We start from the raw sequence: 69538 nt of genomic DNA, 5'->3' as shown, positions 1-69538 counted from the left end.
ATCGCTGCAAGGGGTGAACAGCAGTATGGGACAGGCTCGGGCAAGGCAAGGGCCGCTCGGGTTATCGCTTCTCGGCCTTTTGGCTCAGATCAGGTTTATTGCCTGGTCTGGGCCGGGGGTTCGGTCTTTCGTGGAGTCCTCTCCGACGTTTTTGGGAGCGATCACCGTGCCGTTGGGCATTCCATATCAAGATGGCAGCTGTGCGGAATACTATTCGTTTTGTGGTAAATGAGCAGAGGAGAGACGAAGTGGATACTGGGCACATCATTGAGAACATCCTTCTGGACCTGGCTGGAGTTAAGTTGGTAGAGGTATTCTGTATCCAAGCTTTCAGTAATATTGCTACGTATGACGTATCCTTTTTTGAGGCCGCCTACTGTCTAAATGTTTTTCAGTTGCTCAAGGAGAAACACATGCATGAGGCTTTAACATCTATTGAAGTGCAACCTCTTTTTTCAGCAGTGGAGAAATGTATCACAATCCACATGTATAACCCATTTCTGGATAGAAGGCTGGTTAGGGCCTTTTTAGCTCACTACTGTACCCATGTTAGAGGTGGTGTGGAGCAGAAGAATCTATGGGGAGTTTTCAATGGTGATATCAAGTACTGGGTCAGGCTGAAACCTGACTCCAGCTGTATTGGAGGAGTGATGAATCCTCCTGCTAATTTTTCAATTGGTGGTAATAAGGGATATCTTTACTACCAAGATATGCCATGCTTTTGTAGATCATGTTTTTCCTACGGGCATACCAAAGATGCATGCAAAGGCAAGGTATGCAGGAATTGTAAAGAAACAGGACATGAGGCTAGTGCATGTATTTCCCCATCCAGGTGTGACATTTGTGGTTTGCCTGGTCATACCTGTAGAAAATGCCCAAAGGTGTTTCCCTTCTTAGGGCAAGAGAGAAGGACATGGGGCAGACAGGTGAGAACAACAGGTTCCCTTGCTGCCTCTTCTGATGTAATTTCAGAGCCTGCTGGCAGTGTTTCTGTGGCTGCTTCTCAGGACCCTGGGAAAGCTGGATTTGGAGAGGTTCTAACCTCACATACTGATAGCATGGAGTTGGGTGTGGTCCCTCCTGCAGAGCCAACTGTTGATGAGACACCTGTGGTTATACCTATGGAAGGTGAAGACACAGCGCCACCTAGTGGGTGTGCATACCCTGATAATGGTGCAAGTATGCAAATTTTGTCTTTCTCTAGCCCAGAGTCAAAAACGGAAGACTCAGCTAAAGTGGAGTGGTCAATATCGGAGGAGGACGAGAAGGAGGCCAGGATGCCTAGTGCCACTAGTGCGGAAATTTTCCACAAAGTTGTCTCAAAAAGGGGGAAGTCTGGAAAGGCGGTGAAGAGACTGAAGATAGGTTTGTTGGAAGATTCTGCTCATGCAAATCCTTTCTCATTGCTGGACAGTGACTCTAGTTGTAGCCCTAAGTCATCTGAGGTGGCCTCAGAAGTACCCAGCTCTCCTGGGGAAGGTTTCCTCAGTGAAGCCAATGTGGCGAATCTGGAAAGAGCTATGTATTTCCCTGGGACGTGATATGTTCTGGTTTTCTCATGGCTTTCTTTTCCACTAACCATACTATGCCCGCATGTCTTTGAGATTAAAGATTGTCTCTCAAAATGTACGGGTGTTCTCCTCTGCTCACAAGCGTGCTGCAGTCCTGGACTTTTTGGCCTCTAAGGGCAGTGACATTGTTTGCGTACAAGAATGTGGTTTATCAAAAATGCCTAGGAAAGAAGAATGGAAGTTTGGGGAAGCAATTTGGTCCTTTTCTTCCACAAATAGGAATGATGGAATTGGTATTCTCTTCAAAAATAATGAGTTTGTCATCAAACAGACTCAAATCATTCAGGAAGGAAGATGTGTCTGTGTGTTACTATCCTATAAGGGATGGCAGTTTAGGCTTATCAATATCTATGGCCATGCTGTGAAAACTGATAGGTTGGCACTTTTTGATAGTTTAAAATTTTTTCTACATGGTAAAGTTCCTGTTATTATTGTCGGTGATATTAACTGTATCCTGGAGAAGCAGGCCCGAGCTGGATCCACAGAGTCTAATGTGGACGCTACCGGAAGTTTGTGGAATAAAATTTTGCAGGACTTTGCTTTGCAGGACGCTGTCACCAGGAAACCAGGTCCATTTACTTACCATGCCGATGACGGAAGAACGGATTCTCGTCTGGACTTTTTCTTTTTTTCTACTTCAGCAATGAAATGTGTAGATTATGCGCAGGAGAGAGTGTGGTTTTCAGATCACGAGTGTTTGTTGGGGGTTTTTGTTATAAATAATTTCTTTTATGGTAGAGGGGTATGGAAGATGAATGTCAGTTTTCTGAGTGATGAAAGGGTAAAAACTAGGTTTGGGAAAAAATATGGGTTTTGGGTTAGGAAGAAAAGTTCTTTCTCTAATGTGTGTGAATGGTGGGTATGGGTGAAAAAAAAGATTGGTGGGTTTTTTAGACAGATAGGATATAGAAGAGCGAGAAGGAAAATATTGCAATATTCACGCTTTAATATGCGGATGACGTTCCTTCATCAATGTAAAAATTTGGGTATGGATGTAAGACACGATTTAGAAAAAACAAAAAAAGATATTAAGGAGTGGTTCCGAGAGAAAGGGAAAGAAATAATATTTAGGTCTAAGGTGGAGGTTAGAGATAATCACGAGAAGTGCACTAGATTTTTCTTTAAAAAAATGTGTGGTGGGAAAAGTGGTATGAATGTGTTATTGGATAAGGATGATAAAGAGGTGTTTGGTAAGGATGTGATTGATGTGGTGTCTGATTTTTATAAACAACTGTATGATGTGAAGAAGTGTGATCTGGGTGACGATGATGAGTTTTTGGATATTGTGTGTAATTTTGTTCCTGAAAGTGAATGTGAGCTTTTGCTTGGTGAGATTATGGATGGTGAAGTAAAGGATGTGGTGGGAAGTATGGCCAAAAATAAGTCTCCAGGGATCGATGGAATACCAGCTGATTTCTATGGGAAATATTGGGATATAATTGGGAAGGATGTTATTGATGTTATGAGAGTGTTGTTTTCTGGGACGAATATGTGTGATGTGATGAAGAAGGGTATGGTAGTTCTGTTGCATAAAAAAGGAGATAAGAGACGGTTAGAAAACTGGCGACCAATTACTTTGCTGAATACGGATTATAAAATTTTTGCCAAGCTGATTGCGAATCGTATGAGAGATGTGATTGGGTGTGTAATTGATGAGGATCAGGTATGTGCGGTACCGAAAAGGAAATTGCATGAGAACGTGGCGTTGGTGCGGGACATGCTTGAGGATTGTAAGGGTCGGAATAAGAAGGTGATTGTGTGTGCGTTAGATTTTGAGAAAGCGTTTGATCGTGTGGCGCATGTGTTTTTGTTCAAAGTGTTAGAGAGAATGGGTTTTCCGGTTCAGTTTGTGAGTTTGTTGAAGAAATTATACGCGAATGCAAAGAGTTGTGTGCAGGTGAATGGGTTTTTTTCAGAATCATTTAGTATTATGTCTGGTGTGCGACAGGGTTGTCCGTTGTCTCCCATCCTTTTTATTTGTGCGATTGAACCATTGTTGCAAATGATTAGAAATGATAAGGTTGTGAAAGGTTTGGTGGTGCCCGGGTGTGATGGAAAGCGTGTGAAAGCTTTGGGATATATGGATGATATTTGTGTATTGTGTGATTCAGTGTATGATATGTCCAGAGTGAAGTTGATTGTAAATATGTTTTGTATTGCGTCTGCTTTTAAAATAAATTGGGGTAAGAGCAAATTTAAAATTTTTTTCAGTAATGAGCGAGTGTGTGATTCTGATATGGAACAGGTGAATGGTGTGAAAATTTTGGGTATTGTGTTTGATGATGAGCTGAAAGGGAAAGAAAGTTGGGATGAGTTAGGTGGTAGGATTGTGAGAAAGTTGGAAATGTGGAGAATGAGGGATCTTTCTTTTTCGGGGAAGGTTTTAATTGTCAAAAGTATTATTCTACCTATGATTTTATATGTTGCTCTGGTTTTTCCTCCTGCTGTTGCTATGTTAAAAAAAGTGAATAGAGTTTTGTTCCTTTTTCTATGGGGGAGCGGGATTGAGAAGGCAAGGAGAGAAATTCTAATGAAAAGCAGACGTAATGGAGGCCTTGATTTCCCAAATTTGGAGATTTTCATTGGAATTAATTGTGTACGTTTTTTTGTAGAGCTTTTATTTAAGGAATCCAAGGCTTCCAGAATGTCTAAGTATCTAGCTGGAACGGTGATTCAGCGTCTAAGTTGGGAAAAAAGAAATTTATGTAAACCAATTGCTTTCCAGTGCACGGGGTGGTATTTGTATGTAGAAAAATTTATCAAAAAGTTCCAGCTAGAGGATGTAAGAATGGAGAGATTTTTGAGAGAAAAGAATGTTGTGAGAAGTATGTGTATGAATAATGTGATGTGTTCTGTAAATGGTTTGAATTCGATGGAGTCTAAGTCTGTGTGGAAGAAGATTGTTACGTATGAGGTGTCAAATAAGCAGAAAGATTTGTTATGGATGTCGGTACATGGAGTGTTGCCTGTAAGGAGTGTTCAGAAAAGAAGAGGTTTGGTTGCGTCTGAAAGGTGTCCGAGAGAAGGTTGTGGGGATGATGAGGATGTGAGTCATGTGTTTTGGTCGTGTAAGCATGCAAAGGATGTTTGGAAAAAGTTGAGTGGGTTGTGTGAAGAATTGACTGGTTTGAAGGTTTTGACGTATGAAATTGTCTTGTTTGGTTTGTGTAGTTTGGGTAGTGAAAAGGATAGAGTGTTGTGGATTTTTCTGACTTGTGTGAAAGAAGTATTGTGGAATACGAGGAATTTGAATGTGTATAAAAGAGAAGTATTTGAGATGGAGGATGTGGTTAGTATGGTATTGGCTAAATTGTATTTTTATTATAAATGGGATCTAGAAAGAGGTATGGATGCGGAAGGGATATGGCGAATGTTAAAATGGAGGTATTTAGTTTGAGGAATTTTGTTTGATTTATCTTGTATTTGATGGAAAAATAAAATAATGAACCAGAGTGATGAGATTTTTTGAAAAATAGAGAGGTGGTTTGAACAACTACAGTTCTCGGTTTTATTCAAAAAAACCTGAATGGTTTAATAAAAAAAAAAAAAAAAAAAAAAAAAAAAAAAAAAAAAAAAATCTGTTCTTATCAGTTTAATATCTGATACGTCCCCTATCTGGGGACCATATATTAAATGGATTTTTAGAACAGGGAGATGGAAATAGAGCTTGCTCTGTCCACTCCACGCATTGACCTGGTATTGCAGTATTTCCAGGACCGGTGCACCCTTCCCTTATGTGTTGACTAAAATCAGATTCCAAAAGTGCTATTTGTGTTTGCTATTGTTTTTGTCTTTCTGATGGGATCTCCCCTTTTAATCCCATTATTTCAACACCTGTTGGACAATGCATTTGTACAGTCATGTGTGATAATGAGCTCATTTATTAAATGCAATTAATGAATACATTGCCACCTCTTGTTGTGTGTGTGTGTGTGTGTGTGTGTGTCTTCTGTGTTTCTGTGTTTCCGGCATTTCACATTGGAACAGCTCATTCACCTTCCTTGTCTTCTCTCCGCCCTCCCTCCTAGGTAAGTTAAAGAGCTGCACCTGAGCCAGCCACTGATTGATGCAGCACCACAGTCAAATAGTGGAGTGGAGTGGAGTAGGGGAACAGCAAACAGCCATTAAAGCAGCCAGCCGCCTACCCGCCACAATGGACCTACCTGTGTACACTAGATGGATGTGATGGAATGTACTGTCGTCCCTACATTTCAAGAAGAAGTAAGAATTGCAGTTGCAACAAACCCTTGCTTGCCTACAAAGAGAGCAGCAATTTGGATTTGTTACTTTGTTACCTGGAAGAATAACAAACTGTGCAAGGATGGAGGTTGTAGGAGCAAGGAGAAGTTGTCTGTAAAGTTGGTGGATGCTTATTTTCCATTTTGCAGTCCCTTGTCTCCCTCTTGTGGCCTCCTGGAGGCAAATAAATGTGCAAAAAAAAGACAGCCTGGCGGCCGGCTGTTGCAGTGTTGCCCTCTCAGGCAACACTGAGTGACTGACTGAGCCTCACCGTCTTATATAAAGTTCAGACGGAACTTTGCACGTGTCATAGTGGAGCCCTCAGGATTCCAGAGCCAGCTTTCTGACATCATAATGGGGCCTCAGAGATAGATAAAAGCCTGGGCCCAGGCAGTGTTGGTCAGTGCTGCTCAGCAGGCAGCACTGGACTGGATTAAAGCTGATACAAGGTGTGAAGGAACAAGGGGTGGCTGTGGGCATGCACTTGCTGCCGCTGCCAGTGTTTATCTGCATGGCAGGAGGGCATTTGGGCGTTGCCAGGAAGGCGTTTTTATGTAGATTCCTCCTCTTTCAGCACTGCATTGTGGTGCAAGCAAAAGAAGCAAATCCTGTGTAGCTTCCTCTCCGGCCTTTATTCACCTCCCTCCCGCTTAGTAGCTGTAAATGTGTGTGAGCCTGCAGGGCCCCATGGAATTGCCTAGGAGTAGGCTGAATCAATCGCTGCAAGGGGTGAACAGCAGTATGGGACAGGCTCGGGCAAGGCAAGGGCCGCTCGGGTTATCGCTTCTCGGCCTTTTGGCTAAGATCAAGTGTAGTATCTGTTCTTATCAGTTTAATATCTGATACGTCCCCTATCTGGGGACCATATATTAAATGGATTTTTAGAACAGGGAGATGGAAATAGAGCTTGCTCTGTCCACTCCACGCATTGACCTGGTATTGCAGTATTTCCAGGACCGGTGCACCCTTCCCTTATGTGTTGACTAAAATCAGATTCCAAAAGTGCTATTTGTGTTTGCTATTGTTTTTGTCTTTCTGATGGGATCTCCCCTTTTAATCCCATTATTTCAACACCTGTTGGACAATGCATTTGTACAGTCATGTGTGATAATGAGCTCATTTATTAAATGCAATTAATGAATACATTGCCACCTCTTGTTGTGTGTGTGTGTGTGTGTGTGTGTGTGTGTCTTCTGTGTTTCTGTGTTTCCGGCATTTCACATTGGAACAGCTCATTCACCTTCCTTGTCTTCTCTCCGCCCTCCCTCCTAGGTAAGTTAAAGAGCTGCACCTGAGCCAGCCACTGATTGATGCAGCACCACAGTCAAATAGTGGAGTGGAGTGGAGTAGGGGAACAGCAAACAGCCATTAAAGCAGCCAGCCGCCTACCCGCCACAATGGACCTACCTGTGTACACTAGATGGATGTGATGGAATGTACTGTCGTCCCTACATTTCAAGAAGAAGTAAGAATTGCAGTTGCAACAAACCCTTGCTTGCCTACAAAGAGAGCAGCAATTTGGATTTGTTACTTTGTTACCTGGAAGAATAACAAACTGTGCAAGGATGGAGGTTGTAGGAGCAAGGAGAAGTTGTCTGTAAAGTTGGTGGATGCTTATTTTCCATTTTGCAGTCCCTTGTCTCCCTCTTGTGGCCTCCTGGAGGCAAATAAATGTGCAAAAAAAAGACAGCCTGGCGGCCGGCTGTTGCAGTGTTGCCCTCTCAGGCAACACTGAGTGACTGACTGAGCCTCACCGTCTTATATAAAGTTCAGACGGAACTTTGCACGTGTCATAGTGGAGCCCTCAGGATTCCAGAGCCAGCTTTCTGACATCATAATGGGGCCTCAGAGATAGATAAAAGCCTGGGCCCAGGCAGTGTTGGTCAGTGCTGCTCAGCAGGCAGCACTGGACTGGATTAAAGCTGATACAAGGTGTGAAGGAACAAGGGGTGGCTGTGGGCATGCACTTGCTGCCGCTGCCAGTGTTTATCTGCATGGCAGGAGGGCATTTGGGCGTTGCCAGGAAGGCGTTTTTATGTAGATTCCTCCTCTTTCAGCACTGCATTGTGGTGCAAGCAAAAGAAGCAAATCCTGTGTAGCTTCCTCTCCGGCCTTTATTCACCTCCCTCCCGCTTAGTAGCTGTAAATGTGTGTGAGCCTGCAGGGCCCCATGGAATTGCCTAGGAGTAGGCTGAATCAATCGCTGCAAGGGGTGAACAGCAGTATGGGACAGGCTCGGGCAAGGCAAGGGCCGCTCGGGTTATCGCTTCTCGGCCTTTTGGCAAGATCAGGTGTAGTATTTCTGCATCTGGTTTTGTTGGGAGGTGTCCGGGGTACCCTGCTCCTTGGCCTTGGGGGATCGTCTCTTTTCACAGAGAGACTTCACCCCCTTGCTGCTATTTGGGGAGTGGGCTTAGCCCCCGGACAACGAGTTGCGATCGCGCCTTACCCAAGAGGTCAACCGGCCTTGAGGCGTTTTTCTAAGAGCGTTCCGAGGGCGTTTATCGGGCTTCGTAGGTGTCTGGGGTACCCTAATCCTTGGCCTTGGGGGAGGGTTCCACTTAATTGTGGAATCTGAGCCCTTGCTGCTATAAGGGACAGGCTTAGCCCCCAGGCACTGAAAATGCCATATACATTTGGATTTGCATCCGGGGACACCCGGTTGCGCCAGTCCGTCCGCATCGAGGTGGAAGAAGGCCATCGCCAGCGGAAGAACCTTCGCTTCATTGTGGAGGTGATTCTGCTGGACTTCCTGGGGCTCAAGCGGGCGGACATCCTGTGTCTCAACGACCAGGAAAGCCGCGGTCGGTACACCGTATCCTTTACGGCCGCGGCATGTTGCGACAACATGCACAAAAGATTGTCTGATGCGGACCAGAGTGAGGAGCGGCTAAATGGACTGAACTTTTTATTCCTCTACGGGGAGGAAGAAGTCCCGCTCGTGATGTGCATGTTCAGTCCATTTGTCTCAGAGTGTGACATTGAAACCTTCCTCAGTCGTTACTGCAGGGAGGTCCGCTTCTCACATAAAATCTTGAACACCCAGAGCTTCTGGAATGGCAAAAGAAAATATTGGGTGAAGTTCCGCCAGGATCCCAATGGCATTGGAGGCTTACATCACCCACCCCAGAACTTTGCCATTGGGAAGAATCGAGGATTCCTATTTTACCCCCAGATGCCAATAGCCTGCCGGAACTGCTTGAGATATGGCCACACCAGAGAACATTGTGACCGGCCCCATGTGGTGCAGTGTAACAGGTGTGGCCAGGTTGGACACGTAGCGGCAAAATGCAGTTCCGAGGTGTTGTGCAATCTGTGCGGCATGACTGGGCATGCTTTTAAAGATTGCCCCCGCAGAGCGAAATCTGGGCCACCCAGACCAGGGCCAGAGCGGCAGTTTGCAACATGTGCAGACGCCGCTGGTAATGCCCCAAAACGAGCATTGACGACTGAGGGGTCCAGGCCAAAGTCCTTCACAGCTCCATCGGGGGGCCCACCGATGTCAGCCTCGAGGGACGGCCATAGGGATTCCACCGGGTCCAGGCAGAGCAGGAGGAATTCTGACTCTGCTGGACATAAGTTGACCGGCACCTCTGCAAACAGGTCCTCTGCTCCGCCTGCAGTGGACCCTGTTGAGGCAGTGGTTAGCGACAGGCGTCGTGGCTCCGTAGGTTCTGCAGTAGGACCTGACGCCTGTCCCAAGAGTGTGGGCATGGAGCGGAGACACTCTGTGTCAGACGAGGGCTCCATTAAGAAAACCCTAAAATATGCTGGATTGGAGCCTCGTTTTGACCATTTCCGGTCAACGGGGGGGTCGGAGCAAAGTTCCTCCACTGCGGTTGTGGAGGGGCTTGCGATGAAGGCTCCCCGTAAGCAGGCAAAGGTTGCCAAGAGCGATGGGACCTCACAGGCCCCTGTGCAGCTGCCCAGGAAGGACATCAGCGATATCTTCAGCCAGGGGCCAGAGATGGGTGAGAGCGACTTCGAGGAGATGGATAGGAGCCATTCTGCAAAGAGACAGCGAGAGGAAGAGGAGTCCGGAGTTCGGAGGAAAGCTGCCTATCGGAGTTCGGATGAGAGCAGTGTGGGGGTTGGAGCCGCCCACGTATCTGGCTCTGACCCTACCAACATCCAAGATTTATTGACCCCTCAAAAAGGGGGTCCAGACTCGCAGCTGATCTCCGAGTACGACTCTTCTGGTTCGGACCCTGACCTCAACTAAGACTATGTTGGTTCCTATCAAAGTCGCCTCACTAAATGTGAGGTCCCTAAAGAGCCCTGTCCGCAGGACTGCTTTATTTTCATTTTTAGAGACTGTGGACTTTGACCTTTGCCTGCTTCAAGAATGTGGAATCCCTAATGACTTGGAATATCAAGATTTAAAGATGGACTGGAAACTAGGCCCCTCAGTCTGGTCTGGTGGAAATGACTGTCGCTCTGCGGGGGTTGGATTGCTCTGCCGAGGTCGTTTTATCTCCATCCAAACAGTGACTGAAATCATGCCCGGCAGAGCTATTTTAATACATTTGCTTTTTAATGGAACTTTAATTCGTGTTTTAAACGTTTATGCCCCTCCTACCAAACAGGAGAGGGCAGAACTATTAGAGATTTTACCATTGTTTTGTGTTGGGTCTACCCCCCTGCTGGTGGGTGGTGATTTTAACTGTGTGCGAGATGGAGAACACCGCCAGGGTGGGGATTTTAATCGAAAAATTGACCGTACTTCTTACCTGCTCAAGAATTTTATTGGTGATTTTAAATTGAAAGATTGCTGGAGGGAACTCTTGCCTGCGGACCCAGGCCCCACCTGGTCCAATGGAAGAGTGAGCTCCAGAATTGATTTTATTTTCACTTCTAATAGTTTTATTCCCAAAAAATGTTTGCTTTTAACAAATATTTTATCTGATCACAAGCTCCTTTCAGTGCACCTGGAGCTAGAGGGAGAGCAAAAAGCTTGTAGGGGTCCCTGGAGACTAAACACCACACTCCTGGAGGACCCCATCATTAAAGAGGAGTTTGTGCGGACCTACCAGTGTTGGCAGTCCCATAGAGCGCCCAGTCAGCCTATGCTACACTGGTGGGAGGGCATTAAACCCAAAATCAGAGCTTTTTTTATTCGAGCAGGTAAGAAGAAAGCAAAAGAGAAAAAACAATGGTTTTATGTTCTTAATAAACGTTTACATGTACTTTTTAAATTGAAGGAGATTGGTATGGATGTTGATGATGATATCTTAAATCTTAAAGCTGAAATAAAATATGCCATAGAAGAGAAAGGGAAACAAATAATTTTTAATTCACATGTAAAGCACCTCGAGGATGGCGAGAAGTGTTCCCGGTTCTTCTTCAAAAAGGTAATGGATAAACGAGATGTCATTTTAAACCTTGAAGGAGAAACCACTATGGTCGGCATTTTAAATTCTGCTTTTAATTTCTACCAATCTCTTTTTAACAAGAAAAATATTGATCCTTCCTTTTTAGAACATGTTCTTAATTCCCTTGATGCCAAGCTAGATATTTTAGACCAGGAAGTTTTATCCCGTAATATTACCTTGGAGGAACTTTTATTTGCTTTTAAAAGTTTTTCTAATGGGAAAGCTCCTGGGGAAGATGGTCTGCCCATCGAATTTTATCATGCTTTTTGGGAAATTTTAAAGAATGACATGTTTTTATTGTATAAGGAAGTTTTTATTACTGAAGAGCTGCCCCCTTCCTGGAGGAGGGGGATTGTGTCCTTAATTTTTAAAAAAGGTGAGAGGGACCAGTTAAAAAACTGGCGCCCTATTACTCTTTTAAACGTTGATTGTAAAATTTTAGCTAAACTAATAACAATCCGTTTTAAACCTTTTATTCATAAATTAATCCATCCAAACCAGGTATGTGGGGTACCTGGGAGGTCAATTACTGAGTCCCTGAATATTTTACGTGACATCATTTGGTATTTTAAAGAAAGGGGTCAAAGCCTTGCTATTTTATCCTTAGATTTCGAGAAGGCTTTTGACCGGGTCTCCCATGAATATCTTTTTATGGTTCTTAAAAAGATGGCTGTTCCTGAAATTATTTTAACACGTATTAAGCTTTTATATCGATCCTGTTTTAGCCAAATTTCTATCAACGGATTTTTAACTAAAGGTGTTCCTCTTTTATCAGGGGTGAAACAGGGGTGCCCGTTGTCTCCGCTCCTTTTTATTTGTGCCATAGAACCTCTGTTCACCCTAATAAGAGATGATAAAGTCATCAGAGGCGTGCCCATACCTGGAGGAAGGGGGAACCAGGTAAAAATCCTAGGCTATATGGATGACGCCACCGTCCTATGCCCAGACGCCGCTTCTATGAGACGGGCATTGAGGAACACCGGCTTTTTTTGTGAAGCCTCTGGTTTTAAATTAAACGTTGATAAGTGTGACTGTTTTTATACTGGTGTATGGGATTCCTCTGTGACACCAGGAGTTAACATGCAGCAGGATCAGATAAAAATTTTAGGAATTGTTTTTAATCAAGAAAACGATGGGAGACCCAATTGGGATTCAGTAATTGCCAAAATGGAAAAAAAGGTTTTAATGTGGAATTTGAGAAATCTCACCATGGAGGGAAAAGTTTTAATAATTAAATCTGTTTTATTACCCATAATGCTTTATGTAGCTATGGTTTTCCCTCCAACAATTTTATATATTAAAAAAGTGACCAGGATCTGTTTTATGTTTTTATGGGGTTCCAAAATGGAAAAACTAAAACGTGATTTTATGTACAGATGTAAGGACAATGGCGGGAGAGATGTTCCTAACCTTTTTAACTTCTTTTACATTAAATACTTTTGCTTCTGTTTTAAAATGTATAATTCTGATGGTATTTTTAGCTACTTTTTAAAGTACGCTACGGGCATGATTTTTAAACGATGGTTTCGTGTCCCTTTGAATTCTCCTGTGCTTCTGTGTCCCCCAAAACAATATGCGGTGCTCGAAAAAACTGTCAGGCTCCTAGGTCTCCAAGAATTGGAGCCTGACATATTGGGGGACCAGAAAAAAGTGTCACTCTCCTGTAGGCGGCAGGAGGATACACTGGCAGTTTCAAATTTCTCACAGGCAAGGTCCAAGGTGGTGTGGCGGAACGTTTTCGGGAAATTTATGGCAAATGTGCACAAGGACCTTGCCTGGGCAATCGTTCACCAGTGCCTCCCTACTCGTGAATTCCAGCATAGGCGAGGACTGGTGGCGAGAGCCAAGTGCCCGAGAGACAGGTGTGGTGACGACGAGACGATAATGCACCTGTTTTGGAACTGCCCATATGCACAGGAGGTTTGGAGGAAGGTAGGCCCATTGCTGAAATGGGCCTGCGGTCTTAAAGATCTTAAATTTGAATACGTGTTTTATGGTCTTTTTAACTGCCCAAGTTTTAAACAGCAAATGGTCTGTTGGATCATTTTAAACTGTTTTAAGAATGCCATTTGGAAGGTTAGGAACATTCTGCTTTTTAAACATGATTTTATTGACGTTAAAAATTGTGTGAAATATGCCCTAAGTGAAATGTATATTTATTATCTTAGGGACAAAAAGCAGCTAGGGGTAAAAGAAGCAACATCCATGTGGTGTTTGCAAATGTGGAATACCATAACATTGTAAATAAAAATGGTTTTATTCTTTTATGTCTTTTATGCCCTGTATAAATTTTATCCTGCTATTGTTCTGTACTTTTATTATAACATCTGTATTAATGGTCTTATTATTATTACTTTTGTATTCATTTAAATGTATGAATATTCATGTATTATGCTGTTGATTTTATCTTGTGGTTTCAATTTTAAAAAAAAAGTCTGTAAAATATATTATTTTTGCCAATAAAAAACTTTGTTGAAACCTTATCTGTTCTTATCAGTTTAATATCTGATACGTCCCCTATCTGGGGACCATATATTAAATGGATTTTTAGAACAGGGAGATGGAAATAGAGCTTGCTCTGTCCACTCCACGCATTGACCTGGTATTGCAGTATTTCCAGGACCGGTGCACCCTTCCCTTATGTGTTGACTAAAATCAGATTCCAAAAGTGCTATTTGTGTTTGCTATTGTTTTTGTCTTTCTGATGGGATCTCCCCTTTTAATCCCATTATTTCAACACCTGTTGGACAATGCATTTGTACAGTCATGTGTGATAATGAGCTCATTTATTAAATGCAATTAATGAATACATTGCCACCTCTTGTTGTGTGTGTGTGTGTGTGTGTGTGTGTCTTCTGTGTTTCTGTGTTTCCGGCATTTCACATTGGAACAGCTCATTCACCTTCCTTGTCTTCTCTCCGCCCTCCCTCCTAGGTAAGTTAAAGAGCTGCACCTGAGCCAGCCACTGATTGATGCAGCACCACAGTCAAATAGTGGAGTGGAGTGGAGTAGGGGAACAGCAAACAGCCATTAAAGCAGCCAGCCGCCTACCCGCCACAATGGACCTACCTGTGTACACTAGATGGATGTGATGGAATGTACTGTCGTCCCTACATTTCAAGAAGAAGTAAGAATTGCAGTTGCAACAAACCCTTGCTTGCCTACAAAGAGAGCAGCAATTTGGATTTGTTACTTTGTTACCTGGAAGAATAACAAACTGTGCAAGGATGGAGGTTGTAGGAGCAAGGAGAAGTTGTCTGTAAAGTTGGTGGATGCTTATTTTCCATTTTGCAGTCCCTTGTCTCCCTCTTGTGGCCTCCTGGAGGCAAATAAATGTGCAAAAAAAAGACAGCCTGGCGGCCGGCTGTTGCAGTGTTGCCCTCTCAGGCAACACTGAGTGACTGACTGAGCCTCACCGTCTTATATAAAGTTCAGACGGAACTTTGCACGTGTCATAGTGGAGCCCTCAGGATTCCAGAGCCAGCTTTCTGACATCATAATGGGGCCTCAGAGATAGATAAAAGCCTGGGCCCAGGCAGTGTTGGTCAGTGCTGCTCAGCAGGCAGCACTGGACTGGATTAAAGCTGATACAAGGTGTGAAGGAACAAGGGGTGGCTGTGGGCATGCACTTGCTGCCGCTGCCAGTGTTTATCTGCATGGCAGGAGGGCATTTGGGCGTTGCCAGGAAGGCGTTTTTATGTAGATTCCTCCTCTTTCAGCACTGCATTGTGGTGCAAGCAAAAGAAGCAAATCCTGTGTAGCTTCCTCTCCGGCCTTTATTCACCTCCCTCCCGCTTAGTAGCTGTAAATGTGTGTGAGCCTGCAGGGCCCCATGGAATTGCCTAGGAGTAGGCTGAATCAATCGCTGCAAGGGGTGAACAGCAGTATGGGACAGGCTCGGGCAAGGCAAGGGCCGCTCGGGTTATCGCTTCTCGGCCTTTTGGCACGATCCCGTGTCAAGAGGAGGTCAGCATGTCATGCCCTTGGCCTTTTGGCATCGCCACTTCGGTGGCTTAAGCCAACTGCTGCTATAAGGGGGTAGGCTGGGTGATCAACTGTCGAGCGATCATGGGAGCTAGGCTTCGATACGCTGGGATCGGGGAAACCCGGATCAAGAATGGATTTGGCATTGACGTACCCTTGAACAAGAAGGACCTTTTTTCATTGAAACACCTGGTGAATGAAGTCATTTTCAAGACCCTCAACGTGAGTAGGAACGACATCCTTTGTCTTCAAGATCCCAGAGGTAATCGCTTCACTTTGGTTCTTAAAAGTTTGAATGCTTGTTACAACTTGTATGCCGCGATTAATGCTAACTTGCAAAACCCTGGGTTGGATGGACTTATCTTCACCGTTTTATATAACAACGATGTTCCACTGGTTGTTTTGATGTACAATCCTTATGTGATGGTGGATGATATTACTTCCTTCTTAAAGAAGTACTGCTCTTACGTCAGCTATTCTCACCAGGTGTTAAATGCTGAGTCCCTCTGGACAGGGAAGCATAAATTTTTTGTGAGATTTGAGGAGGATCCTTCAGGGCCTCTGGGTGTGAAATACCCTCCTAGGAATTTTGCCATCGGCCGGGACAAAGGCTACTTATTTTTTCCCCAGCCTCCTGTGTTTTGCAGGAAATGTAAAAGGTATGGCCATGTTCACGAAGATTGTACGCAAGAAGGTGTTACCTGTAACAAATGTAATCAGGACGGTCACCTGGCCAAGGATTGCAAAAACCCAATTGTGTGTAACATGTGCAGCATTGTGGGTCATGCCTTTAAAGACTGTCCAGAGCGTGCTAAAAACAGAAGGGTTAGGACTCTGGCGGAAGTAGTTGCAGGTGAACCTGGCAGTATGAGGTCTAATGTGATTCAGGGCCCAGCTGCCCAGGGAACTGAGGAGTCGGTGCCTGCCCTGGTGTCTGATGGGACTCTCCTTGAGTTAAATCGGTCTGGAAATACGCTGGCTGATGAAATGGAGGTAGCACCTGTTGAGAAAGACCTGCCTCACCCCTCTGATGACCTGACTGGGTTGAGAGGTGATGGGGAAGTGGATGGTTCTATATCCAAATCGCCTGTCTTTTCCTGGGAAGGAATTCTGGTGGAACAACAAGGTGAAGGTGGTCAAGGGGACTTTTCAACTGCACTTGTGAGGCCTTCTGAGGAGGAGGAAGGAGGTTCATCTTCTAAGAGACTTCGCACCATGTTGTCTCCTCTGAGTGAAGATGGAGTGAGCCCGGATAGGGGAGTCTACCCCATTTCTCACTTTCCTGAGGACTTTCCTTTTTTAGGAGAAGACGTGGACAAAGCTATCTTTGTGTCCGGTTGTCAGCCACCAGGAGGTGTAGGCTGATTAAACAGTGGGGTATTGGTGGATATCTACGGAAAAAGATCAAAATATGGACCCCAAAATTACACTTAATGTCTTATCCTTGAATGTCAGGCAAATTACATCAAAGCCTAGACGTGCTGTTGTGCTGGACTATGTTAGGAATCTTGGGGCAGAGATCATATGCCTGCAAGAGTGTGGTATATCTGAGTCACTGGGGGAGGGGGATTGGCCATATGGGCAGTATGTCTGGTCAGGATCTACTTCCAATAAGAATGATGGGGTGGGGATCCTATTAGGAAATATGGGTATGGATCTGGAGAGTTATACAGTGGTGGAAACAGGTAGATGTGTAATTGCAGTGGTATGTTGCAGGGGAGTTAGGGTTAGGGTGGTGAATACTTATTGTCCTATAGATAGAGCAAAAAGGCTGGCGTTGTTGGAAAAGCTAAGTTTGTTCTTACCTGGAAGGATTCCTACCTTTTTTTTGGGAGACTTTAATTGTTCTTTTGATGGGGATGGTCTGGATGTAACTGGGAAAAAGCTTAACCAACTTATATCTGATTTTTCTTTTATAGATGCAGCCGAATTGTCATTGGGTAAACCACCACCGCCAACATATAAATCAGATAGAGGGGGTATTGAGTCAAGAATTGATCGTATTTGCATATCTAAGGGTTTAGTGTGTAATAAGATGGTTCAGAATGAGGTACCTTTTTCAGACCATGTATGTTTACGGGTATGGGTGGAGGTAAGTAGTAAATTTTGTTTTGGGAAAGGGGTGTGGAAGTTGAATACTAGATTATTGGAGGATGTTGAAGTGATGGATGAGTTCAAACGAAAGTATGATGTGTGGAAGGGAGAAAAAGATAGTTTTGTGGATGTGCTTAAATGGTGGGATTGGATGAAAGGGCAGATTAAAATTTTTTTTGTGAGATGGGGATACAAGCAGGCTGCTAGGAAACGTAACCAGTATAAGGAATTGAATATTAGGATAGAATGGTTGCGGAAGATGGGTGAGAAGGGAATTGATTTGAGTGATTTGCTAGAGGAGGCAAGGAACGAGTTAAAGCAAGTTTTGGAAAGAAAGGGAAAGGAGATTATTTTTAGGTCTAAAGTGGAGTTCTTAGATAAAAATGAAAAATGCACAAGGTTTTTTTTTCAAGAAAATGTGTGGTAAGAAAGATGATATGGATGAAATTGTTAATGCGAAGGGGGAGCGTATAGTGGGTATGGATGTGTTAAAAGTGGTGGAATCGTTTTATTCAGAACTATATGGCAAAAAGTGGATTGATATCGGGTTGATGGATGAAGTTTTGAATGGTTTGGAAAATGTTCTTAGAGAGGAGGATTGTGTGGGGTTGAATGAGGATGTAACGTCTGAAGAAGTAAAGAAAGTGATAATGAGTGCGGGGAAAAATAAAACACCTGGTAAAGATGGCATTCCTGTGGAATTTTATGTGAAGGCCTGGGAGATAATAGGGTTGGATTTGGTGGAAGTATGTAAGTTTATATGGGATAAGGGGGTTTTGTGTGAGTCTATGAAAGAGGGTGTGATTGTTTTGATTTATAAGAAAGGGGATAAGAAGTGTTTGGGTAATTGGAGACCGATTTCACTGCTGAATGTGGATTATAAATGTTTTAGTAAAATTTTGGCTAATCGTATGCGTGAGGTGGTAGGAAAGGTTGTGGGTGAAGACCAAGTCTGTGCTGTGCCAGGTAGGAGTATGTCTGATAATTTGGTTTTGCTGAGAGATTTGATTGGGGACTGTATGAGTAGGAAACAGAAGTGTATGATGCTTGCGTTAGATTTCGAAAAGGCGTTTGATAGAGTGTCGCATGTGTTTATGTTTGCTGTACTTGTTAGGATGGGCTTCCCAGTGAGGTTTTTGGAAGGTGTGAAGTGTTTGTATAGGGATGTGTCAAGTGAAGTGTTGGTGAATGGTAATTTAAGTTCAAAAGTATGTGTGAGATCTGGGGTAAGACAGGGGTGCCCTATGTCCCCAGTTTTGTTTATTTGTGTGATCGAAAGTTTGATGTGTTTGGTAAGAAAAGATAAAGTGGTGAAAGGTTTTTTGATCCCAGGGAGTGGAGGTAAATACGTTAAAATTCTGGGTTATATGGATGATGTTGTGGTTATGAGTGATTGTATGGCTGGGTTGAATAGAGCAAAATTATGGTTGGATTTTTTTTGTGGGGCATCAGCTTTTAAGGTGAATTGGGATAAGTGTGTCTTTAAGTGCTTTGGGGATAGGAGGGTAAGTATGGAGGGAGTGAGGAATGAAGTGGGTGCAGTAAAAGTGTTGGGGATACAGTTTAATGAGGACTTGAGAGGGAATGAGAGTTGGGATGAATGTGGCAAGAGGATTGAGAAGAAATTGAATTTTTGGAGACTTAGAGACCTGACTTTATCAGGGAAGGTGTTGATAATTAAGACAGTGATTTTGCCTATTTTGGTTTTTGTGGCTAGTATTTTTCCCTCCGCTAGTAGGAAAATCAAAAAGTCAGAGAAAATGGTGTTTACCTTTCTGTGGGGAAGTCAAATGGAAAAGTTGAAGCGTGAGTATGTTTATAAGTCTTGTGAGAATGGAGGTTTGGATTTTCCGAATGTGGAGGTCTTTCTTGGGTTAAATTATATTAAAACAGTGGTGGGGCTCTTGGGGAAAGGAAATAAGAGTGCGTATATGGTAAGGTATATGGCCGGTTGGATGCTTTATGGGTTAAATTGGTTTAAGAGAGACGCTACTGTGCCTGTTGCTTATGTATGTCCGGTATGGTATGTTGTGATTGAAAGGTTCATTAGGAAATATGATTTGATTGCAGTGCCTATGGGTGGGTTTCTGGATAAGAAGGCTGTGCTAAAAAGATTGTGTGTGAATGAGGTTGTGTGTAACATTGTGGGTTTGCGAGGAGAGGATGTTGTGGATACTTGGAAGAAGTTAGGCGTGAGAGGTATGTCCAATAGACAAAAGGACATAGTGTGGATGGCGTTGCATGATATATTGCCTGTTAGAGATGTGCAGAGGAGGAGAATGCTAGTTAGATTTGAGGTGTGTCCAAGGGTTGGGTGTAATTCACGGGAGACTGTTAGGCATCTTTTTTGGGACTGCAATTATTCGTATGAGGTATGGAGGAGGATGGGTGGCGTCTGTAAGGAGTTAGCTGGGGTGAAGTTTGTGGATTGGAAGGTTGCGATGTTTGCTATAGGGGCTTGTAACAGAGTAAGTGATAGGATCTTATGGTTGATTATGGTGTGTATAATGGAAAGCTTATGGGATGTACGTAATTTAGGTGTTTTCAAACATAAGTGGGTACCCATTGGTGAGTGTGTGAGGATGGTTTTGTCAAGACTATACGTAGTCTATCGTTGGGATAGTCAGTGCGGTGGTGGTATAGACGCAGAGGGGATATGGAAATTTAAGAAGTGGAGAAGGTTGGTGAAATATAGCTAATTGATAAGATTTATTCCTGTTTTATTTTTGTTCTTCACAATCCTTTCTGTGTCTTGATTATTATTGTTTGGAATAAAATAGCCATGATGATGTACGACTAAGGCAACTTATGCCTTAAAATGCAAAATGGTTTGTGTACTGTTGCTTTAAGTTAAACTGAATGGTTTTAAAAAAAAAAAAAAAAAAAAAAAAAATTTCGGAAGAAATTTCGTGGAAGAACCTCGGCCAGCAAGGAGAAGATTTGCATAGCTCCGCCCCCTTCGGGAAAGAGTTATCGAAGATCCTCCCCAAGCGACAGGAACAGCTGGAAGAAGCCATGGCCTCAACCAGCAACCCTGCCACCCAGAAGAAGAAGGCTGATGGACCAGGTGAGCCGGCCCAGGCCAGGACATCTCCTCCTGAAGCCTCCTCAAGCCAACAGGCCACCAGGAAGCCGAACCAGGCTGCTCCAACCCTGGAGCCCTGGATGAAGCAGACGGTGGCCCTGAAGCTGAAGGAGGTGGACGGGAGAGTGCCGGACATGACGGAAGAAGTGTTCTGCCAGAAGATGCTCCTGGACCAGGGCTTCGCTAAGCCGGAGACCATCAGCATCCAGGCCTTCATGACCGGGATGTTCTTCGTGACCTTCGCTTCGATCAACATCTGCAGAAGGTACTGGGAGATGGTGAAAGCGGCGAGGCCTGAATCCCCTTTCTCTCGCTTTGTGGGCAACTGCCCTGTCCAAAGAGAGGAAAGGCGGGTGACGGTCTCAATGCGGAACCCACACACCCCCGGCAAAGACATCACCACGCTCCTGAAGCGGTTCTGCACAGTGGTGAGGGAACCCACCCACATCCTGAACGGACTCGGCTTCTGGACTGGCAAGTGGTCGGTAATCGTCCGACTCAACAAGGATTCAAGCGCGGAAGACGGCCTCCAGCACCTGCCCCAGTCATTCTCGCTGGGCAACTCCTACGGCCTCATCTACTACCCGGACATGCCGCAGATCTGCAGGAGATGCAGCAAGAAGGGTCATTCGATGAAGGACTGCAAGGAGGACGCCTGCAAGAACTGCCGGGTAACAGGACACGAGACCAAAGACTGCCCGAAACGGACAATGTGCAACCTCTGCGGACAAGCAGCCCACTCTTACAAGGACTGCCCGAAGAGGGATCGATCCTGGGCAACTGTAGCAGCGAAAGCTCCAGCCAGAGGGAACCCCGCCCCAGCCAGAGCTCCAGCGGCACAGAAGACCGGGAAAAAGAAGGATGGTAAGAAGACGACAGTCCCTCCCCCCCCTCTCCCGGCCCTCCCTCGCCCTACCCTTCCCACCCTCCCTCGCCCGGCCCTCCCCACCCCCCCGTCCCCTACCCCTGTCACCCCCACTGAGGCTCTCACCTTCTCCTACCCACCCATCTCAGTGGTCCTGTCACCTGCACCTCTCCCAACCCAGCCTCCCTTCTCCCCAGCTCCAGCAGCACTAACATCTTCCTCTCCAGCTGCTGGAGTCCTCTCCCTGGAGGATTTTCCCCCTCTTGTCTCCTCAGGTGCCATCCAGAGGAAGAGAAAGGTGAGGGACAGCCCAGCGGCTGAGTCCTCAAAGCGACAAGTCGTGGAAATCTGCGAAGATTCCCTTGCGCAGCAGGAGGAAATGGAGCAGATGGTGGAGGAACTCGTGTCTGAACCTGAGGTCATCGACTTCACAACAGACATCCAGGTGGCTACAATCCTGGAACAATTTTTGTCAGAGGGCCTGCTGGATCTTTCGGACCCACCAAGCGAGGAGGATCCGCCCGACCGGACTGGTAACTAAGGTGTATCGTTTGCACTAACCTTCTTTATTCTCCCCCATGGCTGCTAAACTTAACATCTTTAGCCTCAATGTGAGGAGTGTTAGAGATAGGACTAGACGTCAGATGGTGCTAACTTTTCTTTCCAAGCAGTCGAGTGATATATTTATGCTGCAGGAATGTACTCTCCCCTCTTCCAGGTCATATCATCACCTGGCCAGGCAGTGGACCCATGGCCCGTCCTACTGGTCTGGTGGGGGCGACTGTAAGTCTGCAGGGGTTGCCATCCTGATTAGGGGAAGCGTATTTACTGTTGACTCTGTCCAGGAGCTCGTCTGCGGCCGCTTGTTGGTCGTAGACGGTTCCTGGGCGGGAGAGCCGATTAGGCTCATCAACGTGTACGCTCCCCCTATGAAGGCTGAGCGCCTGGAACTATTCCAGACCCTGCGGACCCAGCTCGCCACCACTAGGGCAGTGGTGATGGCCGGGGACTTCAACTGCCCCATCGAAGAGGATGGACGAAGTTCCGGCACTTCAATCAAGCTGGATGTCAGTTCCAAACTGCTTATCGAGATGGTAACCGAAGCATCCTTGCAGGACGTTGTGGGCTCCATGGGGATCGGCTCTGTGAACTATTCATGGAGCCGACCCGATGGCTCACTTCGTTCTCGGATTGACTTTGTGTTCACCTCCCGGGCAGTCAAGCAGCATGGGCACTCCATGATCCCCTGCTTCTTCTCTGACCACAGGGCCATTCTCTTCCAGGGTGCCATCGGCCACGGTTTTCCTCCCGGCCCTGGCTCCTGGAAGCTGAATTGTGCCCTGCTGGAAAGAGAGGAGGTACTGGCGGAACTTAGAGACGCCTATATTGTTTGGAGGAATGATAAAGTTTTCTTTGACAAAACCTGTGACTGGTGGGAATATGTTAAAGTTGAATTTCGTTGTTTCTTTCAGGCAAAAAGTCGTCAACAGGCGTGTGAGAGGAAGAGAGACTTCAGAGAGATGCAGCGTCAGCTGCGATCCCTGCAAGACCTCCTTCAATGCGGCTGGGACGTCAGGAAGGAGCTGGAGGAAGCCAAAAAGGGCCTGAAAAGGCACTTTGAGGAGGAATCCAAGCGAATTATCTTTCGTTCCAAGGTGGAGAACCTGGAGAAGGGTGAGAAATGTAACTCGTTCTTTTTCAGGAAACTCCATGCCGGCCACACGCCCCTGAAGGAACTCCGAGATGAGACCGGAAACATGCATTCTGGGAAGAAGGAGGTGATGGGAGTCGTCACAGACTACTACCGAAGCCTCTACTCCCGGAAAACCACTGACCCCGAAGCCGCCGATAAATTCCTGTCAGGTATCACTAATCATCTTGATCCTGCAGGTACGGAGGCTATGGACGTACCCCTGACGGTGGAGGAACTGCTCTCTGCCGCTAAATCCTTCAGACCCGGCAGGACCCCGGGCAGTGATGGTCTCCCAGCAGAGCTCTATGTAGCGCTGGGGGACTTGATCTGTCCGGACCTGCTGGAGCTCTATGAGGAGATGGTGGTGGAGGGTAGAATGCCACCGTCCTTGAGAGAAGGCATGATCACGATCCTGTATAAGCGGAAGGGGGAGAGATGTGACCTGAAAAACTGGCGTCCCATCTCTCTCCTGAACGTGGACTACAAGATCCTCGCCAAAGTATTGACCAACAGACTGAAGGTTGTCATCGGACAGATCATCGGATCGGACCAAACCTGCGGCATTCCTGGCCGTAGGGTGGCCGACAGTCTTGCCCTGGTGAGGGACACGGTGCATTACATGCAAAGCCGCCGTACACACGCGGCCCTGGTCAGTCTGGATCAGGAGAAGGCTTTTGACCGGGTCTCTCACGAATTCATGGGTAAGGCTCTGCGTAGGCTGCGGCTTGGCAGGTTGTTCTGTTTGTATGTTAACCTGATGTATTGCGACATTTACAGCTCGGTGCTGGTGAACGGCTGGAAGACTGACCCCTTTCCTGTATCGTCGGGGGTTAGACAAGGCTGTCCTCTTTCACCTCTCCTTTTTGTTTGTGTTATAGAGCTCTTCGCAGAGGCTATCCGGCAGAATGGAGAGATCAGAGGGATCACCGCACCAGGTCCAGGACACTTCGAGGTCAAATGCTCGCTGTACATGGACGACGTGACCGTCTTCTGCGCTGACCAGAGTTCGGTGACTGCACTCGTCCAGACCTGTGAGGAGTTCGGACGCGCTTCAGGGGCAAAAGTCAACTGCGGGAAGTCGGAAGCCATGCTCTTCGGAAAGTGGTACCTGCCTTCTCCTGCCTCCTTCCCGTTTACTATCAAGCCGGACTTCATCAAAATTCTGGGAGTCTGGTTCGGTAAGGAAGGTGCAGCCCTAAAGTCGTGGGAAGAACGCTTGGCCAAAGTCAACCAAAGGATCGGACTGTGGAGCCTCAGACAACTCACTATTGAGGGCAAAGCAATGGTCCTGCGTAACGAAGTCTTGCCTGTGCTACAATACACTGCACAGGCATGGCCCCCTCTTGCCACCGTCTCGAGGGCCATTACCAGGACTGTGTTTCGCTTCATCTGGGGCTCGAAAATGGACAGAGTAAAGCGGACTGTTATGTACAAGGAGCCCCGCAAAGGTGGGAAGGGTATACCCGACATTCCCACTCTGCTGCGGATCGCTTTTGTATGTGACTGTGTTCGTAGGACTCTGAGGACAGCAAACGGCTCTGCGGGCAAGGCCATGTCCCGCTACTTCCTCCTTCCCCTCTGGCGAGGTTTTGGCTGGGACAAGTGGGACAGCTCCTTCCCTTACAACTGGCACGCTCCCTGGTTCTACGGAGATGTCGTCCGGTTTGTGAGGGAGCATCAACTGGAGGGTCTTAAGCCCGACTTGTGGAAACCTAAGACGATCCACAAGCACATCAGAGCAAAGGACTCACTGGAGTCTGTTCCAGGGCTTCATGCCGACACGTTGGAGACTGTTTGGACTAACGTGTCATCTGGCAGGTTGACCAACGGGCACAAGGACATTTCATGGATGGCCATCCAGGGAGGACTGCCTCTTAGGTCATTCATGCATGCCCGCAACCTGTGCAAGACCCGGTACTGCCCCAGGTGCCCCTTCACGGAGGAAACATCTTTGCACATTTTCTGGCAGTGCCCCTTTGCACAGGGTCTGTTGAAAGCCTTGGAACATGAACTCAAGGACTCAGTACCCAGGAACAGACTGTCGTACCGCTCGGTACTTTATGGACTATTTCCTGGGAATACCACGGATGGAGCAATCCAGGAAGCCTGGCGCCTTATGAACTGCTTTAAGGACGCTATATGGTTCGCCAGGAACCGTCTGATTTTGCGGAGAGAGAGTGTGTCCGTCCAGGACTGCCGCAGGCTGATCCACAGCCTGCTCAGAGACTATTCCACCTGGGACAGCCCGGACGTCGATGAGGAAGAGGACTGATACTCCCCTTCCCCCCACTCTCCCTTCTTGTGTGTTGTCTTTCAATAAAGCTTCGGGCCTGTGATTTCCCCCTTCCCTATCCCCTCCTACCCACTCCCCTATCCCATCACTTGTCTGTAATGCTTTGTTGTTTGGCTTTAGTGAATGCAAGAATGTTAGTGTAGCATGTGGTGTAATGTATAGCATAGGCTAGCCTGTACTGTGTATTATACTGTCATGTTATGTTTGACGACTGTTATTATTTATTATTTGCTGCTTCATGGCTTGCGCTGCGTCGCAGTAATGTTTGTATGATGACGATTGATTGTCAATAAAGCAATTTTCAATCAAAAAAATCTGTTCTTATCAGTTTAATATCTGATACGTCCCCTATCTGGGGACCATATATTAAATGGATTTTTAGAACAGGGAGATGGAAATAGAGCTTGCTCTGTCCACTCCACGCATTGACCTGGTATTGCAGTATTTCCAGGACCGGTGCACCCTTCCCTTATGTGTTGACTAAAATCAGATTCCAAAAGTGCTATTTGTGTTTGCTATTGTTTTTGTCTTTCTGATGGGATCTCCCCTTTTAATCCCATTATTTCAACACCTGTTGGACAATGCATTTGTACAGTCATGTGTGATAATGAGCTCATTTATTAAATGCAATTAATGAATACATTGCCACCTCTTGTTGTGTGTGTGTGTGTGTGTGTGTGTGTGTGTCTTCTGTGTTTCTGTGTTTCCGGCATTTCACATTGGAACAGCTCATTCACCTTCCTTGTCTTCTCTCCGCCCTCCCTCCTAGGTAAGTTAAAGAGCTGCACCTGAGCCAGCCACTGATTGATGCAGCACCACAGTCAAATAGTGGAGTGGAGTGGAGTAGGGGAACAGCAAACAGCCATTAAAGCAGCCAGCCGCCTACCCGCCACAATGGACCTACCTGTGTACACTAGATGGATGTGATGGAATGTACTGTCGTCCCTACATTTCAAGAAGAAGTAAGAATTGCAGTTGCAACAAACCCTTGCTTGCCTACAAAGAGAGCAGCAATTTGGATTTGTTACTTTGTTACCTGGAAGAATAACAAACTGTGCAAGGATGGAGGTTGTAGGAGCAAGGAGAAGTTGTCTGTAAAGTTGGTGGATGCTTATTTTCCATTTTGCAGTCCCTTGTCTCCCTCTTGTGGCCTCCTGGAGGCAAATAAATGTGCAAAAAAAAGACAGCCTGGCGGCCGGCTGTTGCAGTGTTGCCCTCTCAGGCAACACTGAGTGACTGACTGAGCCTCACCGTCTTATATAAAGTTCAGACGGAACTTTGCACGTGTCATAGTGGAGCCCTCAGGATTCCAGAGCCAGCTTTCTGACATCATAATGGGGCCTCAGAGATAGATAAAAGCCTGGGCCCAGGCAGTGTTGGTCAGTGCTGCTCAGCAGGCAGCACTGGACTGGATTAAAGCTGATACAAGGTGTGAAGGAACAAGGGGTGGCTGTGGGCATGCACTTGCTGCCGCTGCCAGTGTTTATCTGCATGGCAGGAGGGCATTTGGGCGTTGCCAGGAAGGCGTTTTTATGTAGATTCCTCCTCTTTCAGCACTGCATTGTGGTGCAAGCAAAAGAAGCAAATCCTGTGTAGCTTCCTCTCCGGCCTTTATTCACCTCCCTCCCGCTTAGTAGCTGTAAATGTGTGTGAGCCTGCAGGGCCCCATGGAATTGCCTAGGAGTAGGCTGAATCAATCGCTGCAAGGGGTGAACAGCAGTATGGGACAGGCTCGGGCAAGGCAAGGGCCGCTCGGGTTATCGCTTCTCGGCCTTTTGGCAAGATCAGGTGTAGTATTTCTGCATCTGGTTTTGTTGGGAGGTGTCCGGGGTACCCTGCTCCTTGGCCTTGGGGGATCGTCTCTTTTCACAGAGAGACTTCACCCCCTTGCTGCTATTTGGGGAGTGGGCTTAGCCCCCGGACAACGAGTTGCGATCGCGCCTTACCCAAGAGGTCAACCGGCCTTGAGGCGTTTTTCTAAGAGCGTTCCGAGGGCGTTTATCGGGCTTCGTAGGTGTCTGGGGTACCCTAATCCTTGGCCTTGGGGGAGGGTTCCACTTAATTGTGGAATCTGAGCCCTTGCTGCTATAAGGGACAGGCTTAGCCCCCAGGCACTGAAAATGCCATATACATTTGGATTTGCATCCGGGGACACCCGGTTGCGCCAGTCCGTCCGCATCGAGGTGGAAGAAGGCCATCGCCAGCGGAAGAACCTTCGCTTCATTGTGGAGGTGATTCTGCTGGACTTCCTGGGGCTCAAGCGGGCGGACATCCTGTGTCTCAACGACCAGGAAAGCCGCGGTCGGTACACCGTATCCTTTACGGCCGCGGCATGTTGCGACAACATGCACAAAAGATTGTCTGATGCGGACCAGAGTGAGGAGCGGCTAAATGGACTGAACTTTTTATTCCTCTACGGGGAGGAAGAAGTCCCGCTCGTGATGTGCATGTTCAGTCCATTTGTCTCAGAGTGTGACATTGAAACCTTCCTCAGTCGTTACTGCAGGGAGGTCCGCTTCTCACATAAAATCTTGAACACCCAGAGCTTCTGGAATGGCAAAAGAAAATATTGGGTGAAGTTCCGCCAGGATCCCAATGGCATTGGAGGCTTACATCACCCACCCCAGAACTTTGCCATTGGGAAGAATCGAGGATTCCTATTTTACCCCCAGATGCCAATAGCCTGCCGGAACTGCTTGAGATATGGCCACACCAGAGAACATTGTGACCGGCCCCATGTGGTGCAGTGTAACAGGTGTGGCCAGGTTGGACACGTAGCGGCAAAATGCAGTTCCGAGGTGTTGTGCAATCTGTGCGGCATGACTGGGCATGCTTTTAAAGATTGCCCCCGCAGAGCGAAATCTGGGCCACCCAGACCAGGGCCAGAGCGGCAGTTTGCAACATGTGCAGACGCCGCTGGTAATGCCCCAAAACGAGCATTGACGACTGAGGGGTCCAGGCCAAAGTCCTTCACAGCTCCATCGGGGGGCCCACCGATGTCAGCCTCGAGGGACGGCCATAGGGATTCCACCGGGTCCAGGCAGAGCAGGAGGAATTCTGACTCTGCTGGACATAAGTTGACCGGCACCTCTGCAAACAGGTCCTCTGCTCCGCCTGCAGTGGACCCTGTTGAGGCAGTGGTTAGCGACAGGCGTCGTGGCTCCGTAGGTTCTGCAGTAGGACCTGACGCCTGTCCCAAGAGTGTGGGCATGGAGCGGAGACACTCTGTGTCAGACGAGGGCTCCATTAAGAAAACCCTAAAATATGCTGGATTGGAGCCTCGTTTTGACCATTTCCGGTCAACGGGGGGGTCGGAGCAAAGTTCCTCCACTGCGGTTGTGGAGGGGCTTGCGATGAAGGCTCCCCGTAAGCAGGCAAAGGTTGCCAAGAGTGATGGGACCTCACAGGCCCCTGTGCAGCTGCCCAGGAAGGACATCAGCGATATCTTCAGCCAGGGGCCAGAGATGGGTGAGAGCGACTTCGAGGAGATGGATAGGAGCCATTCTGCAAAGAGACAGCGAGAGGAAGAGGAGTCCGGAGTTCGGAGGAAAGCTGCCTATCGGAGTTCGGATGAGAGCAGTGTGGGGGTTGGAGCCGCCCACGTATCTGGCTCTGACCCTACCAACATCCAAGATTTATTGACCCCTCAAAAAGGGGGTCCAGACTCGCAGCTGATCTCCGAGTACGACTCTTCTGGTTCGGACCCTGACCTCAACTAAGACTATGTTGGTTCCTATCAAAGTCGCCTCACTAAATGTGAGGTCCCTAAAGAGCCCTGTCCGCAGGACTGCTTTATTTTCATTTTTAGAGACTGTGGACTTTGACCTTTGCCTGCTTCAAGAATGTGGAATCCCTAATGACTTGGAATATCAAGATTTAAAGATGGACTGGAAACTAGGCCCCTCAGTCTGGTCTGGTGGAAATGACTGTCGCTCTGCGGGGGTTGGATTGCTCTGCCGAGGTCGTTTTATCTCCATCCAAACAGTGACTGAAATCATGCCCGGCAGAGCTATTTTAATACATTTGCTTTTTAATGGAATTTTAATTCGTGTTTTAAACGTTTATGCCCCTCCTACCAAACAGGAGAGGGCAGAACTATTAGAGATTTTACCATTGTTTTGTGTTGGGTCTACCCCCCTGCTGGTGGGTGGTGATTTTAACTGTGTGCGAGATGGAGAACACCGGCAGGGTGGGGATTTTAATCGAAAAATTGACCGTACTTCTTACCTGCTCAAGAATTTTATTGGTGATTTTAAATTGAAAGATTGCTGGAGGGAACTCTTGCCTGCGGACCCAGGCCCCACCTGGTCCAATGGAAGAGTGAGCTCCAGAATTGATTTTATTTTCACTTCTAATAGTTTTATTCCCAAAAAATGTTTGCTTTTAACAAATATTTTATCTGATCACAAGCTCCTTTCAGTGCACCTGGAGCTAGAGGGAGAGCAAAAAGCTTGTAGGGGTCCCTGGAGACTAAACACCACACTCCTGGAGGACCCCATCATTAAAGAGGAGTTTGTGCGGACCTACCAGTGTTGGCAGTCCCATAGAGCGCCCAGTCAGCCTATGCTACACTGGTGGGAGGGCATTAAACCCAAAATCAGAGCTTTTTTTATTCGAGCAGGTAAGAAGAAAGCAAAAGAGAAAAAACAATGGTTTTATGTTCTTAATAAACGTTTACATGTACTTTTTAAATTGAAGGAGATTGGTATGGATGTTGATGATGATATCTTAAATCTTAAAGCTGAAATAAAATATGCCATAGAAGAGAAAGGGAAACAAATAATTTTTAATTCACATGTAAAGCACCTCGAGGATGGCGAGAAGTGTTCCCGGTTCTTCTTCAAAAAGGTAATGGATAAACGAGATGTCATTTTAAACCTTGAAGGAGAAACCACTATGGTCGGCATTTTAAATTCTGCTTTTAATTTCTACCAATCTCTTTTTAACAAGAAAAATATTGATCCTTCCTTTTTAGAACATGTTCTTAATTCCCTTGATGCCAAGCTAGATATTTTAGACCAGGAAGTTTTATCCCGTAATATTACCTTGGAGGAACTTTTATTTGCTTTTAAAAGTTTTTCTAATGGGAAAGCTCCTGGGGAAGATGGTCTGCCCATCGAATTTTATCATGCTTTTTGGGAAATTTTAAAGAATGACATGTTTTTATTGTATAAGGAAGTTTTTATTACTGAAGAGCTGCCCCCTTCCTGGAGGAGGGGGATTGTGTCCTTAATTTTTAAAAAAGGTGAGAGGGACCAGTTAAAAAACTGGCGCCCTATTACTCTTTTAAACGTTGATTGTAAAATTTTAGCTAAACTAATAACAATCCGTTTTAAACCTTTTATTCATAAATTAATCCATCCAAACCAGGTATGTGGGGTACCTGGGAGGTCAATTACTGAGTCCCTGAATATTTTACGTGACATCATTTGGTATTTTAAAGAAAGGGGTCAAAGCCTTGCTATTTTATCCTTAGATTTCGAGAAGGCTTTTGACCGGGTCTCCCATGAATATCTTTTTATGGTTCTTAAAAAGATGGCTGTTCCTGAAATTATTTTAACACGTATTAAGCTTTTATATCGATCCTGTTTTAGCCAAATTTCTATCAACGGATTTTTAACTAAAGGTGTTCCTCTTTTATCAGGGGTGAAACAGGGGTGCCCGTTGTCTCCGCTCCTTTTTATTTGTGCCATAGAACCTCTGTTCACCCTAATAAGAGATGATAAAGTCATCAGAGGCGTGCCCATACCTGGAGGAAGGGGGAACCAGGTAAAAATCCTAGGCTATATGGATGACGCCACCGTCCTATGCCCAGACGCCGCTTCTATGAGACGGGCATTGAGGAACACCGGCTTTTTTTGTGAAGCCTCTGGTTTTAAATTAAACGTTGATAAGTGTGACTGTTTTTATACTGGTGTATGGGATTCCTCTGTGACACCAGGAGTTAACATGCAGCAGGATCAGATAAAAATTTTAGGAATTGTTTTTAATCAAGAAAACGATGGGAGACCCAATTGGGATTCAGTAATTGCCAAAATGGAAAAAAAGGTTTTAATGTGGAATTTGAGGAATCTCACCATGGAGGGAAAAGTTTTAATAATTAAATCTGTTTTATTACCCATAATGCTTTATGTAGCTATGGTTTTCCCTCCAACAATTTTATATATTAAAAAAGTGACCAGGATCTGTTTTATGTTTTTATGGGGTTCCAAAATGGAAAAACTAAAACGTGATTTTATGTACAGATGTAAGGACAATGGCGGGAGAGATGTTCCTAACCTTTTTAACTTCTTTTACATTAAATACTTTTGCTTCTGTTTTAAAATGTATAATTCTGATGGTATTTTTAGCTACTTTTTAAAGTACGCTACGGGCATGATTTTTAAACGATGGTTTCGTGTCCCTTTGAATTCTCCTGTGCTTCTGTGTCCCCCAAAACAATATGCGGTGCTCGAAAAAACTGTCAGGCTCCTAGGTCTCCAAGAATTGGAGCCTGACATATTGGGGGACCAGAAAAAAGTGTCACTCTCCTGTAGGCGGCAGGAGGATACACTGGCAGTTTCAAATTTCTCACAGGCAAGGTCCAAGGTGGTGTGGCGGAACGTTTTCGGGAAATTTATGGCAAATGTGCACAAGGACCTTGCCTGGGCAATCGTTCACCAGTGCCTCCCTACTCGTGAATTCCAGCATAGGCGAGGACTGGTGGCGAGAGCCAAGTGCCCGAGAGACAGGTGTGGTGACGACGAGACGATAATGCACCTGTTTTGGAACTGCCCATATGCACAGGAGGTTTGGAGGAAGGTAGGCCCATTGCTGAAATGGGCCTGCGGTCTTAAAGATCTTAAATTTGAATACGTGTTTTATGGTCTTTTTAACTGCCCAAGTTTTAAACAGCAAATGGTCTGTTGGATCATTTTAAACTGTTTTAAGAATGCCATTTGGAAGGTTAGGAACATTCTGCTTTTTAAACATGATTTTATTGACGTTAAAAATTGTGTGAAATATGCCCTAAGTGAAATGTATATTTATTATCTTAGGGACAAAAAGCAGCTAGGGGTAAAAGAAGCAACATCCATGTGGTGTTTGCAAATGTGGAATACCATAACATTGTAAATAAAAATGGTTTTATTCTTTTATGTCTTTTATGCCCTGTATAAATTTTATCCTGCTATTGTTCTGTACTTTTATTATAACATCTGTATTAATGGTCTTATTATTATTACTTTTGTATTCATTTAAATGTATGAATATTCATGTATTATGCTGTTGATTTTATCTTGTGGTTTCAATTTTAAAAAAAAAGTCTGTAAAATATATTATTTTTGCCAATAAAAAACTTTGTTGAAACCTTATCTGTTCTTATCAGTTTAATATCTGATACGTCCCCTATCTGGGGACCATATATTAAATGGATTTTTAGAACAGGGAGATGGAAATAGAGCTTGCTCTGTCCACTCCACGCATTGACCTGGTATTGCAGTATTTCCAGGACCGGTGCACCCTTCCCTTATGTGTTGACTAAAATCAGATTCCAAAAGTGCTATTTGTGTTTGCTATTGTTTTTGTCTTTCTGATGGGATCTCCCCTTTTAATCCCATTATTTCAACACCTGTTGGACAATGCATTTGTACAGTCATGTGTGATAATGAGCTCATTTATTAAATGCAATTAATGAATACATTGCCACCTCTTGTTGTGTGTGTGTGTGTGTGTGTGTGTGTCTTCTGTGTTTCTGTGTTTCCGGCATTTCACATTGGAACAGCTCATTCACCTTCCTTGTCTTCTCTCCGCCCTCCCTCCTAGGTAAGTTAAAGAGCTGCACCTGAGCCAGCCACTGATTGATGCAGCACCACAGTCAAATAGTGGAGTGGAGTGGAGTAGGGGAACAGCAAACAGCCATTAAAGCAGCCAGCCGCCTACCCGCCACAATGGACCTACCTGTGTACACTAGATGGATGTGATGGAATGTACTGTCGTCCCTACATTTCAAGAAGAAGTAAGAATTGCAGTTGCAACAAACCCTTGCTTGCCTACAAAGAGAGCAGCAATTTGGATTTGTTACTTTGTTACCTGGAAGAATAACAAACTGTGCAAGGATGGAGGTTGTAGGAGCAAGGAGAAGTTGTCTGTAAAGTTGGTGGATGCTTATTTTCCATTTTGCAGTCCCTTGTCTCCCTCTTGTGGCCTCCTGGAGGCAAATAAATGTGCAAAAAAAAGACAGCCTGGCGGCCGGCTGTTGCAGTGTTGCCCTCTCAGGCAACACTGAGTGACTGACTGAGCCTCACCGTCTTATATAAAGTTCAGACGGAACTTTGCACGTGTCATAGTGGAGCCCTCAGGATTCCAGAGCCAGCTTTCTGACATCATAATGGGGCCTCAGAGATAGATAAAAGCCTGGGCCCAGGCAGTGTTGGTCAGTGCTGCTCAGCAGGCAGCACTGGACTGGATTAAAGCTGATACAAGGTGTGAAGGAACAAGGGGTGGCTGTGGGCATGCACTTGCTGCCGCTGCCAGTGTTTATCTGCATGGCAGGAGGGCATTTGGGCGTTGCCAGGAAGGCGTTTTTATGTAGATTCCTCCTCTTTCAGCACTGCATTGTGGTGCAAGCAAAAGAAGCAAATCCTGTGTAGCTTCCTCTCCGGCCTTTATTCACCTCCCTCCCGCTTAGTAGCTGTAAATGTGTGTGAGCCTGCAGGGCCCCATGGAATTGCCTAGGAGTAGGCTGAATCAATCGCTGCAAGGGGTGAACAGCAGTATGGGACAGGCTCGGGCAAGGCAAGGGCCGCTCGGGTTATCGCTTCTCGGCCTTTTGGCTAAGATCAAGTGTAGTATCTGTTCTTATCAGTTTAATATCTGATACGTCCCCTATCTGGGGACCATATATTAAATGGATTTTTAGAACAGGGAGATGGAAATAGAGCTTGCTCTGTCCACTCCACGCATTGACCTGGTATTGCAGTATTTCCAGGACCGGTGCACCCTTCCCTTATGTGTTGACTAAAATCAGATTCCAAAAGTGCTATTTGTGTTTGCTATTGTTTTTGTCTTTCTGATGGGATCTCCCCTTTTAATCCCATTATTTCAACACCTGTTGGACAATGCATTTGTACAGTCATGTGTGATAATGAGCTCATTTATTAAATGCAATTAATGAATACATTGCCACCTCTTGTTGTGTGTGTGTGTGTGTGTGTGTGTGTCTTCTGTGTTTCTGTGTTTCCGGCATTTCACATTGGAACAGCTCATTCACCTTCCTTGTCTTCTCTCCGCCCTCCCTCCTAGGTAAGTTAAAGAGCTGCACCTGAGCCAGCCACTGATTGATGCAGCACCACAGTCAAATAGTGGAGTGGAGTGGAGTAGGGGAACAGCAAACAGCCATTAAAGCAGCCAGCCGCCTACCCGCCACAATGGACCTACCTGTGTACACTAGATGGATGTGATGGAATGTACTGTCGTCCCTACATTTCAAGAAGAAGTAAGAATTGCAGTTGCAACAAACCCTTGCTTGCCTACAAAGAGAGCAGCAATTTGGATTTGTTACTTTGTTACCTGGAAGAATAACAAACTGTGCAAGGATGGAGGTTGTAGGAGCAAGGAGAAGTTGTCTGTAAAGTTGGTGGATGCTTATTTTCCATTTTGCAGTCCCTTGTCTCCCTCTTGTGGCCTCCTGGAGGCAAATAAATGTGCAAAAAAAAGACAGCCTGGCGGCCGGCTGTTGCAGTGTTGCCCTCTCAGGCAACACTGAGTGACTGACTGAGCCTCACCGTCTTATATAAAGTTCAGACGGAACTTTGCACGTGTCATAGTGGAGCCCTCAGGATTCCAGAGCCAGCTTTCTGACATCATAATGGGGCCTCAGAGATAGATAAAAGCCTGGGCCCAGGCAGTGTTGGTCAGTGCTGCTCAGCAGGCAGCACTGGACTGGATTAAAGCTGATACAAGGTGTGAAGGAACAAGGGGTGGCTGTGGGCATGCACTTGCTGCCGCTGCCAGTGTTTATCTGCATGGCAGGAGGGCATTTGGGCGTTGCCAGGAAGGCGTTTTTATGTAGATTCCTCCTCTTTCAGCACTGCATTGTGGTGCAAGCAAAAGAAGCAAATCCTGTGTAGCTTCCTCTCCGGCCTTTATTCACCTCCCTCCCGCTTAGTAGCTGTAAATGTGTGTGAGCCTGCAGGGCCCCATGGAATTGCCTAGGAGTAGGCTGAATCAATCGCTGCAAGGGGTGAACAGCAGTATGGGACAGGCTCGGGCAAGGCAAGGGCCGCTCGGGTTATCGCTTCTCGGCCTTTTGGCTAAGATCAAGTGTAGTATCTGTTCTTATCAGTTTAATATCTGATACGTCCCCTATCTGGGGACCATATATTAAATGGATTTTTAGAACAGGGAGATGGAAATAGAGCTTGCTCTGTCCACTCCACGCATTGACCTGGTATTGCAGTATTTCCAGGACCGGTGCACCCTTCCCTTATGTGTTGACTAAAATCAGATTCCAAAAGTGCTATTTGTGTTTGCTATTGTTTTTGTCTTTCTGATGGGATCTCCCCTTTTAATCCCATTATTTCAACACCTGTTGGACAATGCATTTGTACAGTCATGTGTGATAATGAGCTCATTTATTAAATGCAATTAATGAATACATTGCCACCTCTTGTTGTGTGTGTGTGTGTGTGTGTGTGTGTCTTCTGTGTTTCTGTGTTTCCGGCATTTCACATTGGAACAGCTCATTCACCTTCCTTGTCTTCTCTCCGCCCTCCCTCCTAGGTAAGTTAAAGAGCTGCACCTGAGCCAGCCACTGATTGATGCAGCACCACAGTCAAATAGTGGAGTGGAGTGGAGTAGGGGAACAGCAAACAGCCATTAAAGCAGCCAGCCGCCTACCCGCCACAATGGACCTACCTGTGTACACTAGATGGATGTGATGGAATGTACTGTCGTCCCTACATTTCAAGAAGAAGTAAGAATTGCAGTTGCAACAAACCCTTGCTTGCCTACAAAGAGAGCAGCAATTTGGATTTGTTACTTTGTTACCTGGAAGAATAACAAACTGTGCAAGGATGGAGGTTGTAGGAGCAAGGAGAAGTTGTCTGTAAAGTTGGTGGATGCTTATTTTCCATTTTGCAGTCCCTTGTCTCCCTCTTGTGGCCTCCTGGAGGCAAATAAATGTGCAAAAAAAAGACAGCCTGGCGGCCGGCTGTTGCAGTGTTGCCCTCTCAGGCAACACTGAGTGACTGACTGAGCCTCACCGTCTTATATAAAGTTCAGACGGAACTTTGCACGTGTCATAGTGGAGCCCTCAGGATTCCAGAGCCAGCTTTCTGACATCATAATGGGGCCTCAGAGATAGATAAAAGCCTGGGCCCAGGCAGTGTTGGTCAGTGCTGCTCAGCAGGCAGCACTGGACTGGATTAAAGCTGATACAAGGTGTGAAGGAACAAGGGGTGGCTGTGGGCATGCACTTGCTGCCGCTGCCAGTGTTTATCTGCATGGCAGGAGGGCATTTGGGCGTTGCCAGGAAGGCGTTTTTATGTAGATTCCTCCTCTTTCAGCACTGCATTGTGGTGCAAGCAAAAGAAGCAAATCCTGTGTAGCTTCCTCTCCGGCCTTTATTCACCTCCCTCCCGCTTAGTAGCTGTAAATGTGTGTGAGCCTGCAGGGCCCCATGGAATTGCCTAGGAGTAGGCTGAATCAATCGCTGCAAGGGGTGAACAGCAGTATGGGACAGGCTCGGGCAAGGCAAGGGCCGCTCGGGTTATCGCTTCTCGGCCTTTTGGCTAAGATCAGAGTTTATTGCTCTGGTCTTGGTCAGGGGGTGCGGGTTTTCCCTTGGGAGGAACCAGAGTGGTGATCGTTCTGTGATCGTGGATCGGCAGGTATAGTCAGCATGGATGCAGCAAGGACAACACCAGTGGAGAGAACCATTCGAATTAAGGTAGACCCAAGTGATTCTGGTAAGAACACCATTGAATTTGTTGGAAGGAAGCTGGTGGTCGACATGGCAGGTATCCCTCTTTATAAATTATTCTGTGTGCAAGAAAACAGAAAGCAAGGATTGTATGATGTGTCCTTTCAAGAAGAAAATGACTGTTTAAATTTCTATGAAGCCTTAAAAGTGAATGCTAACTGTGAGGTTTTGAAAAATGTCTCTTTTGTGCCTCTATTTGCTATGGGAGAGAGGGTACTATTTGTACATGTCTTCAACCCATTTACCCAGCTGGACTTAATCAAGAACTTTTTGAGTTTATATTGCACCAGTGTGAAAGGGGGAACCAAAATGACCAGCTCATTGAAAGTGTTCAATGGAACTTATAAATTTTTCGTCCAGTTTAAGCTGGACCCGGATTGTATTGGTGGAGTTAAGAGCCCTCCATTGTCCTTTTCCATTGCTGGCTATAGAGGATATTTGTATTATCAAAATATGCCAAAATTTTGCCGGTTCTGTCACCAGTTTGGTCACACTAAGGAGTGCTGCCCTGGGGTGAAGGTGTGCAGGAATTGTAAGATGGCTGGACATGAGGCAGGTGCATGTACGGAACCCCGATCGTGTGATTTGTGTGGTGAAGTGGGGCACCTGTATAGAGATTGCCCAGTGGGCAAGAAGAGAAAGGAGAAAGAGGAAAAGGAAAGAGAGGCACAGAGACAGAAGAATATCCAGAAGCAAGAGGAAGCCAATGAGAGGTTAAGGATAGAAAGGGAGGTGGAGGAGCAAAGGCAGAAAGAAATCCTTGATGCAATATTGGCTGAGGCTGAGCGAGATAGCACGCAGGTGCAGGCAATTGAGGAAACTTTCATTGAGGACATGCCAAGCCCTGTGGTAGAAGAATCTCAGAGGATATCAGAATGGTCTTCCTCTGGAGTGTTGAGTCCAGTGAGAGAAGTGGAGATGTCTTTTCGCCCACAGAGAGTGGGGAACTTTCCAAAAAAACAGAGAATTGAAGTGGTGGAGACGCAAAGTGTGGAGACGGCGAACGCCTTTCAGGCATTGTTTGAGCCGAACATGGAGTATGAGACTAGTGAAGAAAACTCTCCCGGGCCTTTAACCCGGAAAGTTTGAGGGTTCTGCTTTGTGTTTTTTCACCTTTTTCTGCCTAGGGCAGTTATAAAATGTCGTTTAAAATTTTGTCTTCCAATGTCCGGGTGTTTAAAAACCGGGCCAGGAGAGCAGCCATTTTGGAGGAATTGTCTTTCAGTGGAGCAGATTTAATTTGTGTGCAGGAATGTGGGATAGAGTATATAGTTAAGCAGGAGGAGTGGGGTTTTGGTGCAGCAATATGGTCATGTTCTAGTCACAATAGAAATGATGGTGTGGGGGTTTTGGTTAGGAGTAGCAGGGTGGAGGTTTGTAGCTACACAGTGATTGAGGAGGGGCGGTGCCTGTTAGTGGTTATAAAAGTATGTGGTGTGAATGTGCGTGTAATTAATGTGTATGCGTCTGCAAAAAAGGAAGAGAGAGTGGAGTTGTTTGAGAGAATTAAACTGTTTTTGCCAGGTAGGGAACATATTGTGTGGGTGGGGGATTTTAACTGTGATACTAGAGGGGATTTGGATGTGTCTGGGAATGTGCTAAAGTCTGTACTCACTGATTTTGGATTGAGGGATGTAGTGCACCTGTGTGGTGTTAACCCTATAGTAGATACTTATTATGCGGATAGTGGGAGACACAGTAGTAGAATTGATATGATTTTTGTTTCTAAGGGGGTGATGGGTAAGGGATATATGCAAATGAAGGTAGGATATTCTGATCACGAGTGCATTAAGTGTGAGTTGGTCTGGGATGAGGATTGTGGGAGTGGGAGGGGTTTATGGAAATTGAATGTGAGTTTGTTGGATGATGAGAGTGTTTGTGGAAAATATGTGGATACATATAGGTTTTGGTGTGAGAAAAAAGGTGATTTTGTGGATATAATAACATGGTGGGATTGGGTTAAAGAAAGAACACGTGTGTTTTTTAGAAAGGTTGGTTATAGGAAAGCTGTGGAGAGAAGGAAGAGGTATGAATGTTATAATATAAGGTTGAATTTTCTCCAGAAGGTTAAAAAGAGAGGTTGGAGTGTGGATGAGGAGATTGATTGTGTGAAAAATGAGATGAGGGAATGGTTGTTAGAAAAAGGTAGAAAGATTATGTATCAGTCAAAATTAGATAAATTGGAAAAGGGGGAAAAATGTTCTAGGTATTTTTTCAAAAAAGTAGTGGGGAAAAAGGAGGATTTGGTGAGAGTGTATGATAAAAATGGAAGGGTGGTGAAAGGAAAAGCAGTGTTTCCTGTGGTTGAAAGTTTTTATAAAGAATTGTATGCAGTGAAAGAGATTGATAGGGACTTGGAGGCTGAAGTGGTGAGTATGATTGAAAATAGGGTGGAAGTAATTGAATATGCAAATTTGATGAGAAACATTGAGGAGGATGAAGTAAAGAGAGTGTTGGATAGTATGGCTGTGAATAAGACTCCAGGGGATGATGGGTTACCGATGGAATTTTACATAAAAATGTGGGACGTGATTAAGGATGATGTGGTGCAAGTTTATAAATTTATGTGGGAGAATGGTAGGATGGTTGAAAGTATGAAAAGTGGGGTGGTGGTTTTGATTTATAAGAAAGGGGATGTGAATGATGTTAAAAATTGGAGGCCGATTACTTTGTTGAATGTGGACTATAAGGTGTTTGCTAAGCTGATTGCAAATAGGATGAGAGATGTGATTGGTCAGGTGGTTGGGGAGGAGCAAGTGTGTGGAGTGCCGGGGAGGAGGATTAGTGAGAATTTGTGTTTGCTGAGAGATGTGATATGGGATAGCATGGAGAGGAAACAAGTATTGAATGTTCTGTCAATTGATTTTGAAAAGGCTTTTGATCGTTTGGCGCATGATTTTTTATTTAGAGTTTTGGTAAGAATGGGTTTTCCTAGTGACTTTGTGAATGTTGTAAGAGTGTTGTATAAGAATGTGTATAGTAAGATTCTCATTAATGGATGGGTTGGTGGTGAGATAAGTGTGGGTTCCGGTGTGAGGCAGGGGTGTCCCCTGTCTCCGATTGCCTTTATTTGTGCGATTGAGCCTTTATTACAGATGTTTCGGAAGGATAAATGTATGAGAGGTGTGAAGATTCCTGGTTGTGGTGGGAAAGAAGTAAAAGTATTAGCATACATGGATGATGTGTGTGTGATTTGTGAATCCGATGCTGCGGTAAGGCGTGCAAAATTGTTAGTTGCTTTGTTCTGTGGGGCATCTGCATTTAGAGTAAATTGGGATAAGAGTGAATGTAAGAGGTTTGGGAACATTGGGAGGAGAGAAGATTTAGGTGTAAAATGTGTGGAAGGAGCGATTCAGATTTTGGGGGTGAAATTTGATGAAAAATTGGATGGGAATGAAAGTTGGGAGGATGTTGGTAAAAAGATTATTAAGAAAATGAATTTCTGGCGTTTGAGAGAATTGTCTTTTGCTGGGAAGATTCTTGTGATTAAAAGTGTGATTTTACCAATTTTGTTGTATGTTGCTTTTGTCTTTCCGCCAGGGTATATGATGCTGAGAAGATTGAATAGAGTGCTGATGGTATTTTTTTGGGGTTCTAAGATGGAGAGAGTGAAGAGAGAGACTGTGAGGAAAAGTGTAAAGAATGGGGGAATGGGGTTTCCTAATATTGAGGTATATTTGGGAGTGAATAGTGTGTTTGCAGTAAGAAGGATGATGGGAGGTGATTGGAAATTTGCATGTATGGTAAGATATCTGAGTGGGAGTGTGTTATGCAGATTAGGATGGATAGGGAGAGATTTAAGAGTGCCGTATGCACTTATATGTCCAAAGTGGTATCTGTATGTGGAAAAGTTTTTGAAAAGCAATGAGTTGTTGGGGAAGGGTGATGTGTTGAGAAATAAAAAAGAGATGTTGAGATGTATTGAAGGAAAAGAAGTGCAGTGTCCTATAAATATGGTGAGAAGGGCGAATGTAGGGAGAGTATGGAAGAGTTTGGAAACGGATGGGATAACAAATAGACAGAAAGAGATTGTATGGCAAAGTATGCATGGAGCGTTGCCTGTGAGAGAGTTTCAAAGAAATCGTGGGATTGGGAGGAGCGAAGCATGTCCTAGAGTGGGGTGTGGAGGGTGTGAAAATATTTTACATTTATTCTGGAATTGTGATGTGGCTCAGGAAGTGTGGAAGGGTGTGAGTCCTTTGTGTAAAGAGGTGGTTGGGGTTAAAAAACTGTCGTTTGAGGTAATAATGTTTGGGTTGGGAATGTTAGATAGGAAAAAACAGAGGGTGTGGTGTATTATGTTAGCAATCATTAAAGAAGTTTTGTGGGATGTAAGGAATTTGTATGTCTTTAGAAGAAAGGAAGTGACGGTAGAAGGGTGTTTGAGGATGATTTTGGATAGAATGTATGTGGTATATTTGTCGGACAAGAAAAGGTTTGGGGAAGCAGATGCAGAGGGTATTTGGAAATTTTTGAAGTGGAGGTATGTAGTTAAAGTATAAATGGTGGGTGGAGTGAAGGGTTTAGACTAAGGTGATGGGATTGTATGCCTTTTTGTTTAATTGTAAATGTAAATAAATATGTTTAAAAAAGGAAAATAATTGACCCGATGATGAGCTTAAAGAAACGCACTAAATACAGAGTGTACGTTTGGTGAAAGTGTTTGAGGTGCAAAAAATATAATGAATTTATATTTTTACCTCTGAGGGTTAAAAAAAAAAAAAAAAAAAAAAAATCTGTTCTTATCAGTTTAATATCTGATACGTCCCCTATCTGGGGACCATATATTAAATGGATTTTTAGAACAGGGAGATGGAAATAGAGCTTGCTCTGTCCACTCCACGCATTGACCTGGTATTGCAGTATTTCCAGGACCGGTGCACCCTTCCCTTATGTGTTGACTAAAATCAGATTCCAAAAGTGCTATTTGTGTTTGCTATTGTTTTTGTCTTTCTGATGGGATCTCCCCTTTTAATCCCATTATTTCAACACCTGTTGGACAATGCATTTGTACAGTCATGTGTGATAATGAGCTCATTTATTAAATGCAATTAATGAATACATTGCCACCTCTTGTTGTGTGTGTGTGTGTGTGTGTGTGTGTCTTCTGTGTTTCTGTGTTTCCGGCATTTCACATTGGAACAGCTCATTCACCTTCCTTGTCTTCTCTCCGCCCTCCCTCCTAGGTAAGTTAAAGAGCTGCACCTGAGCCAGCCACTGATTGATGCAGCACCACAGTCAAATAGTGGAGTGGAGTGGAGTAGGGGAACAGCAAACAGCCATTAAAGCAGCCAGCCGCCTACCCGCCACAATGGACCTACCTGTGTACACTAGATGGATGTGATGGAATGTACTGTCGTCCCTACATTTCAAGAAGAAGTAAGAATTGCAGTTGCAACAAACCCTTGCTTGCCTACAAAGAGAGCAGCAATTTGGATTTGTTACTTTGTTACCTGGAAGAATAACAAACTGTGCAAGGATGGAGGTTGTAGGAGCAAGGAGAAGTTGTCTGTAAAGTTGGTGGATGCTTATTTTCCATTTTGCAGTCCCTTGTCTCCCTCTTGTGGCCTCCTGGAGGCAAATAAATGTGCAAAAAAAAGACAGCCTGGCGGCCGGCTGTTGCAGTGTTGCCCTCTCAGGCAACACTGAGTGACTGACTGAGCCTCACCGTCTTATATAAAGTTCAGACGGAACTTTGCACGTGTCATAGTGGAGCCCTCAGGATTCCAGAGCCAGCTTTCTGACATCATAATGGGGCCTCAGAGATAGATAAAAGCCTGGGCCCAGGCAGTGTTGGTCAGTGCTGCTCAGCAGGCAGCACTGGACTGGATTAAAGCTGATACAAGGTGTGAAGGAACAAGGGGTGGCTGTGGGCATGCACTTGCTGCCGCTGCCAGTGTTTATCTGCATGGCAGGAGGGCATTTGGGCGTTGCCAGGAAGGCGTTTTTATGTAGATTCCTCCTCTTTCAGCACTGCATTGTGGTGCAAGCAAAAGAAGCAAATCCTGTGTAGCTTCCTCTCCGGCCTTTATTCACCTCCCTCCCGCTTAGTAGCTGTAAATGTGTGTGAGCCTGCAGGGCCCCATGGAATTGCCTAGGAGTAGGCTGAATCAATCGCTGCAAGGGGTGAACAGCAGTATGGGACAGGCTCGGGCAAGGCAAGGGCCGCTCGGGTTATCGCTTCTCGGCCTTTTGGCTAAGATCAAGTGTAGTATCTGTTCTTATCAGTTTAATATCTGATACGTCCCCTATCTGGGGACCATATATTAAATGGATTTTTAGAACAGGGAGATGGAAATAGAGCTTGCTCTGTCCACTCCACGCATTGACCTGGTATTGCAGTATTTCCAGGACCGGTGCACCCTTCCCTTATGTGTTGACTAAAATCAGATTCCAAAAGTGCTATTTGTGTTTGCTATTGTTTTTGTCTTTCTGATGGGATCTCCCCTTTTAATCCCATTATTTCAACACCTGTTGGACAATGCATTTGTACAGTCATGTGTGATAATGAGCTCATTTATTAAATGCAATTAATGAATACATTGCCACCTCTTGTTGTGTGTGTGTGTGTGTGTGTGTGTGTCTTCTGTGTTTCTGTGTTTCCGGCATTTCACATTGGAACAGCTCATTCACCTTCCTTGTCTTCTCTCCGCCCTCCCTCCTAGGTAAGTTAAAGAGCTGCACCTGAGCCAGCCACTGATTGATGCAGCACCACAGTCAAATAGTGGAGTGGAGTGGAGTAGGGGAACAGCAAACAGCCATTAAAGCAGCCAGCCGCCTACCCGCCACAATGGACCTACCTGTGTACACTAGATGGATGTGATGGAATGTACTGTCGTCCCTACATTTCAAGAAGAAGTAAGAATTGCAGTTGCAACAAACCCTTGCTTGCCTACAAAGAGAGCAGCAATTTGGATTTGTTACTTTGTTACCTGGAAGAATAACAAACTGTGCAAGGATGGAGGTTGTAGGAGCAAGGAGAAGTTGTCTGTAAAGTTGGTGGATGCTTATTTTCCATTTTGCAGTCCCTTGTCTCCCTCTTGTGGCCTCCTGGAGGCAAATAAATGTGCAAAAAAAAGACAGCCTGGCGGCCGGCTGTTGCAGTGTTGCCCTCTCAGGCAACACTGAGTGACTGACTGAGCCTCACCGTCTTATATAAAGTTCAGACGGAACTTTGCACGTGTCATAGTGGAGCCCTCAGGATTCCAGAGCCAGCTTTCTGACATCATAATGGGGCCTCAGAGATAGATAAAAGCCTGGGCCCAGGCAGTGTTGGTCAGTGCTGCTCAGCAGGCAGCACTGGACTGGATTAAAGCTGATACAAGGTGTGAAGGAACAAGGGGTGGCTGTGGGCATGCACTTGCTGCCGCTGCCAGTGTTTATCTGCATGGCAGGAGGGCATTTGGGCGTTGCCAGGAAGGCGTTTTTATGTAGATTCCTCCTCTTTCAGCACTGCATTGTGGTGCAAGCAAAAGAAGCAAATCCTGTGTAGCTTCCTCTCCGGCCTTTATTCACCTCCCTCCCGCTTAGTAGCTGTAAATGTGTGTGAGCCTGCAGGGCCCCATGGAATTGCCTAGGAGTAGGCTGAATCAATCGCTGCAAGGGGTGAACAGCAGTATGGGACAGGCTCGGGCAAGGCAAGGGCCGCTCGGGTTATCGCTTCTCGGCCTTTTGGCAAGATCAGGTGTAGTATTTCTGCATCTGGTTTTGTTGGGAGGTGTCCGGGGTACCCTGCTCCTTGGCCTTGGGGGATCGTCTCTTTTCACAGAGAGACTTCACCCCCTTGCTGCTATTTGGGGAGTGGGCTTAGCCCCCGGACAACGAGTTGCGATCGCGCCTTACCCAAAAGGTCAACCGACCTTGAGGCGTTTTCCTAAGAGCGTTCCGAGGGCGTTTATCGGGCTTCGTAGGTGTCTGGGGTACCCTAATCCTTGGCCTTGGGGGAGGGTTCCACTTAATTGTGGAATCTGAGCCCTTGCTGCTATAAGGGACAGGCTTAGCCCCCAGGCACTGAAAATGCCATTTACATTTGGTTTCGCATCCGGGGACACCCGGTTGCGCCAGTCCGTCCGCATTGAGGTGGAAGAAGGCCATCGTCAGCGGAAGAACCTTCGCTTCATTGTGGAGGTGATTCTGCTGGACTTCCTGGGGCTCAAGCGGGCGGACATCCTGTGTCTCAATGACCAGGAAAGCCGCGGTCGGTACACCATCTCCTTTACGGCCGCGGCATGCTGCGAGAATATGCACAAGAGACTATCTGATGCGGACCAGAGTGAGGAGCGGCTAAATGGACTGAACTTTTTATTCCTCTACGGGGAGGAAGAAGTCCCGCTCGTGATGTGCATGTTCAGTCCATTTGTCTCAGAGTGTGACATTGAAACCTTCCTCAGTCGTTACTGCAGGGAGGTCCGCTTCTCACACAAAATCTTGAACACCCAGAGCTTCTGGAATGGCAAAAGGAAATATTGGGTGAAGTTCCGCCAGGATCCCAATGGCATTGGAGGCTTACATCACCCACCCCAGAACTTTGCCATTGGGAAGAATCGAGGATTCTTATTTTACCCCCAGATGCCAATAGCCTGCCGGAACTGCTTGAGATATGGCCACACCAGAGAACATTGTGACCGGCCCCATGTGGTGCAGTGTAATAGGTGTGGCCAGGTTGGACACGTGGCGGCAAAATGCAGTTCCGAGGTGTTGTGCAATCTGTGCGGCATGACTGGGCATGCTTTTAAAGACTGCCCCCGCAGAGCGAAATCTGGGCCACCCAGACCAGGGCCAGAGCGGCAGTTTGCAACATGTGCAGACGCCGCTGGTAATGCCCCAAAACGAGCATTGACGACTGAGGGGTCCAGGCCAAAGTCCTTCACAGCTCCATCGGGGGGCCCACCGATGTCAGCCTCGAGGGACGGCCATAGGGATTCCACCGGGTCCAGGCAGAGCAGGAGGAATTCTGACTCTGCTGGACATAAGTTGACCGGCACCTCTGCAAACAGGTCCTCTGCTCCGCCTGCAGTGGACCCTGTTGAGGCAGTGGTTAGCGACAGGCGTCGTGGCTCCGTAGGTTCTGCAGTAGGACCTGACGCCTGTCCCAAGAGTGTGGGCATGGAGCGGAGACACTCTGTGTCAGACGAGGGCTCCATTAAGAAAACCCTAAAATATGCTGGATTGGAGCCTCGTTTTGACCATTTCCGGTCAACGGGGGGGTCGGAGCAAAGTTCCTCCACTGCGGTTGTGGAGGGGCTTGCGATGAAGGCTCCCCGTAAGCAGGCAAAGGTTGCCAAGAGTGATGGGACCTCACAGGCCCCTGTGCAGCTGCCCAGGAAGGACATCAGCGATATCTTCAGCCAGGGGCCAGAGATGGGTGAGAGCGACTTCGAGGAGATGGATAGGAGCCATTCTGCAAAGAGACAGCGAGAGGAAGAGGAGTCCGGAGTTCGGAGGAAAGCTGCCTATCGGAGTTCGGATGAGAGCAGTGTGGGGGTTGGAGCCGCCCACGTATCTGGCTCTGACCCTACCAACATCCAAGATTTATTGACCCCTCAAAAAGGGGGTCCAGACTCGCAGCTGATCTCCGAATACGACTCTTCTGGTTCGGACCCTGACCTCAACTAAGACTATGTTGGTTCCTATCAAAGTCGCCTCACTAAATGTGAGGTCCCTAAAGAGCCCTGTCCGCAGGACTGCTTTATTTTCATTTTTAGAGACTGTGGACTTTGACCTTTGCCTGCTTCAAGAATGTGGAATCCCTAATGACTTGGAATATCAAGATTTAAAGATGGACTGGAAACTAGGCCCCTCAGTCTGGTCTGGTGGAAATGACTGTCGCTCTGCGGGGGTTGGATTGCTCTGCCGAGGTCGTTTTATCTCCATCCAAACAGTGACTGAAATCATGCCCGGCAGAGCTATTTTAATACATTTGCTTTTTAATGGAATTTTAATTCGTGTTTTAAACGTTTATGCCCCTCCTACCAAACAGGAGAGGGCAGAACTATTAGAGATTTTACCATTGTTTTGTGTTGGGTCTACCCCCCTGCTGGTGGGTGGTGATTTTAACTGTGTGCGAGATGGAGAACACCGGCAGGGTGGGGATTTTAATCGAAAAATTGACCGTACTTCTTACCTGCTCAAGAATTTTATTGGTGATTTTAAATTGAAAGATTGCTGGAGGGAACTCTTGCCTGCGGACCCAGGCCCCACCTGGTCCAATGGAAGAGTGAGCTCCAGAATTGATTTTATTTTCACTTCTAATAGTTTTATTCCCAAAAAATGTTTGCTTTTAACAAATATTTTATCTGATCACAAGCTCCTTTCAGTGCACCTGGAGCTAGAGGGAGAGCAAAAAGCTTGTAGGGGTCCCTGGAGACTAAACACCACACTCCTGGAGGACCCCATCATTAAAGAGGAGTTTGTGCGGACCTACCAGTGTTGGCAGTCCCATAGAGCGCCCAGTCAGCCTATGCTACACTGGTGGGAGGGCATTAAACCCAAAATCAGAGCTTTTTTTATTCGAGCAGGTAAGAAGAAAGCAAAAGAGAAAAAACAATGGTTTTATGTTCTTAATAAACGTTTACATGTACTTTTTAAATTGAAGGAGATTGGTATGGATGTTGATGATGATATCTTAAATCTTAAAGCTGAAATAAAACATGCCATAGAAGAGAAAGGGAAACAAATAATTTTTAATTCACATGTAAAGCACCTCGAGGATGGCGAGAAGTGTTCCCGGTTCTTCTTCAAAAAGGTAATGGATAAACGAGATGTCATTTTAAACCTTGAAGGAGAAACCACTATGGTCGGCATTTTAAATTCTGCTTTTAATTTCTACCAATCTCTTTTTAACAAGAAAAATATTGATCCTTCCTTTTTAGAACATGTTCTTAATTCCCTTGATGCCAAGCTAGATATTTTAGACCAGGAAGTTTTATCCCGTAATATTACCTTGGAGGAACTTTTATTTGCTTTTAAAAGTTTTTCTAATGGGAAAGCTCCTGGGGAAGATGGTCTGCCCATCGAATTTTATCATGCTTTTTGGGAAATTTTAAAGAATGACATGTTTTTATTGTATAAGGAAGTTTTTATTACTGAAGAGCTGCCCCCTTCCTGGAGGAGGGGGATTGTGTCCTTAATTTTTAAAAAAGGTGAGAGGGACCAGTTAAAAAACTGGCGCCCTATTACTCTTTTAAACGTTGATTGTAAAATTTTAGCTAAACTAATAACAATCCGTTTTAAACCTTTTATTCATAAATTAATCCATCCAAACCAGGTATGTGGGGTACCTGGGAGGTCAATTACTGAGTCCCTGAATATTTTACGTGACATCATTTGGTATTTTAAAGAAAGGGGTCAAAGCCTTGCTATTTTATCCTTAGATTTCGAGAAGGCTTTTGACCGGGTCTCCCATGAATATCTTTTTATGGTTCTTAAAAAGATGGCTGTTCCTGAAATTATTTTAACACGTATTAAGCTTTTATATCGATCCTGTTTTAGCCAAATTTCTATCAACGGATTTTTAACTAAAGGTGTTCCTCTTTTATCAGGGGTGAAACAGGGGTGCCCGTTGTCTCCGCTCCTTTTTATTTGTGCCATAGAACCTCTGTTCACCCTAATAAGAGATGATAAAGTCATCAGAGGCGTGCCCATACCTGGAGGAAGGGGGAACCAGGTAAAAATCCTAGGCTATATGGATGACGCCACCGTCCTATGCCCAGACGCCGCTTCTATGAGACGGGCATTGAGGAACACCGGCTTTTTTTGTGAAGCCTCTGGTTTTAAATTAAACGTTGATAAGTGTGACTGTTTTTATACTGGTGTATGGGATTCCTCTGTGACACCAGGAGTTAACATGCAGCAGGATCAGATAAAAATTTTAGGAATTGTTTTTAATCAAGAAAACGATGGGAGACCCAATTGGGATTCAGTAATTGCCAAAATGGAAAAAAAGGTTTTAATGTGGAATTTGAGAAATCTCACCATGGAGGGAAAAGTTTTAATAATTAAATCTGTTTTATTACCCATAATGCTTTATGTAGCTATGGTTTTCCCTCCAACAATTTTATATATTAAAAAAGTGACCAGGATCTGTTTTATGTTTTTATGGGGTTCCAAAATGGAAAAACTAAAACGTGATTTTATGTACAGATGTAAGGACAATGGCGGGAGAGATGTTCCTAACCTTTTTAACTTCTTTTACATTAAATACTTTTGCTTCTGTTTTAAAATGTATAATTCTGATGGTATTTTTAGCTACTTTTTAAAGTACGCTACGGGCATGATTTTTAAACGATGGTTTCGTGTCCCTTTGAATTCTCCTGTGCTTCTGTGTCCCCCAAAACAATATGCGGTGCTCGAAAAAACTGTCAGGCTCCTAGGTCTCCAAGAATTGGAGCCTGACATATTGGGGGACCAGAAAAAAGTGTCACTCTCCTGTAGGCGGCAGGAGGATACACTGGCAGTTTCAAATTTCTCACAGGCAAGGTCCAAGGTGGTGTGGCGGAACGTTTTCGGGAAATTTATGGCAAATGTGCACAAGGACCTTGCCTGGGCAATCGTTCACCGGTGCCTCCCTACTCGTGAATTCCAGCATAGGCGAGGACTGGTGGCGAGAGCCAAGTGCCCGAGAGACAGGTGTGGTGACGACGAGACGGTAATGCACCTGTTTTGGAACTGCCCATATGCACAGGAGGTTTGGAGGAAGGTAGGCCCATTGCTGAAATGGGCCTGCGGTCTTAAAGATCTTAAATTTGAATACGTGTTTTATGGTCTTTTTAACTGCCCAAGTTTTAAACAGCAAATGGTCTGTTGGATCATTTTAAACTGTTTTAAGAATGCCATCTGGAAGGTTAGGAACATTCTGCTTTTTAAACATGATTTTATTGACGTTAAAAATTGTGTGAAATATGCCCTAAGTGAAATGTATATTTATTATCTTAGGGACAAAAAGCAGCTAGGGGTAAAAGAAGCAACATCCATGTGGTGTTTGCAAATGTGGAATACCATAACATTGTAAATAAAAATGGTTTTATTCTTTTATGTCTTTTATGCCCTGTATAAATTTTATCCTGCTATTGTTCTGTACTTTTATTATAACATCTGTATTAATGGTCTTATTATTATTACTTTTGTATTCATTTAAATGTATGAATATTCATGTATTATGCTGTTGATTTTATCTTGTGGTTTCAATTTTAAAAAAAAGTCTGTAAAATATATTATTTTTGCCAATAAAAAACTTTGTTGAAACCTTATCTGTTCTTATCAGTTTAATATCTGATACGTCCCCTATCTGGGGACCATATATTAAATGGATTTTTAGAACAGGGAGATGGAAATAGAGCTTGCTCTGTCCACTCCACGCATTGACCTGGTATTGCAGTATTTCCAGGACCGGTGCACCCTTCCCTTATGTGTTGACTAAAATCAGATTCCAAAAGTGCTATTTGTGTTTGCTATTGTTTTTGTCTTTCTGATGGGATCTCCCCTTTTAATCCCATTATTTCAACACCTGTTGGACAATGCATTTGTACAGTCATGTGTGATAATGAGCTCATTTATTAAATGCAATTAATGAATACATTGCCACCTCTTGTTGTGTGTGTGTGTGTGTGTGTGTGTGTCTTCTGTGTTTCTGTGTTTCCGGCATTTCACATTGGAACAGCTCATTCACCTTCCTTGTCTTCTCTCCGCCCTCCCTCCTAGGTAAGTTAAAGAGCTGCACCTGAGCCAGCCACTGATTGATGCAGCACCACAGTCAAATAGTGGAGTGGAGTGGAGTAGGGGAACAGCAAACAGCCATTAAAGCAGCCAGCCGCCTACCCGCCACAATGGACCTACCTGTGTACACTAGATGGATGTGATGGAATGTACTGTCGTCCCTACATTTCAAGAAGAAGTAAGAATTGCAGTTGCAACAAACCCTTGCTTGCCTACAAAGAGAGCAGCAATTTGGATTTGTTACTTTGTTACCTGGAAGAATAACAAACTGTGCAAGGATGGAGGTTGTAGGAGCAAGGAGAAGTTGTCTGTAAAGTTGGTGGATGCTTATTTTCCATTTTGCAGTCCCTTGTCTCCCTCTTGTGGCCTCCTGGAGGCAAATAAATGTGCAAAAAAAAGACAGCCTGGCGGCCGGCTGTTGCAGTGTTGCCCTCTCAGGCAACACTGAGTGACTGACTGAGCCTCACCGTCTTATATAAAGTTCAGACGGAACTTTGCACGTGTCATAGTGGAGCCCTCAGGATTCCAGAGCCAGCTTTCTGACATCATAATGGGGCCTCAGAGATAGATAAAAGCCTGGGCCCAGGCAGTGTTGGTCAGTGCTGCTCAGCAGGCAGCACTGGACTGGATTAAAGCTGATACAAGGTGTGAAGGAACAAGGGGTGGCTGTGGGCATGCACTTGCTGCCGCTGCCAGTGTTTATCTGCATGGCAGGAGGGCATTTGGGCGTTGCCAGGAAGGCGTTTTTATGTAGATTCCTCCTCTTTCAGCACTGCATTGTGGTGCAAGCAAAAGAAGCAAATCCTGTGTAGCTTCCTCTCCGGCCTTTATTCACCTCCCTCCCGCTTAGTAGCTGTAAATGTGTGTGAGCCTGCAGGGCCCCATGGAATTGCCTAGGAGTAGGCTGAATCAATCGCTGCAAGGGGTGAACAGCAGTATGGGACAGGCTCGGGCAAGGCAAGGGCCGCTCGGGTTATCGCTTCTCGGCCTTTTGGCTAAGATCAGAGTTTATTGCTCTGGTCTTGGTCAGGGGGTGCGGGTTTTCCCTTGGGAGGAACCAGAGTGGTGATCGTTCTGTGATCGTGGATCGGCAGGTATAGTCAGCATGGATGCAGCAAGGACAACACCAGTGGAGAGAACCATTCGAATTAAGGTAGACCCAAGTGATTCTGGTAAGAACACCATTGAATTTGTTGGAAGGAAGCTGGTGGTCGACATGGCAGGTATCCCTCTTTATAAATTATTCTGTGTGCAAGAAAACAGAAAGCAAGGATTGTATGATGTGTCCTTTCAAGAAGAAAATGACTGTTTAAATTTCTATGAAGCCTTAAAAGTGAATGCTAACTGTGAGGTTTTGAAAAATGTCTCTTTTGTGCCTTTATTTGCTATGGGAGAGAGGGTACTATTTGTACATGTCTTCAACCCATTTACCCAGCTGGACTTAATCAAGAACTTTTTGAGTTTATATTGCACCAGTGTGAAAGGGGGAACCAAAATGACCAGCTCATTGAAAGTGTTTAATGGAACTTATAAATTTTTCGTCCAGTTTAAGCTGGACCCGGATTGTATTGGTGGAGTTAAGAGCCCTCCATTGTCCTTTTCCATTGCTGGCTATAGAGGATATTTGTATTATCAAAATATGCCAAAATTTTGCCGGTTCTGTCACCAGTTTGGTCACACTAAGGAATGCTGCCCTGGGGTGAAGGTGTGCAGGAATTGTAAGATGGCTGGACATGAGGCAGGTGCATGTACGGAACCCCGATCGTGTGATTTGTGTGGTGAAGTGGGGCACCTGTATAGAGATTGCCCAGTGGGCAAGAAGAGAAAGGAGAAAGAGGAAAAGGAAAGAGAGGCACAGAGACAGAAGAATATCCAGAAGCAAGAGGAAGCCAATGAGAGGTTAAGGATAGAAAGGGAGGTGGAGGAGCAAAGGCAGAAAGAAATCCTTGATGCAATATTGGCTGAGGCTGAGCGAGATAGCACGCAGGTGCAGGCAATTGAGGAAACTTTCATTGAGGACATGCCAAGCCCTGTGGTAGAAGAATCTCAGAGGATATCAGAATGGTCTTCCTCTGGAGTGTTGAGTCCAGTGAGAGAAGTGGAGATGTCTTTTCGCCCACAGAGAGTGGGGAACTTTCCAAAAAAACAGAGAATTGAAGTGGTGGAGACGCAAAGTGTGGAGACGGCGAACGCCTTTCAGGCATTGTTTGAGCCGAACATGGAGTATGAGACTAGTGAAGAAAACTCTCCCGGGCCTTTAACCCGGAAAGTTTGAGGGTTCTGCTTTGTGTTTTTTCACCTTTTTCTGCCTAGGGCAGTTATAAAATGTCGTTTAAAATTTTGTCTTCCAATGTCCGGGTGTTTAAAAACCGGGCCAGGAGAGCAGCCATTTTGGAGGAATTGTCTTTCAGTGGAGCAGATTTAATTTGTGTGCAGGAGTGTGGGATAGAGTATATAGTTAAGCAGGAGGAGTGGGGTTTTGGTGCAGCAATATGGTCATGTTCTAGTCACAATAGAAATGATGGTGTGGGGGTTTTGGTTAGGAGTAGCAGGGTGGAGGTTTGTAGCTACACAGTGATTGAGGAGGGGCGGTGCCTGTTAGTGGTTATAAAAGTATGTGGTGTGAATGTGCGTGTAATTAATGTGTATGCGTCTGCAAAAAAGGAAGAGAGAGTGGAGTTGTTTGAGAGAATTAAACTGTTTTTGCCAGGTAGGGAACATATTGTGTGGGTGGGGGATTTTAACTGTGATACTAGAGGGGATTTGGATGTGTCTGGGAATGTGCTAAAGTCTGTACTCACTGATTTTGGATTGAGGGATGTAGTGCACCTGTGTGGTGTTAACCCTATAGTAGATACTTATTATGCGGATAGTGGGAGACACAGTAGTAGAATTGATATGATTTTTGTTTCTAAGGGGGTGATGGGTAAGGGATATATGCAAATGAAGGTAGGATATTCTGATCACGAGTGCATTAAGTGTGAGTTGGTCTGGGATGAGGATTGTGGGAGTGGGAGGGGTTTATGGAAATTGAATGTGAGTTTGTTGGATGATGAGAGTGTTTGTGGAAAATATGTGGATACATATAGGTTTTGGTGTGAGAAAAAAGGTGATTTTGTGGATATAATAACATGGTGGGATTGGGTTAAAGAAAGAACACGTGTGTTTTTTAGAAAGGTTGGTTATAGGAAAGCTGTGGAGAGAAGGAAGAGGTATGAATGTTATAATATAAGGTTGAATTTTCTCCAGAAGGTTAAAAAGAGAGGTTGGAGTGTGGATGAGGAGATTGATTGTGTGAAAAATGAGATGAGGGAATGGTTGTTAGAAAAAGGTAGAAAGATTATGTATCAGTCAAAATTAGATAAATTGGAAAAGGGGGAAAAATGTTCTAGGTATTTTTTCAAAAAAGTAGTGGGGAAAAAGGAGGATTTGGTGAGAGTGTATGATAAAAATGGAAGGGTGGTGAAAGGAAAAGCAGTGTTTCCTGTGGTTGAAAGTTTTTATAAAGAATTGTATGCAGTGAAAGAGATTGATAGGGACTTGGAGGCTGAAGTGGTGAGTATGATTGAAAATAGGGTGGAAGTAATTGAATATGCAAATTTGATGAGAAACATTGAGGAGGATGAAGTAAAGAGAGTGTTGGATAGTATGGCTGTGAATAAGACTCCAGGGGATGATGGGTTACCGATGGAATTTTACATAAAAATGTGGGACGTGATTAAGGATGATGTGGTGCAAGTTTATAAATTTATGTGGGAGAATGGTAGGATGGTTGAAAGTATGAAAAGTGGGGTGGTGGTTTTGATTTATAAGAAAGGGGATGTGAATGATGTTAAAAATTGGAGGCCGATTACTTTGTTGAATGTGGACTATAAGGTGTTTGCTAAGCTGATTGCAAATAGGATGAGAGATGTGATTGGTCAGGTGGTTGGGGAGGAGCAAGTGTGTGGAGTGCCGGGGAGGAGGATTAGTGAGAATTTGTGTTTGCTGAGAGATGTGATATGGGATAGCATGGAGAGGAAACAAGTATTGAATGTTCTGTCAATTGATTTTAAAAAGGCTTTTGATCGTTTGGCGCATGATTTTTTATTTAGAGTTTTGGTAAGAATGGGTTTTCCTAGTGACTTTGTGAATGTTGTAAGAGTGTTGTATAAGAATGTGTATAGTAAGATTCTCATTAATGGATGGGTTGGTGGTGAGATAAGTGTGGGTTCCGGTGTGAGGCAGGGGTGTCCCCTGTCTCCGATTGCCTTTATTTGTGCGATTGAGCCTTTATTACAGATGTTTCGGAAGGATAAATGTATGAGAGGTGTGAAGATTCCTGGTTGTGGTGGGAAAGAAGTAAAAGTATTAGCATACATGGATGATGTGTGTGTGATTTGTGAATCCGATGCTGCGGTAAGGCGTGCTAAATTGTTAGTTGCTTTGTTCTGTGGGGCATCTGCATTTAGAGTAAATTGGGATAAGAGTGAATGGAAGAGGTTTGGCAACATTGGGAGTAGAGAAGATTTAGGTGTAAAATGTGTGGAAGGAGCGATTCAGATTTTGGGGGTGAAATTTGATGAAAAATTGGATGGGAATGAAAGTTGGGAGGATGTTGGTAAAAAGATTATTAAGAAAATGAATTTCTGGCGTTTGAGAGAATTGTCTTTTGCTGGGAAGATTCTTGTGATTAAAAGTGTGATTTTACCAATTTTGTTGTATGTTGCTTTTGTCTTTCCGCCAGGGTATATGATGCTGAGAAGATTGAATAGAGTGCTGATGGTATTTTTTTGGGGTTCTAAGATGGAGAGAGTGAAGAGAGAGACTGTGAGGAAAAGTGTAAAGAATGGGGGAATGGGGTTTCCTAATATTGAGGTATATTTGGGAGTGAATAGTGTGTTTGCAGTAAGAAGGATGATGGGAGGTGATTGGAAATTTGCATGTATGGTAAGATATCTGAGTGGGAGTGTGTTATGCAGATTAGGATGGATAGGGAGAGATTTAAGAGTGCCGTATGCACTTATATGTCCAAAGTGGTATCTTTATGTGGAAAAGTTTTTGAAAAGCTATGAGTTGTTGGGGAAGGGTGATGTGTTGAGAAATAAAAAAGAGATGTTGAGATGTATTGAAGGAAAAGAAGTGCAGTGTCCTATAAATATGGTGAGAAGGGCGAATGTAGGGAGAGTATGGAAGAGTTTGGAAACGGATGGGATAACAAATAGACAGAAAGAGATTGTATGGCAAAGTATGCATGGAGCGTTGCCTGTGAGAGAGTTTCAAAGAAATCGTGGGATTGGGAGGAGTGAAGCATGTCCTAGAGTGGGGTGTGGAGGGTGTGAAAATATTTTACATTTATTCTGGAATTGTGATGTGGCTCAGGAAGTGTGGAAGGGTGTGAGTCCTTTGTGTAAAGAGGTGGTTGGGGTTAAAAAACTGTCGTTTGAGGTAATAATGTTTGGGTTGGGAATGTTAGATAGGAAAAAACAGAGGGTGTGGTGTATTATGTTAGCAATCATTAAAGAAGTTTTGTGGGATGTAAGGAATTTGTATGTCTTTAGAAGAAAGGAAGTGACGGTAGAAGGGTGTTTGAGGATGATTTTGGATAGAATGTATGTGGTATATTTGTCGGACAAGAAAAGGTTTGGGGAAGCAGATGCAGAGGGTATTTGGAAATTTTTGAAGTGGAGGTATGTAGTTAAAGTATAAATGGTGGGTGGAGTGAAGGGTTTAGACTAAGGTGATGGGATTGTATGCCTTTTTTGTTTAATTGTAAATGTAAATAAATATGTTTAAAAAAGAAAAATCATTGACCCGATGATGAGCTTAAAGAAACGCACTAAATACAGAGTGTACGTTTGGTGAAAGTGTTTGAGGTGCAAAAAATATAATGAACTTATATTTTTACCTCTGAGGGTTAAAAAAAAAAAAAAAAAAAAAAAAAAAAAAAAAAATCTGTTCTTATCAGTTTAATATCTGATACGTCCCCTATCTGGGGACCATATATTAAATGGATTTTTAGAACAGGGAGATGGAAATAGAGCTTGCTCTGTCCACTCCACGCATTGACCTGGTATTGCAGTATTTCCAGGACCGGTGCACCCTTCCCTTATGTGTTGACTAAAATCAGATTCCAAAAGTGCTATTTGTGTTTGCTATTGTTTTTGTCTTTCTGATGGGATCTCCCCTTTTAATCCCATTATTTCAACACCTGTTGGACAATGCATTTGTACAGTCATGTGTGATAATGAGCTCATTTATTAAATGCAATTAATGAATACATTGCCACCTCTTGTTGTGTGTGTGTGTGTGTGTGTGTGTGTCTTCTGTGTTTCTGTGTTTCCGGCATTTCACATTGGAACAGCTCATTCACCTTCCTTGTCTTCTCTCCGCCCTCCCTCCTAGGTAAGTTAAAGAGCTGCACCTGAGCCAGCCACTGATTGATGCAGCACCACAGTCAAATAGTGGAGTGGAGTGGAGTAGGGGAACAGCAAACAGCCATTAAAGCAGCCAGCCGCCTACCCGCCACAATGGACCTACCTGTGTACACTAGATGGATGTGATGGAATGTACTGTCGTCCCTACATTTCAAGAAGAAGTAAGAATTGCAGTTGCAACAAACCCTTGCTTGCCTACAAAGAGAGCAGCAATTTGGATTTGTTACTTTGTTACCTGGAAGAATAACAAACTGTGCAAGGATGGAGGTTGTAGGAGCAAGGAGAAGTTGTCTGTAAAGTTGGTGGATGCTTATTTTCCATTTTGCAGTCCCTTGTCTCCCTCTTGTGGCCTCCTGGAGGCAAATAAATGTGCAAAAAAAAGACAGCCTGGCGGCCGGCTGTTGCAGTGTTGCCCTCTCAGGCAACACTGAGTGACTGACTGAGCCTCACCGTCTTATATAAAGTTCAGACGGAACTTTGCACGTGTCATAGTGGAGCCCTCAGGATTCCAGAGCCAGCTTTCTGACATCATAATGGGGCCTCAGAGATAGATAAAAGCCTGGGCCCAGGCAGTGTTGGTCAGTGCTGCTCAGCAGGCAGCACTGGACTGGATTAAAGCTGATACAAGGTGTGAAGGAACAAGGGGTGGCTGTGGGCATGCACTTGCTGCCGCTGCCAGTGTTTATCTGCATGGCAGGAGGGCATTTGGGCGTTGCCAGGAAGGCGTTTTTATGTAGATTCCTCCTCTTTCAGCACTGCATTGTGGTGCAAGCAAAAGAAGCAAATCCTGTGTAGCTTCCTCTCCGGCCTTTATTCACCTCCCTCCCGCTTAGTAGCTGTAAATGTGTGTGAGCCTGCAGGGCCCCATGGAATTGCCTAGGAGTAGGCTGAATCAATCGCTGCAAGGGGTGAACAGCAGTATGGGACAGGCTCGGGCAAGGCAAGGGCCGCTCGGGTTATCGCTTCTCGGCCTTTTGGCTAAGATCAAGTGTAGTACTTTAGGGTATTGCCTTGTTTCTTGGTCAGGAGGTGCCCTGGTACCCTTTTCCTTGGCCTGGGGGGATCGTTTCTCTTAGGAGAGACTTCACCCCTCTGCTGCTATTGGGGAGGAGGATTAGTCCAGGGCAACGGGGAGCGATCACCTGCCTGGTACTCCGGTACTGAAGGTATTTCTTTGGAGATTGCTGGAATTCTTTTGGAGCAGGATGGAGGAAATTCCCGAACATATGCGAACCAGGAATGCGGTCCGGTTTTTCGTGGAGGAATCTGAGAGGCAAAGGAAGGATTTGGAGTACATCACGAAGGTCCTTTTGTTGGATTTCTTTCAGCTGGAGAGATCGTGCATTTTGGCGGTGATGGACTATCCGAGGAGAGGGTGCTTTGACGTTACCTTCGCCACAGAAGAAATTTATGCTGTCTTTTTAGAACGCTTGAAGGAAGGTAAAAGGGACCCAAGACTTGTGGGTGTGAAGGTAACACCACATTTTGCGCCAAACAAAAAGTTGGTGGTCGTAAAAATGTTTTCGCCTTACGTGGATGAAGAGGACATTAAGTTATTTCTCAATAAGTTTTGTGAGGAGGTGGTGGGGAAGGGGAAAGTGTTTAACCCTTTTGGATTTTGGACTGGGAAGTGGAAATTTCTTTGTAAATTTGTGAGAATTGGTGAATCTAGAAACCTATTGTTTCCTCCAGCGCGGTTCAAGATTGGAAGTGCATGTGGAAATTTATTTTTTCCTGGAATGGATATGTTTTGTTTGAATTGTAAAGAGTATGGTCATGAGAGAGAAACCTGTGAGAGAGTAATGTGTACAAAATGTCTGCAAGAGGGACATAAGTATAATGAATGTCAGAAAGGGAAAGTATGTAATATGTGTGGAGAGGAGGGGCACATATTCAAATCATGCCCAAAGAAAAGCAAACGTGAGGTACAAGAGGAAAATAAGAAGATAGTCAAAAGAAAGGAAGCGGAAGTTAGTTTGGAAGAAGGCAAGCTTCAGAAATTGGAAGGAAGTGGGCAAAGTGATGAGAAAAAAAGGAAAAAAGCAGAGAGAAAGAAAAAAAGTGTCATTTCAGAAGAGGAAAGAGCAGAAAGAGACAGGTTACTGGAAGAAGTAGAGCAGTTACGTAGTAGAATTAATTTTGAAAAAATGCGGAGGAGGGTGCGGCTCTGTGTAAGAGAAAATTTACCAGGGTTTCTTGAAAGGTATGGTGTGCCAACGTGGTTAACGTGCATTGTAAACTGTGAATGGGATGGTAATGATTTGCAGGAACATCTAGTGGATATGTTAGGAACTATTGCTGTTAAAAAAGGAATGTTTTTTTGATTTCTTAAGAAAAAAAGGAAAGAGGAAAACAAAAATTAATTGTACGTTTTCAGTTTTCATTGTGATGATCTAAGTCTTTTTTATTTTGAATTTTATGATTTTTAAGACGTGATCTGATTTTAAAAAAAAAAAAAAAAAAAAAAAAAAAAAAAAAAATCTGTTCTTATCAGTTTAATATCTGATACGTCCCCTATCTGGGGACCATATATTAAATGGATTTTTAGAACAGGGAGATGGAAATAGAGCTTGCTCTGTCCACTCCACGCATTGACCTGGTATTGCAGTATTTCCAGGACCGGTGCACCCTTCCCTTATGTGTTGACTAAAATCAGATTCCAAAAGTGCTATTTGTGTTTGCTATTGTTTTTGTCTTTCTGATGGGATCTCCCCTTTTAATCCCATTATTTCAACACCTGTTGGACAATGCATTTGTACAGTCATGTGTGATAATGAGCTCATTTATTAAATGCAATTAATGAATACATTGCCACCTCTTGTTGTGTGTGTGTGTGTGTGTGTGTGTGTCTTCTGTGTTTCTGTGTTTCCGGCATTTCACATTGGAACAGCTCATTCACCTTCCTTGTCTTCTCTCCGCCCTCCCTCCTAGGTAAGTTAAAGAGCTGCACCTGAGCCAGCCACTGATTGATGCAGCACCACAGTCAAATAGTGGAGTGGAGTGGAGTAGGGGAACAGCAAACAGCCATTAAAGCAGCCAGCCGCCTACCCGCCACAATGGACCTACCTGTGTACACTAGATGGATGTGATGGAATGTACTGTCGTCCCTACATTTCAAGAAGAAGTAAGAATTGCAGTTGCAACAAACCCTTGCTTGCCTACAAAGAGAGCAGCAATTTGGATTTGTTACTTTGTTACCTGGAAGAATAACAAACTGTGCAAGGATGGAGGTTGTAGGAGCAAGGAGAAGTTGTCTGTAAAGTTGGTGGATGCTTATTTTCCATTTTGCAGTCCCTTGTCTCCCTCTTGTGGCCTCCTGGAGGCAAATAAATGTGCAAAAAAAAGACAGCCTGGCGGCCGGCTGTTGCAGTGTTGCCCTCTCAGGCAACACTGAGTGACTGACTGAGCCTCACCGTCTTATATAAAGTTCAGACGGAACTTTGCACGTGTCATAGTGGAGCCCTCAGGATTCCAGAGCCAGCTTTCTGACATCATAATGGGGCCTCAGAGATAGATAAAAGCCTGGGCCCAGGCAGTGTTGGTCAGTGCTGCTCAGCAGGCAGCACTGGACTGGATTAAAGCTGATACAAGGTGTGAAGGAACAAGGGGTGGCTGTGGGCATGCACTTGCTGCCGCTGCCAGTGTTTATCTGCATGGCAGGAGGGCATTTGGGCGTTGCCAGGAAGGCGTTTTTATGTAGATTCCTCCTCTTTCAGCACTGCATTGTGGTGCAAGCAAAAGAAGCAAATCCTGTGTAGCTTCCTCTCCGGCCTTTATTCACCTCCCTCCCGCTTAGTAGCTGTAAATGTGTGTGAGCCTGCAGGGCCCCATGGAATTGCCTAGGAGTAGGCTGAATCAATCGCTGCAAGGGGTGAACAGCAGTATGGGACAGGCTCGGGCAAGGCAAGGGCCGCTCGGGTTATCGCTTCTCGGCCTTTTGGCTAATCTCAAGGGGTTGGTCAGGAGGTCCGTCTGTGTGCTCGCCCTTGGCCTTGTGGCATCGCTGGTTTACCAGCTTAAGCCACCTGCTGCTTTAGGGGGTGAGCCAGGAGACAAAGAAGGCGATCATGGGCGTTCAGATCGTATATCCCAGGACCGGAGATCTCCGGGTCAAGTTTGGAATCCGCATCAATGCTACAGCTGGATTGGAGAATCGCTTTCCTCTTGGACGTCTGGTGGACGAAGTTATTTTTGGAGCTCTGAAGATCCCTCGCCCTGCCATCCTCTGCCTCCAGGAACATAAGGTGGGTCATTATACCCTTGTGCTTAATTCTAGGAGCGACTGCCTAAATTTCTACAACACTTTGAAGAAGAACCGCAACAATGCTGCTTTGGATGGTCTTGTTTTCACTCTCCTCTATGAAGATGGGAATGTCCCTTTGGTTGTCTTCATGTACAATCCCCATGTGCCAAGGTCGGACATTGAGGCCTTCCTCCTCCGCCATTGTGAGTCTGTGGTCTTTTCCAACAAGATCCTCAACGAGGCTGGAATCTGGAGTGGCAAGTACAAATTTATTGTTAATTTTAAGAGGGATCCAGAAGGGGTTGATGGGCTAAGCAGACCCCCCTTGAACTTTTCTATTGGCAGGGACAGGGGCTATCTTTTCTTCCCTAACCCCCCTCTCTTTTGCAAGAACTGCAAGATCTTTGGACACATACTGGAGTCCTGTAATCAAGGAAAAAGGTGTGGGAAATGCGGCCAGGTGGGCCATGAGTCAAAGGTTTGTACCAACCCCATCGTTTGCAACCTCTGTGCACAGACAGGACACGCCTTCAGGAATTGTCCTAAGCGTTCTTATGCAGATATGGCCAGACAGAGGCCTGCTGGGAGACCTGAAGATCCTGAGGTTGCTGGTCCAATTATCCAGGCAGAAAGTCCACTGTCTGAGGAAATTGCAGTTGCAGGTGCGGAGGGTGGAGTGATGGAAATATCACCTGTGGAAGAAGACCTTCCCCCTCTTTCTGATGAGCAAACCGGGCTGCAAGGTGAAGGTGAGGTTGAGACTTCAGTCTCCATAACCCCAGTGATTGTGTGGGAGGAGGCAGAGGAGGCTCATGAGGTGGCTGGAGAGCAGGGTGATTTTGCAACAGCTGTTGTGAGACCAGGTGAAGAGGAGTTTGGGATGGCTCCAAAAAGGCAGAGAACAAACTTTTCACCATCAAGTGAAGGAAGTGCGAGTCCACAGAGGGACGGCGTGTATCCTGTGACTAGTATTTCTTTTGACACTCCTTTTCTAGGGGATCTGGAAGGCTCTATCTTTGCGTTGGATTGCCAGCCTCAAGAAGGAAAAGGCTGAGGAAAAGATGGGCTTGTTGTTCAACGTTTTCATCTCCAGATTAAAACATGGCTGCCAAAATCACATGTCATGTCCTATCCCTGAATGTCAGGCTGATTAAATCTAGGCCTAGGAGAATTGCAGCACTAGATTTCCTTAAAAATCTAGGGGCTGATATTTTTTGCTTGCAAGAATGTGGCATCTCTGATGCATTAGATGAAAAAGAATGGCAATATGGCCAAAGTATATGGTCAGGCTCGGTTAAAAATAAAAATGATGGTGTGGGAATCTTATTGGGGAATAAGGATTATAAATTTGATAGTTATACTGTGGTGGAGGCGGGTAGATGCTTATCTGCAATTATAAGCTATAGAGGGTGGAAGGTCAGGGTAATAAATGTGTATGGGCCAACAAGTAAAGGGGATAGAGTAGAGTTGTTAGAAAAATTGAGTATTTTTTTGCCTGGTAGGATCCCTACTGTGTGGGTGGGGGACTTCAATTGTGTTACCGAAGGGGCTAAGATGGATGTGTCGGGTAAAATGTTAAATAATTTAATTAATGATTTTTCTTTTGTAGATGCATCTGAAATGTTTTTAGGTAAGCCGCCGCCCGCAACCTTTAGAGCAGAGGGGGGTGGGGTGACATCCAGGATTGACCGGGTGTTTTTCAAAAATTTGGTATGTAAATCTTTCCGCCAAGATGATGTGATGTTTACTGATCACGTGAGTATGAGTGCTTTTTTTGAGGGGAATACAAAATTAAAGTATGGTAAAGGGGTGTGGAAGCTGAATATCAGGTTGCTTGAAGATAAAAAAGTGATGGATGATTTTAAGCGTGCGTATGTGGGATGGAAGTGGAAAAAAAGAAATTTTGCGAATATGTTAGAATGGTGGGACTGGATGAAGGGTGAAGTTAGGAAATTCTTTAAAAAATGGGGATATAAAAAAGCTGCAATTCGTAGGAATAAATATAAAGAGCTGAATATGAGAATGGAGTGGTTGAGGAAGCTTAGTATGCTTGGGTATGATGTGGGTGACTTGCTTTGTGCGGTCAAAAGTGAGATTAAGAAAGAGATGGATGAGAGGGGGAAAGAAATCATATATAGATCTAAGATTGAACATCTGGAAAAGGATGAGAAGTGCACAAGATTTTTCTTCAAAAAGATGTGTGGGAAGAAGGATGATATGGATGTTGTTATGAATAGTGGGGGTGACTGTGTTTATGGGGAGGATGTGATGAATGAAGTGGAGTCGTTCTATCGCGAGCTGTATGGTGACAAATGGACTGATAGAGATTTGGTGAATGATACCATGAATAAATTAGAGAATGTGCTAGGGAAGGAGGATTCTGATATGTTATCAGAGGGAATTACAATGGATGAAGTTATGCAAGTGGTCAAGAGTGCTAGTAAAAATAAAACTCCAGGGAAGGACGGTATTCCTGTGGAATTGTATGTGCAAGCGTGGGACATAATGGGAGCAGACCTAGTGGAAGTGTGTCAGTTTATGTGGGACAATGGGATAATGAGTGAATCTATGAAAGAGGGTGTTGTTGTGTTAATACATAAAAAGGGTGATAAAAGGAATCTGGGTAATTGGAGACCTATCTCTTTGCTCAATAGTGATTACAAGTGCTATAGCAAAATTCTAGCAAATCGAATGCGTGAAGTGATCGGTCAGGTAGTGGGGGAGGATCAAGTGTGTGCGGTACCAAGTAGGCGTATGACTGACAACCTGTTGCTGTTAAAAGATTTGATTGGGGATTGCATGGACAGAAAGCAAAAGTGTATGGTGCTAGCTGTGGACTTTGAGAAGGCGTTTGACCGCGTGTCACATGAATTTATGTTTGGTGTGTTGAATAAAATGGGTTTTCATAGCAAGTTTGTGAGTGCAGTAAGATGCTTGTATGGAGGAGTGACGAGCGAATTTTTGGTGAATGGGTTTTTGAGTGGTAAAGTGAGAATTAAATCGGGAGTCAGACAAGGTTGTCCGATGTCCCCCGTTCTTTTTATTAGCGTAATTGAAGTTTTGTTGTGTATGTTTAGGAAAGAGAAGGTGATGAGGGGCTTGCTGATACCTGGTAGTGGAGGTAAGGTGGTGAAAACTCTAGCTTATATGGACGATGTGGTCATTGTGAGTGAGTCTCTAGCTAGTTTGACTAGGGCTAGATTGGTGTTAGATCTTTTCTGTAGTGCGTCCGCTTTTAGAGTGAACTGGAGTAAAAGCATTTTTAAGTGTTTTGGTGACAGTAATGTTAGAATGGATGGTGTAAAGTGTGAACAAGGCGCAATTAGGGTTTTGGGTATTTTATTCAATGAAAACTTAAAGGGGAACGAGAGTTGGGATGAATGTGGTATGCGGATTGAGCGAAAGTTGAATTTCTGGCGTATGCGTAGTTTGACGTTTTCTGGTAAAACCTTAATCATTAAGTCAGTTATTTTGCCAATCCTGCTCTTTTGTGCAGTGATTTTTCCCTTTTCAACCAGGAAAATAAAAAAAGCAGAGAAAATGGTTTTTACTTTTTTTTGGGGATGCAGGATGGAAAAGTTGAAGCGGGAGTATCTATATAAATTGTGCGAGCATGGTGGAATGAATTTCCCAAATATTGAGGTTTTCTTGGGGTTGAGTTATGTGAAGGTAGTGACGGTGTTGATTGAGCGGAATAACAAAACTGCGTATATGATGAGGTATTTGGCTGGATGGACGCTTTTCGGGTTAAATTGGGTGAAGAGGGATGCAAGAGTGCCTGTGGCATTTAAATGTCCTGTGTGGTACATGAAGATTGAATGGTTTGTGAGGAAGTATGATTTACTATCTGTACCTATGGTGGATTTCAAGAATAAGAATGGTGTGATGAAAAGAATGCGGGCGAATGAGCTTGCATGTAATATTGATGGGCTGCGGTCAGGTGAAGCGGATGCAGTATGGAAGAATTTGGATATTGTAGGGGTGTCAAATCGCCAACGGGATGTAGTGTGGATGTCATTACATAATATACTGCCTGTGAGACAAGTCCAAAAGCAGCGGGATCTCATTAGACATGAAGTGTGCCCTAGGGAGGGGTGTGGGGCTAGTGAGAGCATACGCCATCTAATATGGGATTGTGACTTCTCTTATGAAGTATGGAAGAGAGTAGGGGGTTTGTGTAAAGAGTTGGCAGGTGTAACATATGTGAATTGGAAGGTGGCAATGTTTGGGATGGGTGCATGTAGTAGAGCTAAAGATAGAATATTATGGTTAATAATGGTATGTGTGATGGAAAGTCTGTGGGATGTGAGGAATCTTTTGGTATTTAAAAGAAAGGTTGTGTCTGTAAATGATTGTGTTAAGATATTTTTGTCCCGGTTATATGTCAAATATTTATGGGATAAGCAGCGCGGTGGTGGCAATGTTGATTCCGAAGGGATTTGGAAATTCAAAAAGTGGAAAGCATTAATCCGCTATAAATAATGTTGTTTTGTCATCTGTTATTTCTGTAATGCATTGTCTTTCCTTTGGAATTAAATAAAAGAACAAATTTAAAGAGTAACCATAGAGATGATTGATATAAGCGATATCGTTTTTTTGATTATTCAGATTGAAAAACTTAAGTTTTCGCTTCGTATCTAACTGAATGGTTATTAAGAAAAAAAAAAAATCTGTTCTTATCAGTTTAATATCTGATACGTCCCCTATCTGGGGACCATATATTAAATGGATTTTTAGAACAGGGAGATGGAAATAGAGCTTGCTCTGTCCACTCCACGCATTGACCTGGTATTGCAGTATTTCCAGGACCGGTGCACCCTTCCCTTATGTGTTGACTAAAATCAGATTCCAAAAGTGCTATTTGTGTTTGCTATTGTTTTTGTCTTTCTGATGGGATCTCCCCTTTTAATCCCATTATTTCAACACCTGTTGGACAATGCATTTGTACAGTCATGTGTGATAATGAGCTCATTTATTAAATGCAATTAATGAATACATTGCCACCTCTTGTTGTGTGTGTGTGTGTGTGTGTGTGTGTCTTCTGTGTTTCTGTGTTTCCGGCATTTCACATTGGAACAGCTCATTCACCTTCCTTGTCTTCTCTCCGCCCTCCCTCCTAGGTAAGTTAAAGAGCTGCACCTGAGCCAGCCACTGATTGATGCAGCACCACAGTCAAATAGTGGAGTGGAGTGGAGTAGGGGAACAGCAAACAGCCATTAAAGCAGCCAGCCGCCTACCCGCCACAATGGACCTACCTGTGTACACTAGATGGATGTGATGGAATGTACTGTCGTCCCTACATTTCAAGAAGAAGTAAGAATTGCAGTTGCAACAAACCCTTGCTTGCCTACAAAGAGAGCAGCAATTTGGATTTGTTACTTTGTTACCTGGAAGAATAACAAACTGTGCAAGGATGGAGGTTGTAGGAGCAAGGAGAAGTTGTCTGTAAAGTTGGTGGATGCTTATTTTCCATTTTGCAGTCCCTTGTCTCCCTCTTGTGGCCTCCTGGAGGCAAATAAATGTGCAAAAAAAAGACAGCCTGGCGGCCGGCTGTTGCAGTGTTGCCCTCTCAGGCAACACTGAGTGACTGACTGAGCCTCACCGTCTTATATAAAGTTCAGACGGAACTTTGCACGTGTCATAGTGGAGCCCTCAGGATTCCAGAGCCAGCTTTCTGACATCATAATGGGGCCTCAGAGATAGATAAAAGCCTGGGCCCAGGCAGTGTTGGTCAGTGCTGCTCAGCAGGCAGCACTGGACTGGATTAAAGCTGATACAAGGTGTGAAGGAACAAGGGGTGGCTGTGGGCATGCACTTGCTGCCGCTGCCAGTGTTTATCTGCATGGCAGGAGGGCATTTGGGCGTTGCCAGGAAGGCGTTTTTATGTAGATTCCTCCTCTTTCAGCACTGCATTGTGGTGCAAGCAAAAGAAGCAAATCCTGTGTAGCTTCCTCTCCGGCCTTTATTCACCTCCCTCCCGCTTAGTAGCTGTAAATGTGTGTGAGCCTGCAGGGCCCCATGGAATTGCCTAGGAGTAGGCTGAATCAATCGCTGCAAGGGGTGAACAGCAGTATGGGACAGGCTCGGGCAAGGCAAGGGCCGCTCGGGTTATCGCTTCTCGGCCTTTTGGCTAAGATCAAGTGTAGTATCTGTTCTTATCAGTCCTTGTAAGGATAGATAGCTCGGAGAACCACTGGGGGCTATAAACACTAGCTTAGCGATCCAAGAGCGTTCCAGACGAAGCCGGCGACGAACTGCGGAGAAGAACCAGCGAAGACGACGATCCAGAAGGGAGAAGCCGCCATCGAGGAAGAAGCTCCGGGAGATCGCTGCCGGGAAGAAGAAGGAGAACTTTGGAGAAGAGCCGCTGCTGAAGGGGATCTTCGAAGAAGCTCGGCCGCAGAAGAAGAAGCTCGACGAGGAACCGCTGCTTAAGAAATTTCGTGGAAGAACCTCGGCCAGCAAGGAGAAGATTTGCATAGCTCCGCCCCCTTCGGGAAAGAGCTATCGAAGATCCTCCCCAAGCGACAGGAACAGCTGGAAGAAGCCATGGCCTCAACCAGCAACCCTGCCACCCAGAAGGAGAAGGCTGATGGACCAGGTGAGCCGGCCCAGGCCAGGACATCTCCTCCTGAAGCCTCCTCAAGCCAACAGGCCACCAGGAAGCCGAACCAGGCTGCTCCAACCCTGGAGCCCTGGATGAAGCAGACGGTGGCCCTGAAGCTCAAGGAGGTGGACGGGAGAGTGCCGGACATGACGGAAGAAGTGTTCTGCCAGAAGATGCTCCTGGACCAGGGCTTCGCTAAGCCGGAGACCATCAGTATCCAGGCCTTCATGACCGGGATGTTCTTCGTGACCTTCGCTTCGATCAACATCTGCAGAAGGTACTGGGAGATGGTGAAAGCGGCGAGGCCTGAATCCCCTTTCTCTCGCTTTGTGGGCAACTGCCCTGTCCAAAGAGAGGAAAGGCGGGTGACGGTCTCAATGCGGAACCCACACACCCCCGGCAAAGACATCACCACGCTCCTGAAGCGGTTCTGCACAGTGGTGAGGGAACCCACCCACATCCTGAACGGACTCGGCTTCTGGACTGGCAAGTGGTCGGTAATCGTCCGACTGAACAAGGATTCGAGCGCGGAAGACGGCCTCCAGCACCTGCCCCAGTCATTCTCGCTGGGCAACTCCTACGGCCTCATCTACTACCCGGACATGCCGCAGATCTGCAGGAGATGCAGCAAGAAGGGTCATTCGGTGAAGGACTGCAAGGAGGACGCCTGCAAGAACTGCCGGGTAACAGGACACGAGACCAAAGACTGCCCGAAACGGACAATGTGCAACCTCTGCGGACAAGCAGCCCACTCTTACAAGGACTGCCCGAAGAGGGATCGATCCTGGGCAACTGTAGCAGCGAAAGCTCCAGCCAGAGGGAACCCCGCCCCAGCCAGAGCTCCAGCGGCACAGAAGACCGGGAAAAAGAAGGATGGTAAGAAGACGACAGTCCCTCCCCCCCCTCTCCCGGCCCTCCCTCGCCCTACCCTTCCCACCCTCCCTCGCCCGGCCCTCCCCACCCCCCCGTCCCCAACCCCTGTCACCCCCACTGAGGCTCTCACCTTCTCCTACCCACCCATCTCAGTGGTCCTGTCACCTGCACCTCTCCCAACCCAGCCTCCCTTCTCCCCAGCTCCAGCAGCACTAACATCTTCCCCTCCAGCTGCTGGAGTCCTCTCCCTGGAGGATTTTCCCCCTCTTGTCTCCTCAGGTGCCATCCAGAGGAAGAGAAAGGTGAGGGACAGCCCAGCTGCTGAGTCCTCAAAGAGACAAGTCGTGGAAATCTGCGAAGATTCCCTTGCGCAGCAGGAGGAAATGGAGCAGATGGTGGAGGAACTCGTGTCTGAACCTGAGGTCATCGACTTCACAACAGACATCCAGGTGGCTACAATCCTGGAACAATTTTTGTCAGAGGGCCTGCTGGATCTTCCGGACCCGCCAGGCTCCAGAGAGGAGGATC

The 69538-nt window shown here is 45.2% G+C and overlaps 11 non-coding genes and 4 pseudogenes across 11 annotated transcripts; all 15 read left to right on the top strand.

The window, feature by feature from the left end:
• Window positions 1-5097: 5097 nt before the first annotated feature.
• LOC142731503 (U2 spliceosomal RNA) lies at window positions 5098-5301 on the top strand (annotated as a pseudogene).
• Window positions 5302-6589: 1288 nt separating this feature from the next.
• Window positions 6590-6780, top strand: LOC142731489 (U2 spliceosomal RNA). Its single transcript, XR_012878956.1, has one exon. It is a non-coding gene; the product is annotated as a U2 spliceosomal RNA (small nuclear RNA).
• Window positions 6781-13626: 6846 nt separating this feature from the next.
• On the top strand, window positions 13627-13818 carry LOC142731495 (U2 spliceosomal RNA). The gene has a single exon (XR_012878961.1). It is a non-coding gene; the product is annotated as a U2 spliceosomal RNA (small nuclear RNA).
• Window positions 13819-25474: 11656 nt separating this feature from the next.
• On the top strand, window positions 25475-25663 carry LOC142731492 (U2 spliceosomal RNA). Its single transcript, XR_012878958.1, has one exon. It is a non-coding gene; the product is annotated as a U2 spliceosomal RNA (small nuclear RNA).
• A 6846-nt stretch (window positions 25664-32509) lies between these two features.
• LOC142731494 (U2 spliceosomal RNA) lies at window positions 32510-32701 on the top strand. Its single transcript, XR_012878960.1, has one exon. It is a non-coding gene; the product is annotated as a U2 spliceosomal RNA (small nuclear RNA).
• A 1288-nt stretch (window positions 32702-33989) lies between these two features.
• LOC142731510 (U2 spliceosomal RNA) lies at window positions 33990-34180 on the top strand. Its single transcript, XR_012878968.1, has one exon. It is a non-coding gene; the product is annotated as a U2 spliceosomal RNA (small nuclear RNA).
• A 1288-nt stretch (window positions 34181-35468) lies between these two features.
• LOC142731508 (U2 spliceosomal RNA) lies at window positions 35469-35659 on the top strand. Its single transcript, XR_012878967.1, has one exon. It is a non-coding gene; the product is annotated as a U2 spliceosomal RNA (small nuclear RNA).
• Window positions 35660-41848: 6189 nt separating this feature from the next.
• LOC142731496 (U2 spliceosomal RNA) lies at window positions 41849-42046 on the top strand. The gene has a single exon (XR_012878962.1). It is a non-coding gene; the product is annotated as a U2 spliceosomal RNA (small nuclear RNA).
• A 1288-nt stretch (window positions 42047-43334) lies between these two features.
• On the top strand, window positions 43335-43525 carry LOC142731507 (U2 spliceosomal RNA). The gene has a single exon (XR_012878966.1). It is a non-coding gene; the product is annotated as a U2 spliceosomal RNA (small nuclear RNA).
• Window positions 43526-50366: 6841 nt separating this feature from the next.
• Window positions 50367-50558, top strand: LOC142731493 (U2 spliceosomal RNA). Its single transcript, XR_012878959.1, has one exon. It is a non-coding gene; the product is annotated as a U2 spliceosomal RNA (small nuclear RNA).
• Window positions 50559-56748: 6190 nt separating this feature from the next.
• Window positions 56749-56957, top strand: LOC142731499 (U2 spliceosomal RNA; annotated as a pseudogene).
• Window positions 56958-58245: 1288 nt separating this feature from the next.
• Window positions 58246-58356, top strand: LOC142731506 (U2 spliceosomal RNA; annotated as a pseudogene).
• A 1366-nt stretch (window positions 58357-59722) lies between these two features.
• Window positions 59723-59920, top strand: LOC142731501 (U2 spliceosomal RNA). Its single transcript, XR_012878965.1, has one exon. It is a non-coding gene; the product is annotated as a U2 spliceosomal RNA (small nuclear RNA).
• Window positions 59921-66160: 6240 nt separating this feature from the next.
• On the top strand, window positions 66161-66352 carry LOC142731497 (U2 spliceosomal RNA). Its single transcript, XR_012878963.1, has one exon. It is a non-coding gene; the product is annotated as a U2 spliceosomal RNA (small nuclear RNA).
• A 1288-nt stretch (window positions 66353-67640) lies between these two features.
• On the top strand, window positions 67641-67742 carry LOC142731505 (U2 spliceosomal RNA; annotated as a pseudogene).
• The last annotated feature ends 1796 nt before the right edge of the window (window positions 67743-69538 follow it).

Source organism: Rhinoderma darwinii, unplaced genomic scaffold, assembly GCF_050947455.1.
Source record: "Rhinoderma darwinii isolate aRhiDar2 unplaced genomic scaffold, aRhiDar2.hap1 Scaffold_805, whole genome shotgun sequence".
Lineage (NCBI taxonomy): Eukaryota > Metazoa > Chordata > Amphibia > Anura > Rhinodermatidae > Rhinoderma > Rhinoderma darwinii.
The sequence above is the reverse complement of the archived record's forward strand: the minus strand, read 5'-3'. Positions and strand labels throughout refer to the sequence as shown.